At 38.3% G+C, this 70,147-nt stretch overlaps 5 protein-coding genes across 44 annotated transcripts in view; 2 read left to right on the top strand and 3 right to left on the bottom strand.

Annotated features, from left to right (window-relative positions):
- Positions 1-5,044, top strand: part of usp40 (ubiquitin specific peptidase 40) — a 12,152-nt gene extending 7,108 nt beyond the window's left edge. For both annotated transcript variants that reach the window (XM_069707241.1, XM_069707240.1), the window contains exons 20-31: positions 224-312; positions 479-565; positions 654-690; positions 888-952; positions 1,143-1,217; positions 1,300-1,527; positions 1,792-1,910; positions 2,026-2,091; positions 2,238-2,448; positions 2,697-2,792; positions 2,894-2,988; positions 3,240-5,044. In XM_069707241.1, the coding sequence (XP_069563342.1) occupies positions 224-312; positions 479-565; positions 654-690; positions 888-952; positions 1,143-1,217; positions 1,300-1,527; positions 1,792-1,910; positions 2,026-2,091; positions 2,238-2,448; positions 2,697-2,792; positions 2,894-2,988; positions 3,240-3,348 (1,277 nt within the window). In that variant the 3' untranslated portion in view covers positions 3,349-5,044. The remainder of the gene's footprint in view (positions 1-223; positions 313-478; positions 566-653; positions 691-887; positions 953-1,142; positions 1,218-1,299; positions 1,528-1,791; positions 1,911-2,025; positions 2,092-2,237; positions 2,449-2,696; positions 2,793-2,893; positions 2,989-3,239) is intronic.
- A 933-nt stretch (positions 5,045-5,977) lies between these two features.
- fabp7a (fatty acid binding protein 7, brain, a) lies at positions 5,978-7,247 on the top strand. The gene is made up of 4 exons (XM_069707242.1): positions 5,978-6,131; positions 6,307-6,479; positions 6,583-6,684; positions 6,933-7,247. Exons 1-4 carry the CDS (start codon positions 6,059-6,061, stop codon positions 6,981-6,983), a joined length of 399 nt encoding a protein of 132 aa, XP_069563343.1. The 5' UTR covers positions 5,978-6,058; the 3' UTR covers positions 6,984-7,247.
- Positions 7,248-16,672: 9,425 nt separating this feature from the next.
- Positions 16,673-39,862, bottom strand: LOC138625920 (trichohyalin). 38 transcript variants are annotated; one of them, XM_069707222.1, is made up of 38 exons: positions 39,421-39,860; positions 37,058-37,261; positions 36,876-36,959; positions 36,682-36,786; positions 36,427-36,582; positions 36,049-36,192; positions 35,770-35,913; positions 34,730-34,873; positions 34,487-34,606; positions 34,224-34,343; positions 34,064-34,075; positions 33,903-33,947; positions 33,780-33,806; positions 32,511-32,639; positions 30,976-32,418; positions 29,391-29,450; positions 29,074-29,214; positions 27,508-28,713; positions 27,191-27,390; positions 27,074-27,103; positions 26,797-26,896; positions 26,650-26,739; positions 23,935-26,598; positions 23,623-23,691; positions 22,626-22,721; positions 22,169-22,264; positions 21,600-21,695; positions 21,143-21,238; positions 20,574-20,669; positions 20,119-20,214; positions 19,583-19,678; positions 18,943-18,993; positions 18,626-18,691; positions 17,896-17,943; positions 17,769-17,813; positions 17,550-17,597; positions 16,861-17,056; positions 16,673-16,750 (listed from the first exon to the last, which is right to left on the bottom strand). In XM_069707222.1, the coding sequence occupies exons 1-37, from the start codon at positions 39,428-39,430 to the stop codon at positions 16,893-16,895; spliced, it is 8,541 nt and encodes a 2,846-aa protein (XP_069563323.1). In that variant the 5' UTR covers positions 39,431-39,860; the 3' UTR covers positions 16,673-16,750; positions 16,861-16,892. The 38 variants fall into 38 exon arrangements, with proteins under 38 accessions (XP_069563323.1, XP_069563315.1, XP_069563305.1 ...); XM_069707214.1 differs by having other exon boundaries at positions 23,935-25,246; positions 25,361-26,598; positions 26,797-27,390; XM_069707204.1 differs by having other exon boundaries at positions 23,935-26,328; positions 26,359-26,598; positions 26,797-27,390.
- Positions 39,863-40,394: 532 nt separating this feature from the next.
- On the bottom strand, positions 40,395-48,871 carry LOC138625919 (E3 ubiquitin ligase TRAF3IP2-like). Of its 2 annotated transcripts, XM_069707197.1 has the most exons (10): positions 48,345-48,871; positions 47,656-48,103; positions 47,416-47,552; positions 46,743-46,839; positions 46,385-46,581; positions 45,079-45,167; positions 44,901-44,969; positions 44,517-44,621; positions 43,537-43,611; positions 40,395-40,777 (listed from the first exon to the last, which is right to left on the bottom strand). In XM_069707197.1, exons 2-10 carry the CDS (start codon positions 48,078-48,080, stop codon positions 40,607-40,609), a joined length of 1,365 nt encoding a protein of 454 aa, XP_069563298.1. In that variant the 5' UTR covers positions 48,081-48,103; positions 48,345-48,871; the 3' UTR covers positions 40,395-40,606. The 2 variants fall into 2 exon arrangements, with proteins under 2 accessions (XP_069563298.1, XP_069563297.1); XM_069707196.1 differs by having other exon boundaries at positions 47,656-48,871.
- Positions 48,872-48,952: 81 nt separating this feature from the next.
- fyna (FYN proto-oncogene, Src family tyrosine kinase a) lies at positions 48,953-66,965 on the bottom strand. The gene is made up of 12 exons (XM_069707194.1): positions 66,763-66,965; positions 58,735-58,991; positions 56,627-56,723; positions 55,553-55,651; positions 55,210-55,313; positions 54,750-54,899; positions 54,457-54,621; positions 53,963-54,142; positions 53,454-53,530; positions 52,703-52,856; positions 51,191-51,322; positions 48,953-50,579 (listed from the first exon to the last, which is right to left on the bottom strand). Exons 2-12 carry the CDS (start codon positions 58,979-58,981, stop codon positions 50,371-50,373), a joined length of 1,614 nt encoding a protein of 537 aa, XP_069563295.1. The 5' UTR covers positions 58,982-58,991; positions 66,763-66,965; the 3' UTR covers positions 48,953-50,370.
- Positions 66,966-70,147: the final 3,182 nt, after the last annotated feature.

Genomic DNA, 70,147 nt, shown 5'->3' with positions numbered 1-70,147 from the left:
GGGGTTGTTTTGATGGTGGAGCTGACTTGGAGCTGGAAATCCCCCCACGTTTTAACGAAATATTAAGATACACTTTCTTTTACAGTGTTCCCTTGTTAAATGTTTAAACGGTACTCCCCCTGCTTGTAATTTTTCTTCTTATCATCTGTCTTTGAAGTCTCAGAACTCATTTCTGAAGTACACTTGTGTTTTATTATTTTTTTTATCCTGGTTTACCTGACAGTGTGTGAGGAGCTGAGTGTTCGGGATGCTGGAGTGCGACTCATGACCACACTTATTCTTTGTCCGGGAAACGGCCCCAAGGCATCACAGGTGTGTCTTTTATTTGAAGTCTGCAATAAAATCTTTTCTGCTTGCAGCTGCACCGATGAAAGTTACAGAAACCTTTAATCCTGTCCCACATTTTACAACAAATCAAGGAGTTATGAGTGTTTAAATTACTTTATTGAACTTTAAAGATTTGCTCTCTGCATTGCAGCTTTTCTTGCACTTTGCTGTGGGTGCAGCTCCCTCTGCTGGCATGGAGATGGACATAATTGTGGAGAAGACTTGCACTGTTAAAGAGGTGAGGAAATGAAAACTTTTATTTGCTTATGCTCCCAAGTATGTGTACTTTTTTAGAAGATAATTTTTTGGGGATTGTTTTTTTGCAGTGTCTAAAGGCAATGCTGGACGCTGTCAGACTTGAAGGTAAAATTAAAAAAAAAAAGTTCTGTAGTTTTCCTAATGTGTGAACATGTTTGTACGATCAAGTCAGCTTTTTGTCAATTTAACCTTGCTGCTCTCCAAAATGATCTCCATTTTCATGAAACTATAATTAAGCTGATTTTTCCTGTAGTGCTTTGGTGCAATGTGCAGTTGTTAATGTCATTTAAATGTGTGCACAGGCACCTGTTGGCACTTGAGGAGGCTCGACTGGTGTGAGGAGATTGGAGAGCCACTTATGGATGAGGTGAGTGGCCGGCAATTGTAAACGATGTCATCCCTAAACCAAACCCAGAACACTAAAAGCTGGAGTAGTGTTTATAATAATTTAAAGTTCATTCATACTGTTTACTCTGCAGACATTGTCCAAGGATATACCCAAATCAGATCACCTTTAAACCTGTGTGGCCACATTAACAACAGCCTTTTGTTCTCAGGATGCTTCTCTGTCAGAGCTGAAGATCAGCAGTGGAGAGACATTAGTTGTCACAGAAGGATATTTGCCTCCGAAGGTACTTCATTGGTTTGAGTTTCATGATATATTATCACTTTGTTGCTTCTCTCTTCAGCATCTGTTGTCTCTCTTTCTGTCAGGGTTTTCTAAGGTTATTTGTGTGGCTGTATAATGATCCTAAAATCGTGGAAACGGGTTTTAATCACAATGATGTCGGCCCCGCTGAGGAGCCGATGCTGGAGGCTTGGACTGCAGGTGAAACACAGAGTCAGTCATCTTCTCTCTGTGGTGGGAACACAGTCGAGCTAAGAAATGTGGGAGTGGTGGAGATATCGGACGAGGTGATTCTGGAGGACCTCAAGACTCAGGTGGGGTGTTTAGGGCACGCCAGTCTCCAAATCAAGGGTGTGCTTGTCTTTTTTTTTTTTTGTAGATAATCCTTCAAGACTTATTCTAGTGAATTCAGTCTTTATTAGAAAGTCATGACTTTAGAAGAATTTGGTTAAAATGGAATTACCATGAAAACGCATGACAAGGAAACTCTTCTTTTCTTTTATACAGGACTCAAAATTTTGGCCATAAAGAATCTCTATTGATGTTTTGATTGTGATTGGCTCGCCTCACTCTTTCAGGTGTTGACGCTGCCCGCCTTTCAGGATTTGTGTGTGCCAACCATTGGGTTCATGCGTGTGTGGCAGCTGGAGGGACGGAGGCTGGCACGCATCCTTCGAGGACAACAAGCCACACTCAGGTCTGAACACTTTGCTCTCACAGCTTTTATTCCTGCAATAATGCTCACCAGATTGTTCATATGCAGAGTTTTTGAGTGCTCCTCCACATTGACTGTTTGGTTTCCCTTTGTTCAGGAAGTTGAAGCTGATCAGTGGTACAGACATCTGTGTGCAGCAGCTACTGAAAGAGGAAGATCTTGGGTAAGGTGCCGATATTTTTAATAACCTATATATCATAAAGTAGAACCTAAATAATTTAGTGTTGAGTCCATCTGTTGTAATTTTTACTTTTACTTACATTTTAAAACTCTTATGTTGTTGACCTTAATTTTTTTCTCGTATACAAGGCCAAAGGAAGTGCTGCTGAATGTTAGGATGGGAGTACCGGGGGAGAGGAGTTACTATCCTCCAGAGGAGCTGGTTTGGGATGCGTCCCATGATTCTTCTCCTCGCTCTCTACGCATTTGTCTGGCTGCACACTACGGCCTCTCCCCCGACTCTCTGCTGCTGGCCAAACACCAGCCAGACAAACACAGCTGGGAAGAAATTTCCAACTGGGTAAGATTAGGAGAAAAGAATAAATTCACGAGAAGGAATCTGGTTTTTGGGGGGTTGGGAGTTGCACTCAAGAGTTCGCCGATGGAATGGTGAAAGAAGCAGCGAGCTTGGGAAGAACATCAGAGAGGAATGTTGGCGGCATGAAATGTAACAAAAAGTGGCTAACGGGAGATTTGACCTCGTCCTCCAAATCACTGCATTCTCAGGTGCTTTGCTTCTTCTATGAGTGAATTGTATGTCTTCTACAGACCCAGCAGTTTTCCAAAAAGAGGAAGAAGAAAAAGGCAGAGTCTTTGCTGGGAGCACCATTTCACCTCAAAGATGGCGACACGATCGGCATCAAGGTATTAATCAATACTCGTTTCTTATATTGTTTTTGACAAAGGGTCTGAATTTGTTTTTCTGTAGGAAATACTGCATCTGTTCTCAATGTTGTTTTTTTCAGAACCTTTTGGTTGATAACAACAGGGACTTCATCACCCTAGAGGACGAGCAGGGCCAGCAGACGCTCAGAGAGCAGGCAGAGCAACGCAGGAAAGGGTGTGGCTCTCTCTCCTTTGACACATGCAGCAGCGGGAAAAATACTTGTTGTTAAATTTATGGTTTCACAGATGTTACTGCAGAGGAAAAGGGGGAGAAAAAAAAAAATCAAACCATGTTGCAGTGCTACGATGAAGCACCTGTGAATCTATACAGACTGTTTCCATTAATTCTGGTCATTGTTTATGTAATGTGACTTTTTACCCAAGATCCTTTTCGTGACATTTTGTACTTATGCTTATTTTTTTTAGAGGGCAGGCTGCAGGCTCTGACAGTACTGGATCCCAGAGGAAGGCTGGACAAACCAAATCCAGGAAACCAGAGGTGGCACTGTCAATCAATGTTGGGTTATTCAGATAGCATCCTTCTTCCACGACTGTATGGACGTACCAGGACTGCCTATATCACTACACACACAGTGAGATGCTACATTGCAGTTAGGACAATCCAGTCAGTTTCGTGCCGTTTGTTTTTCTTACTTCTACCTGCATACTGCCACTATGCTCAAATCTTTTAAACCTGACTAAAATCAAACCTTTGTCTTTCTGACAGACGAACAGAAGGGATTTTGATTTGCTGTTTTATAACAACTGACTGTAATTTGCATTGTTTCGATGCAAAATTGCTGTTTTTGTTTATTTCTATAGAAACTGTCAAAAGCGCAACAACCACACATGCCCTTTATTTCATGAAATTGTCTTTTCTTTTCTTTTTTTCTTTTCTGAGGGAAAGCATTTTTTTTTACCTGCATGGATCAGCAGGTAATTTTGAACATAGTGTTGCAGAGAGGAAACAGTTTCTACTTCCTTTGAGTACTTTTTTTTTTTTTTTTTTTTTTTTTTTTGCTACTACAGGCTGACAGTTATCTTGTGAACTTTAAGGCAATCGAGGTGGAAATTTGTCCCGCAGCCACAGAACCAGTGGCTTTTAAATCCTGACTTTATTCAACAAATTGTCCTCTACAAAAAGCCGCTGAAGTGGGAATTGCCATCACAGAGGTCTGATATTCTTTCAAAGGTAACTGGTTGTACAGTAAATGACCCTGTCACTGTACCGCATGAATCAGTGTCTGTATTGATGGGTTGGTTTTAGGCTGTAAGGGAGAGGGGAGATAGGCCTTAATGTGGAGATGCTGCAGTGCTGCTCTCTCCTCCCTACCTCACTCTCTACCTCTCTCACTCTACCTCTGCTGCCCTGTTTTTTTTTTCTTTTTCTTTTTCTACAACCCACAGTTTTTGTCTTCATCATTTAATTTTCAAACCCTAAACTGTTGCCCTGTTTTATTAAAGTTAACTACGGTTGAAGTATTTAGACAACGGCACACTTTTTTAAGTTTTAGCTCTGTGCACTTGACTCTGCGTGTGACATGACGCATCAGCTTGGATATATTGAGACGATGGATAACTTTGTCCATTATTGGACATTATCCAGCCTTTTAGAGCTGAAAAAGGAAGCAGGCTATATTTCCTATCACCTTAATTTATTATTTCACATTCAAAGGAACTGTATGGAGCAAAAACATCCTTTGGTTATGTCACCGCTTAAGATGCCAGATGAATTAACCTCAGCTCAAGAAATATACTGTAAAACTTCTCTCCATCATTATGTGAAAGTTAAATGCCTGAAATTTCATTGTGGAACATTTAATGTTTTAGTTGCATGCACTATGTGACCTTCAGGGAATTAACAATGAGTAGACAAAATAATTGCATTACTTTTTTTAAATGTATGTTTTGAGGGGGATTTGATTTTGTTATAAAAGATTTTTAAGCTGCTTTAAACATTAATCTGGCCTCGACCAGTGCCATAAATTTGCAAGTAGCATTGTAATCTATTTTGTTCAATTGTTTGAAGCAGACGCCTAAAACTGACAATATACTTGGCAATTATGGGATTTTATTTTGTATGGTATCAATTACTAGTGTTAAGGATTACATCTTTGGTGTTATTGATAAGAAATTATCTACTGTATTGTAACAGTGGACATCTGTTTGTATTCATGTCAGATTGTATTTGCAGAAAGTATTTTATGAACCATAAAGGTATACTGTATTAATTGTCAGTCATGTTAATTACAACTAAACAGAATCACTGCATTTTCTATCGCAGGAGTTCAGATTCTAACGGCTTTCTGTGAAAACCGGTCAGACTGAAATATCTCAACAACTATTCAACACCATCAGATTCGGAACAGGCATTAAAGGTCCACGGAGGATAAATCCTAATGAGTTCAGTGATCCGTTGACCTTCTGTGCCACCAACAAGCTTACACAAGAACTGTCAAACTCTAACCAATGGATTGGTGCAAAACTTTTCCCATGTATTCACGTTTACCACAGGATAAATTCTAATGGTTTGGGGATCATGTGACTTTTCCTGTAGTGTCAGGTGAGACAGACATTTCTGCTTTCAGCGAAATGTGTCGATAACACGTGAGCTTAACTTTTTCTGTAGCGTAATCATCACGTCAGAGTTAAATGTTGTCCAGTACTTGGGTTAATGACTAAATACCCGTCAAACTAATGACATTTACATCAACTCGTGCAGCTGCTGTTTTTTTTTTTTTTTTTAATCTTTGCACTAATTGACAAATATTTACATGCTAAAATGATAAACTATGGTGTCATACGTTAGCAGCATCATGCCTGACAAAGCAGTTAGTTTGGATCTGGACTCCAGTCTTTTTCTTTATTGCACTGCGCGTGTGTCCATACAGATGGAAAGAGAACATTAACTTTATTTATGTAAATATGATTAGAAATATGTTCTTTTTGTCAAGATTATTTCCATTTTATTTTATACACTGGGGAGTAGGTGTTCCACATACAAGTGATAATCCTTCGGAGTTCACCCATGAAGCGTTAACAGCACACTTTGCGATGGCCAATCACAGCCCACTAAAGTGTCTGGAACATCCAATCACCTTTTCAGGCTGCGGTTTAAGTCCCCGCCCTCTTTTACAGTATGAATTTGACAGGCAGGCACTGCACCGGCTGCAGGATTTACTGCACGGAGAGCAGAGACTGTCTGACAGTTGACTGACTGAACTGGACCCATAACATCTGCAAAAATGGTTGATGCTTTCTGCGCTACATGGAAACTGGTCGACAGCCAGAACTTTGATGAATACATGAAGGCACTTGGTGAGTAAAAATGTCTTGTTTTCCGCTTCACAAGACACTTTTTCTAAAGTTTCCATGATATTGGCTGCTTATTATATATTTTTTCAAGAAACTTTTAAGTACAAAAAAGTCTTAATTTGTCTTGATTTGCGTCCAGCATAACGTATTTATTAAAGGCATGCTTTTCTTTTGACAGGTGTGGGTTTTGCCACGAGACAAGTGGGCAATGTCACCAAACCAACAGTTGCGATTAGTCAAGATGGAGACAAAGTGGTGGTGAAAACCCTGAGCACCTTCAGGAACACCGAGATCTCCTCCAAACTGGGAGAGGAGTTTGATGAGACCACACCTGATGACCGACATGTCAAAGTAAGTTGGGGTACATTTTTTCACTGTAAGATGTTCTGCATTCTGGCCAAAGCACTTTCCTGTGCTGGTTTTAGATTAACAAAAATATTCTCTCTGCTTGCAGTCTACCTTCACCATGGAGGGAGACAAACTTGTGCATGTGCAGAAGTGGGATGGCAAAGAGACCAAATTGATCAGAGAGATCAAGGATGGGAAGATGGTGATGGTAAGCCGAAATAACACTTGTCCTGCCCTGCTTGTGATTGTGGGCACATGTATTAGTTAATGGAGCAATTTGCTCCACAGATCCGTGTACTGCATGGGCACTTTGAATCATGTTAAATGAAGCTACCTGGCCTTGCCTTTGCAATTACGCAGGAACTGATAGCATATGACCCAAATGGATTGTAACTTGCTTTACTTGATCTACCATCATTTACTACCTGTTACATGTTTGTTTTTTTCTTCCTCCAGACACTAACCTTTGAGGGAGTCCAGGGGGTCCGCACATACGAGAAAGCCTAACTTTACCATCCTCTTGAAAGAGCAAATCATCCCAGCACTGCGAATGATCAACAGGGTGTTGTCCTTTTTTTTTTTTAAGAAGAAAAATCTAAATGTGTTTTTACTGTGGTGATTTGCACTTGATTTGTTGTTGTAACATGAGTTAAATATTTTAGGGAATCTTTTGTAAGACCTTTTGTAAGAAATTCATCAGGTTGAAGGGCCTAAACTGTTTCATTCTCTATGTCACATTTGAAAAAGGGAAAATAAAACTTCTGAACTAAATCTCTTCAATCTCTCAGGCACTTCAGTTGGTCTTTACAAGTCACCATCAGCACCACTTTATCTCAACAGAACAGTCACTTCCATTTAGGGCATCCTTCTTTCTTTGCAACTTTGTATGCAGGCCTACATTTCTTTTCAGATATGTCAGCCTTAATCGTGGGAACAGTGCCGTCCCTGTGATGGGTCAGTTCCAGGTGACAGCTGCAGGGTGACGGTGCGGGCCAGAGCTGACCGTGCAGCAGCAGCCAGTGTGACCATTGAACTCAGTGGAGTGAATGCACTCTAGTAACCCCCAGATGGTCAGAGACAATGTGGAGCTGAAGGGGAGGTGGGGCGATGATGTCACTCACCTCGGGATAATCCGGTTTAAGTTGTGGTGTCATTACGTAGATGCATCATTCGATGGTGTGTGAACCAACTGTGACTGAACACTGCCGCCGGTGTGACAGGCAGGTGACGAGAAGAGAGGACAGAGTTCAGGATGTGGTCAGTTTGTTTCAATCCAATATTCTCCAATATCCGTTTAGTGGTTTACAGACTATAAATAGTCAGTCAATAAACGTCTGTCCAACTTAATATATTCAATACAAACGAGTATTTCTCACTGTTTTAATGCTCGTGCTCATTTGAAATGAACCAGCCTCCCTGTCCTGCCCTGTGTGCTGTTTCCAACCAACTGAGCGCTGTGACTACAAGTGGCCATTCTTCTCATCTCAACACTCATGCTGCCAAGTTTCGGGCCACATCTGAATAGCCCGTGACACAAAGAAGCTGTGCTAACTGGAGTGGAACTCATTTGGCAGTTGCCAGCTGAATTAATTTAGATTCAAATCTGTCTTTGTGCTCCAGTTATAGTAGCTACACTAAAAACGTGCCCATACTCCCACAAAACCATTTGCATAAATAGTTCAGGCTGCACATAGTCAAAAGAAAAGTTCAGCACAGTTTATGTTACAATTTTCACAGCAGCACGATCCCATTGAAAAGGTAGAAAATCGAGTGTATCACTTTTCATGTTGGGGAGACTATTCGAGATAATAATTTAGTGCAGCTTATTCTGTCCTCAGTGCTCTTCCCAGGAGAGCAGCAACAGTTTCCCCTTTGTGAGGAATCTGTGTCAGTGGTGCTTGGTGCACACTAGAGGATTTTTAAAACCTTAACCAATTTTTTTTAAATGTTGGAAATTGTTTATATCAGAGTGAGTTTTGCAAGGACTTAGGATCTTAGAAATAAAGTGATCAAATGGGATTTCAGAGCAGTAACTGCACCATTTTGTAGCAGCTGCTGGGCAACCCGAAGGGTTTGTCATGAAAACTGACTTGACTGTAAAGAAAACACACACACACACACACACACACACACACACACACACACACACACACACACACACACACACACACACACACACACACACGTTAAAGTCGTTTTGATCATGTCAGTGAGAGTTTTGGAAAATAATGACTTTAATTGACTTTTAGCAAGCGCAACCATGAGCGCAGCTTAAAAGGAAAGTGGCAAGTCTCGCGAGAGTTTTGTCAAGGGCCGCCGGGGTTCAAGGGTCGCGACGTTTTACGCCGAAAGGCGGTGAATTTAGCTGCGGACATTTTGTGCACAAGATCTGCTGCTTCCAGAAGTACCTGAACTAAAGCTGATATGAGATATGAGAGCTAGACGTTAATAACGCCGTGGATGCATGATGAGAAGGGCATCACAGATGCATTCGCCATGAACCACAACAACAGGTCCTGACCTGAAAGATGACGTCAGTGGGTGAGTGGGCTCGCTCCTTCTTCAGCTGCTGTGTATTTGTGTCTGCAGTGAGATGGACAGGTTTAATGTCACAACATTGGAAAAAGCCGACAGTCGCCACTCACTGTTGTTTATGTAGATTTAAAACGATAGTAACAAATTGTTATAGTAAGTCATTATAATTTGGGAAAACCGATTCGCAACTTTGTGGCGTCGTATAGCAACTACTAAACACGGCAGTAAAAAAAAAAAGATCCTGGCGTTGCTTATGTTTCGTAGCTTCACAAACACAAGAGGCAGATTCTTTGCACGTGTATGTGCTCTTGTTTTTCACACGTGCTACAATATTTATGCACTTTGCATGGATCACAAAATAGTGCTGTCACCTGGGTTAAAAAAAAACAAAAACAAGGCTGAACTTTGTGAGAAAAGTTGTGGTCAGATAAAAGACAAACACTTGCATTGCTTTTGTTTTAATGTCAAATTGCTCCAATTCACAAGCATAATGAGGGTGTAATTGGATTTTTTTTTTTATATACATATTGTAATTTTACTGCAGGTAAAGCGCAGTTTCAGTGGTAATGGTTCAGGGATAAAACTCGTAATTTTTTTTTCCATTTATTCAACTATTTACAGAAAATATAATTTAAGTATGAAGGATTCGTTACTTGTACTTCTGTTAGCAACACCACTGAGAGACAAATGTCAGCGTCTGGTATCAAATACCCTGATTCTTGTGTTCGAGTACGTGTGCCATTTATAAAGTTCTGAAAAAAAAAATATCGCAAACATTTGAGAGCATAAACCAAGACCCCACACACACACACACACACACACACACACACACACACACACACACACACACACACACACACACACACACACACACACACATCATGCACAGTTCATTCAAAGACAAACATACAGTGTTGAAATCACTGACATAATAAAATAAAAAAAACCCATAATATTGCACATGTTCACTTGATAAAAGTGAGTCTTTAGTTACAGTTCAAATTGAAATATATATATGGATCTTAAGTCCCCTTTTTTATTAAAATGTCTTTAGTCATGCTATCAGCCACGTCTTCCAAAACTAAATATTCAAAGACAATGTAATGTTATTTTAGGGGGAAAAAAAACACCCCTAAGTTCATCAGTGATCGTGGAGCATCACCTTAAAACTCCTTCTGTCACAGTTCAGTCACTGAAGTCTCGGCTGCATCAGTCATCATAAAGAGTTTTAATTATTTTAATTTGAAAGATAAGTGAATTTTGCATTTGAATAGACTCAGGATTAGTGATGCAAGCTTTTAATAACTGCCTTCTATGCAACATATGGAGCAAAATGTAACGAGCCATATGTAGATGGTACAGACTGAATGAGAAATGTTTTACATCTGAGATCATCGGTCCAAACATGTGACGCCCTCTGCAGCAAGTGGGTCTGATCACACAGCATGTCGATGTAATCCGAGATGTTAATGTTTCAACATTAGACTCAACCAACATCGTTTTTGTCTGATTTTGAATACATGATTTGGCTGTTTGGTGTATGACCAATAGCAGTATTCAAAATCAGTCTTGCAGCCCTTACTGCACATTTAAAGTACAGGATAGTCTAATAATAGAAATCCTATGTATATTATGCTACATTTTAGCAAGATGCTATTATAAGATATGCATTAATATTATGTTATGTATGCATGAAATAGACAATATTAATTACTGTCCTGTTTATAAGAACCTGCTTAAAAGCTTTCCAAAATATGTCAAGTTTCTGCTTGGTGAACACACAAACAGCCTGTGACCAAAGTCAATGACAGTATGTTTTTGGTCAATCAAGGAATTACAGAGTGAATCTGATACTTGATGGTAGAAACAGTCAAAAACAAAACTGAACTCAGACCTCATTCTGAGAGTTCAGGCAATATTATACATGTCATTAGCACCGATATCAAAATGAGGAGTTGGTGCAGATATCCAGATGGTTTGGTTTAATAAGACTTTAAATGTCAACATTTCAGGTAGATTTCCATCAGTAAGATTGGGAGCTCTCAAATACAGTGCACGGTCATTCCTTTTGATGCCTAAAAATACAAAAAGAAAAGGAAATAAAACATCTCTGCTCTATGTTTAAAAGTACCCAGTCGGAAAAAAAAAGGAAAATGTGTGGAAAAAAAAGTTTCCTTGAAATTAATGAATATCTAGAATTATTAACAAACACAAAAGGGCATTTAAAACCACACTGATGACTGATAATAAAAATGAGTGTATAAACCACTTTTCAAGTAAATGTGTGCCGAGAGGAAATTAATCCCCATCCAACTTAAATAAACGACTGTGGCCATTTTTTTGTACCCTGTTTACAACATATATTGTAACTAAAAGATTGCACCATCATGCAGTAGCACAGACTTTTTTAATACTGATTACAAGAAAATGAAGTGAGGTGTAAAATATATAAGTTTTGTTCCTTTCTAAATAAATGAGCCACAGAAGTTATTGCATTAAATTGTTCCATTTAAAATATTCTCATGATATCCACCTTTCAAAAGAACTGAGCACAGAAAATAAAATTAAAAAAAAAACAATACAAAAATCTAAAGGAATGACACGCTTGAATTTGGTACGAGAGCTCAACCAATTCTGGAAAAACAATATCGGTCCATCACATAAAATCCCACATCATCCTTTGCAGCTCAGGCTTTTCTGAACAGCAGCTGCTGTGTTTCAGCGTCGCGGGGTGGGACGGGACCTTGTCCTTATCAGTAAATTGACTAAATTGTAACCCTCAGACTGGATTCAGGCTGAAGCCTCAAATCTGCAGCGGTGAGAAGGCGTAGAACGGAAACTGGGCCTCGTCCTCGTCCACAAAGAAACACTGGAAGTAGGGTAGCTCGTCTGTGGAGTGGGACGGTACAGAATAATTTTGTGTCTGACATTCGAGAGGAGAGTGCTTACAATTTACACAGTTGTGTGACATCTTGATAATAAAAAGGGAATTTGTACTTACCTTCCATAAGAAAGCTGTCTGATACAGAAGGCTCTGCTGTTAAAAAGCAAACATAATGTTAACCATAAAACAAGACAGTGTTGTAATACCTTAAATTACACTAAATATAAAATACCTTTGGCTTTCTCCTCCCTGGCAACTTTCTTCTCAACAGGTTTTTCTACAACAACAATTTTGTATATAAATTAGTTAAATAAAGCAACTGATGTATTTCGAACTCTCGAAATTGAATTGCTTTACAAACACGATACCTTTCTTTGCAGACTCCTGAATCTCTTTAAGAACTCTGGCTTCTGCAAATGAAGACAAAATATATTCATGAAAAAAAAAAAGTCAAACATTGAAACAGTTTATGGTATTGCTGTATACATTTCATGCAAACATTTAGGTGATTTAGATAATATTGATTTTCAAAGCTGATTGTATTCTGTACCTTTAGCGTCCTCTGCTTTGGCTGCTTTCTTCTCAACTGTTTTCTCTAAAAACACAGAAAAAAAACAAGACAAAACATTTTGGTCATGAATAATTCAGGTTTAGTGTAAAGTAAAGCTTAGTGTAAACTGTTTGATTTATGGCCACAGGTAACGATTATTTTCATATTTGATTGTCTTAATTTGCTTTAGTGAAAATGTAAGGAAATATGGAGAAATTAAAAATAATATTAGACAGAAAATCTCCATATTTTAGAGTCTAAAAACCAGCGATTTGTTTGTATTTTTGCTTGCATAATGACTCAAAATATTGATCAAAAATTGTTGCAGATTTTTTTTCCATTGATTTCAAATTAATTGAATGAATGTTGCAGCTCTAGTTTGATTACAAACGTGTTGCTGCTTAAGATACCCGTCTTTCTCTTCTCTTTGTCTGTAAATAATCCCCTTTATAAAAAATAATTTTGCATAAATTAACAGCATGTCATATATATTTTATGATTTAATTCCTCTGCGGTAATTGCATACCTTTCTTTGTTGCTGTGGGTTTGATCTTTTCTTTTAAAACCGGAGGCACTGTTTTGCAAACACAAATAGGGAAGAAATATACAACATATACACAATATGTTTCAGAATCATTGACAAATTTTACTCTTCATAAAGGTAAAAAGGGTTTTCTTTTTTGCGAATGTAATCCAGTCTGCCTTGTTTGCATATACATTTTAGTTTTGGAGTATATAACATGATCTCTGTTCAGATGTAGCTCCTCAAAACCCTTATGAAAAGGCATGCTGACGAATCCAATAGCAAAGCAAAGAATGAAGCATCACAACTAAGATACTTCTTTGTACCACTTCCTAATAAGGTCCATTTTGTGAAGGGTTTATATGTAATAGCTAAAAAAATATAATTGATAGAAAAGAGCAAAACATCAAAATCCAAATTCATAAATAACTGTCTCGTCAGAAAGTGGGAGACCAATGAAGAGTTATGTTTTTCCGACATTTGCAATGATGAACAACAGCCAGTGGGATCTGTCACATGGTACCCTAAATGTGTTATTATAATCTCAACTAGTTATGACTTTTATAAGTGAGGCCTTATTGAAAGTGGCAGCTTTTCTCAGGGTTGATATAATGACCAGCATGCATTTTCTGTAAGACCATGGGAAAGATTAATATCAGTATATGTGTTGCGTATACAATTTATAGACAACAGATCAATATACATGAATTGTCTATAAATATAAAATAATTTTCTTGCTGGATGTAAAACTATCTACAATTGTGTCCTTTATTATTGACATTCAGCAAGAAAATGTTCTTGACTTTTAGCAGAAGCAGCTTTCAGGGAAATGTCAGTTTATCTTCTGAGTAAATTAACTACATATTATTCAGTTTGCAGTGGCCTTCATTTTGTAACCAGATTACATGTTGTAATCGGATTACCACTGCTGTGTGACATGAAGTGCTGCCTGTAGTGAAGCTCCACAAATGTACCTTTCTTCACATGGACTGGTTTGGGCTTTTCCCTCAACATGGCTGTGCCATCCGGGACAAAATACAATTGATAAAACACACACAGGTCTTTTATTCGTGGAAGTATTTCTAAGAATAATGTTGCAGCATGTTTAACAGATCATCAAATCTTGAATAACTGGGCCACAATATCCTTCCCAAATTTACTTACAGCTGACACAGAAAATATACGTATACCACTATATTCTTTTGTTTTATAACTGCTCTTAATGCTTGTCATTTAAAAGTTAATATGTGTCATTGTAGCGAGTACTGTACCTTTCTTTACTGCAGCACGTTTGTCCTTTTCTTTTTGAGTCTCTACTTCTGCAAAAGGAAAACTAAGGTCAGATGTCAGCAACACAGAATTCAACAGCGAAAGCCACAGTTAGCCTATTTTCGAACAATGCTCATTGTGGCTTAAACTACAGCAGTGCAACAACAAATTTACCCTCCAACATCTTGAAGCTACATCTAGAAAGCTGTTACCAGTTTCTGAAAGTGATTTGTGGCATTCTACAAAGAGCGAGAAAATGTTTTTGTTTGTTGGCTTTTAGCCTATTATTCAAATCTAAAATGGACATGCGTATTAGAGACCGGCAGAATTGTTTGGGCCAGTGCTGATACCAATATTAGGCAGTAAAAAAACAACAACACAATAGCAATATTTAGGTAGAAATGTGGTTATTAAACACTTGTGACAGAGATATGTAATGGAGGCAGGATATACTACAGTTTGATGAGAAACTTTACTGTCCCAAAAGACGCTAGTGCATTGAAACAGTTTACATGACGCATATTCGTTAATACCAATTGATTTCTGATAGGCCAGTATTGGCCAATACAAATTGGCCAAATGATAAATCAGTCGAGCTCTAATACCTGTGATACTATTATATTTATACACAAAGTTAAATAATAAAGTCTATAAGGGAAAACCACTCGATTGGTGACACCAGTAGGTTTTGCAAACTACAACACCAAAAATAATCTACAAGCAGTTGGCAGTGGCAGACTACCTCTCTTCTTTAGGAGTGATTTGAGCTTTTCCCGCTTTGTTTCTGCCTCTGTTTTAGAAGGAGCCGAATTAAATGAAAAATGACATATTTAAGTTTTAAAAAAGGTACAATTTTTATAATTAATAAACAGTAACTATACAGTGTATATAGCATGCCAATAAGCTGTGAGAAAATAGAGTGAAAGCTCCATACTGTAAATGATGTACATATATGCACAGTATGTGTTGTTTATGATACTTTTTTCTTGTTTTAGTTGTATATTTACCTTTCTTCTCATGAGCTGGTCTGGGTTTCTCCTTTGGAGCTGCTGGCTCTGAGGATGAAATTTTTAAAAAATGGGAAAGAGGTCATGATAACTATTTGAAAAGCTACATTCTCAGAAAACCAAAGCGTAGCTTTTACTATCAACTAATCAATCAAGCATATAGAGAGTCGGGCTTAACCATGAAAATGACCAAATAAAAAAATGACAAAACTCAGTTGTAACATTAGAATACAAGAAATAAACCGATTTAAAGATAGTTTGAGCATTTTTAGCTGGGTCATCGTCATGTGGCAGTGAAACATAACTGCAGCTGCAGCAGCTACATGTCAGTAGAAATCTTTGACAATAAATTAGCCTTGACAATACAGGATTATTATTATTCCAACAGTACTTCAAATAGTTTTTACAACAGCGGTAAAATTTAGAACATTACAAAAAATAACTACAGACACACAGTTCTGCTGTTTACCTTTCTTCTTTTCAGCAGGTGTTGGTTTTGTCTTGGAAACAGGTGCTAGAATGGTAAATGTTCTCATTAACTCTAGTGTATATAGAAACCACTAAAAACTACAGAAAACACAACAGCTTTTAAAGATTCAAAAGAGACAAACCTTTTTTGGGAGTCACTGGCTCAGCCTTCTTCTCCTTGAGAACTTCTGCTTCTAAAGCAAATAATGTAAAAAAAATAAAAATAATAATCAGTCCAGTTCTCTGCAGATGTTTGCATATATCAACAGTGTGCATGTTATCAATGCTGTTACAAGTGATGGAGTTTATTCCCACTGTGATGTGCTGCAAAGTCAAATATCTGCAAATAGACCTATCGTAAAGAAGTGACAGCAGATAAAGAAAGAGAAAATAAAAAAACTTGGACATAAAACAAAGAAACTTTCAGAGAAATTATGAATCAATATTGAATACATTAAGTCCTCTATTTATATTGGAGCAGTAAAATATTCAATCACTGTAACTACCTTTTTTTGTCAGTGCTGGTTTGACTTTTTCCTTCGGAGTCACAGGCACTGAGACAGAAAAGGTGTTACATTGTTTGACTTTGAGAGAACATACAGGAAGTAGTCATAGCCAATGAATGGATAGCCCAATTTTGGTGTGCAGCAGAGGAGAACATAAAAACGTTTGCTAAAAAAGATGTACCTTTCTTCAGTGGCACCACCTTCACCTTCTCCTTTGTTAGAGAGGCATTTTTGTGTGGTACTTCTGCCTCTGTAAGACATAAACACATGTTTAAATCTGTTTAGCCTGCTTATAAATGTGTAAACATGAACATGAAAGTTTAGTGTTCTCTTACCTTTAACTGCTGGTGGTGATTTTGTCTTGACTGGAGAAGCTTCTAAATAAAGATATTTTAGGTTCAGTGTTTCAGAAAATAAGACCCACTAAAACTATAAAGATATCACTTGGTCTTGCCTCTCTTTGTTACAACTGGTTTGAGCTTCTGCTTGGAAACCTCAGCTGCAGAGACTTTCTCTTTTGACTTCTTGACCACTGACAAAAAAAGACAGATTAAAACAGATTAAGAAGAATAGTTAGGAACATTGAGCCATAAGGTATGTAAGAAGCTGGAACCAGTGAAACATAAAAAGAAAGGAAATTACCTTTCTTCATAGGCACTATTTTGACCCTGTCTTTAACCAGAGAGGCATTTTTGGGAGTGCCTTCTTGTTCTGTCAACAGAGATTTGGTCATTAAATATACATCCTGTATTAAATTTGGTATTTATGAATATCAGTGCATCGGTCTTACCCTTTACTAAGGGGACTGGTTTGGACTTTTTCTTTGGAGCAGCAGCATCTGTGTTTTAAAAGCACAATATTTCTTACAGCAGGGTAATTTTATTCTTGTGGAGATAATTAATCATTTGTTTCTTTGGTGATTAAAACATTATCAAAAGAATGTAACTTAAGATCTGAGTGACTGAGTATACAGAGAAACACTACAGACCTCTGGTGGGCGTGAAACAGGGAAACAAACATACAATAACGACTGAAAGGCTGAGCCATAACGGTAACGTTCAGTTTTTGGTAACACTGTATTTCAATTACGTGTTTGACCATTTAGTTTCCAGTAGTGATGATTTTGTACTGAACTGAATTATATTTCCAATATTCTGCTCCATTCATTTATGTAAGTGGAGATTTAGAAATAAATGTAGTCCATTACAACACAATGTCTCAACATAAGTTGTACATTAAAAAGCTTATTTTTGTATTGAATTTCAATAGATTGTACAAGTGTACCTAACAAAGTGGCCACTGAATAAATATTGCATATACAGTAAATTTACCCTTCTTTGGAGGAGCACTCTTGGCTTTTACTTTAGTAACCTCAGCATCTAAAAATAGAAAATAACTATGAATATCATGAATAAGGAAGTCGCTCATGAAAAATATTATACAGATACACACTTAATGCTTAGAGATGAAACGGTAAAATTGACCAAATAATGATAGATAATAAAATAATGCCAATGTAAAGTAACACAGTGAATGTGAACAGTCTCTACCTTTCTGAACAGGTGTTGGCTTTGGTTCAGAAATGTCAAGTACTACTAAAAAAATAGATGATTTTCATATTATTACCATCAAAATTCACGTGCATTAGTCCTGAAAAGCCTTTGAGATTATCCCTACCTTTCTTTTTAGATGTTGTTTTTTCCTTTTCTTTTACTGCATCTCTATCTGTGGGATTACAGCAAAGTGAGTGTGTACATTGTCTTCGTGTTATCATTTAAAGGTCCCATATTGTAACGTGCTTTGTTTATAGTCCTGACATGTTCATGAAGATATTTTTGTGTTTTTCAGTATCAAAAATCATTTCAATACCATTTTACACCTCTTCTCTAAAGCCTCTCAGTGGTGCTCTTCTGAGAACAATCTGATTGTAGTGGGTGTTCCTAATGTTCATTAATATTAATGAGCATCTCCTTTGATTGGCTGACTATTTTCTGAGTGACACCATATGACATTTTCATAACATTTTGGACAACATTGGACTTCCGTGACGATATGATGCCATAACGTTACGGAAGTACAAACAGCTCACTGAGAGGGCAGAGATACTGGATTAGGGCTGCGTTTATTAATGAGTTTACTAATCATTTTGACACTTTCACAGTGTTTATCTTGCACCCACATCCCCATACTATGAAAAAGCCAAGGAAAGTAGAATTTATACAATATGGGGCCTTGTCAAGCTGCTGTATAATAGCAGCTGTTGATATTGACTTAGTACTCTCGGTTTCTTGATATTCTAATACAAGAGTCATTTTGATTTTTTTATATTGCCATTGATCTATTGTGAAATTACATTTTTATACTCTGTTCTCAGTGACACAGTTACCAAAGTGAGTTTTTGCATTACCTGGTTTGAAGGATTTAGCTGGGAGTTTTTGCTTTGGTTCCTTCTTTGCCTCCTTGGGAGCTGCCACTGGTGGAAAATTACATCAAAAAGCCTTTTAAGTTTTATTTAAAGATAAATTAAGTGATACTTTCTATTAATAAATCCCTTTTTATGTGTTCTGTTTTGCTTACTATCTAAGTGGAATATGGTTAAATTAAATTCTTCAATGGGCTGATAGAAGATCAGGAATTATGTCATGAAGCATCTAACTAGTCCAAAAAAAAAAAAAATCAAAATTGACAATTTAAGTGACAAGAATCAAAGCATGATGCTCATACCTTTCTTTGCTAGTTCTGGTTTGGCTGTCACCTTAGGAGCTTCAGGAACTTCTGTTATTGAGGAGCATTAAAAAAACAAACAATTCATCATCTCATTTTTGTTTCAGATTAAATCTATCTATTGGTAGAATTGTATTATTAAAGACATTAAGCAAAGTGTAATGGAAACACTGCACAACAATTCTAGTAGACTGAATGAGAAAAGAACAAAACTTGAGATAAAAGGTGGGGGAATTCAATCTGTTACTTAATATGACACCTAGATACTTACAATTTAGTTGTGCTTTTGTCATAAAATGACATAATGAGTAATTTAACACCAGCCTAAAAGTTAAACCACTAGAGGTTAGAAAAAACAAGTGTTGGAAGTTGAAAATTGTACTTTTTCCCAATCCAAAAATAAAGCAGTGCCTAATGAGATCCATGCTTTAATTTTAATATAAATGTATTAAACTGTAAATGTCTCTCTCTATATATATATGTTTGTGTATAAATCTATTAAATTGTAATTTATAATTAATTTAATATAGATATTTCCCTTCCAAACAAAATAATCATTGTTAGCTGCTCACAAATTTCATTACTCCTCTTGATCTCTTTTAGTTGTAAAATGTACACACTCTAGCTTTAAATTCATTACCTGTTTTTGTAACGTTCACATGTTCCTTTTTCAGGACCGGAACAATTTGCTTTTTAACAGCCTTCAGCACCTTTGCAGGCTTCTTGGGTTCATCAGCTGAAACAGGAGAGAAAAATTATTCTCCAATTTCAGCATCAAACTGTATGTTAATATGAAGGGCCCATTCTAAGGCAATGAAAACATTACTTTTAGGCCTATGAGATTATACACTATTGAATTAATATTTCTGAACACTTTGACCAAAAGATTCACCAAAATTCTACACTGAACTTCTAAGGTTGAGAAACTTTCACCATCTGAATCCAACATCAACTGTAGGGAGCAGGTCCTGAACTACAGTCGTGTGCTTTGTTTGTAATAGCTTCTTGAAAGTCATGAAAAAATGAACGGTGCTGTAGTGGAGGACATCTTGTTCTTTTCAACTCCTCTTCATTTTAATATTTAGATTTATATAAACAACTGTATGTGAACTGACACTGCAAAACTACTCAGTTAACATAAAACCCAGTTACTTATACTTTTACATATTGTCTCACCTGCTTTTGTAACATTAAGATGTTCCTTTTTGAGGAGAGATGCAATATCTTTCTTGACAACTTTAATTCTGCTGACAGATTTTTTAGGTCCAGCGTCTGAAATAAAAAAGGATTAACTGATCGACCAATTTGACAAATTATATAAAAGGTAGAAATGCAATAAATGTTTGCCAATCCAAAAATAAAGCAGTGCCTAATGAGAGCCATGCTTTAATTTTAATATAAATGTATTAAACTGTAAATGTCTCTCTAAATATATGTTTATTTGTGTATAAATCTATTAAATTGCAATTTATAATTCATTTAAAATAGATATTTCCCTTCCAAACAAAATAATCATTGTTAGCAGCTTACACCCTCTCAAATTTCGTTAGTCCTCTTGATCTCTTTTAGTTTTAAAATTCAGTGGTTGCAAGTGATTTAAAATGTACACACTCTAGCTTTAAGTTAATCACCTGTTTTTGTAACATTCACATGTTCCTTTTTCAGGACTGGAACTATTTGCTTTTTAACAGCCTTCAGCACCTTTGCAGGCTTCTTGGGTTCATCAGCTGAAACAGAAGGAGAGGAAAAATTATTCTCCAATTTCAGCATCAGACTGCATGTGAATATGAAGGGCCCATTCACACTATGTAGATATAAAGGGCCCATTCTAAGGCAATGAAAACATTACTTTTAGGCCCAGGAGATTATACATTATTGAATTAATATTTCTGAACACTTTGACCAAAAGATTCACCAAAATTCTACACTGAACTTCTAAGGTTGAGAAACTTTCACCATCTGAATCCAACATCAACTGTAGGGAGCAGGTCCTGAACTACAGTCGTGTGCTTTGTTTGTAATAGCTTCTTCAAAATCATGAAAAAATGAACGGTGCTGTAGTGGAGGACATCTTGTTCTTTTCAACTCTTCATTTTAATATTTAGATTCATATAAACAACTGTGTGTGAACTGACACTGCAAAACTACTCAAACAGTTAACATAAAACCCAGTTACCTATACTTTTACATATTGTCTCACCTGCTTTTGTAACATTAAGATGTTCCTTTTTGAGGAGAGATGCAATATCCTTCTTGACAACTTTAATTCTCCTTACAGACTTTTTAGGTCCAGCGTCTGAAATAAAAAAGGATTGGCTGATCGACCAGTTTGACAAATTATACAAAAGGTAGAAATGCAATAAATGTTTGCCAATCCAAAAATAAAGCAGTGCCTAACGAGAGCCATGCTTTAATTTTAATATAAATGTATTAAACTGTAAATGTCTCTCTCTAAATATATGTTTATTTGTGTATAAATCTATTAAATTGCAATTTATAATTCATTTAATATAGATATTTCCCTTCCAAACAAAATAATCATTGTTAGCAGCTTACACCCTCTCAAATTTCATTAGTCCTCTTGATCTCTTTTAGTTTTAAAATTCAGTGGTTGCAAGTGATTTAAAATGTACACACTCTAGCTTTAAATTCATTACCTGTTTTTGTAACATTCACATGTTCCTTTTTCAGGACTGGAACTATTTGCTTTTTAACAGCCTTCAGCACCTTTGCAGGCTTCTTAGGTTCATCAGCTGAAACAGAAGGAGAGGAAAAATTATTCTCCAATTTCAGCATCAGACTGCATGTGAATATGAAAGGCCCATTCACACTATGTAGATATAAAGGGCCCATTCTAAGGCAATGAAAACATTACTTTTAGGCCCAGGAGATTATACATTATTGAATTAATATTTCTGAACACTTTGACCAAAAGATTCACCAAAATTCTACACTGAACTTCTAAGGTTGAGAAACTTTCACCATCTGAATCCAACATCAACTGTAGGGAGCAGGTCCTGAACTACAGTCGTGTGCTTTGTTTGTAATAGCTTCTTCAAAATCATGAAAAAATGAACGGTGCTGTAGTGGAGGACATCTTGTTCTTTTCAACAATTCATTTTAATATTTAGACTTATATAAACAACTGTATGTGAACTGACACTGCAAAACTACTCAAACAGTTAATATAAAACCCAGTTACCTATACTTTTACATATTGTCTCACCTGCTTTTGTAACATTAAGATGTTCCTTTTTGAGGAGAGATGCAATATCCTTCTTGACAATTTTAATTCTCCTTACAGATTTTTTAGGTCCAGCGTCTGAAATAAAAAAGGATTAGCTGATCGACCAGTTTGACAAATTATACAAAAGGTAGAAATGCAATAAATGTTTGCCAATCCAAAAATAAAGCAGTGCCTAATGAGAGCCATGCTTTAATTTTAATATAAATGTATTAAACTGTAAATGTCTCTCTAAATATATGTTTATTTGTGTATAAATCTATTAAATTGTAATTTATAATTCATTTAACATAGATATTTCCCTTCCAAACAAAATAATCATTGTTAGCAGCTTGCACCCTCTCACAAATTGAATTACTTCTCTTGATCTCTTTTAGTTTTAAAATTCAGTGGTTGCAAGTGATTTAAAATGTACACACTCTAGCTTTAAGTTTATTACCTGTTTTTGTAACATTCACATGTTCCTTTTTCAGGACCGGAACTATTTGCTTTTTAACTGCCTTCACCACCTTTGCAGGCTTCTTGGGTTCATCAGCTGAAACAGAAGGAGGAAACTTTATTCTCCAATTTCAGCATCGGACTGCATGTGAATATGAAGGGCCCATTTATTCTATAAAGATATGAATTTATATAGATAGATTTTTTTTTTTTTTAGGTCCAGCGTTTGAAATAAAAAAAGATTAGCTGATTGACCAGTTTCACAAATTATACAAAAGGTAGAAATGCAAGAAATGTTTCCCAATCCAAATGAAGCCTTATACTGTGTCTTCTTAGTATCTTTTGGAATTTCTTTGGGAACCTCATGAGGAACTTTATTTAAGTGCAACTTATGTTTCCAAATACTATATTGGGAGAACTGTACTTCAATGAAACAGTATTTTTTTTAGTGTGCCAGCCCATAAGTTTTAGCCAAACACATTTTTGTACAGACATTTATGGTTCCCCCCCCCCAAAAAAAAACTTAATGAGTCTAATGATCCTCTGACCTTTCCTCTTGCGCCACTGAGTTTGACGTCATAGGTTGATTTTCATATAATTTGGTACTGACTTCCTTTGGATATTCCTTTGGATACTTTGACCATCAGCTTCTAGCTATAATTTCAGGTTTTCTGAATCTTTGGTTTGGAACCACATACCTACAAAACTAAGAACATTCCCATTAGCTTACTTTGCATCTAGTGCTCCTTATGAAATGTGCATGCTAACACGCAAAATTAAGATAGTTATCAGGGTAATTATTATCCTTGCTAAATATCCACATTCTTGCATTGTCAATGGCAGCATGTCTGTATGATGAAATGAGCTTTTCACCCAAAGCACCATTAGCTTAATAGAGCTGCTGACTAGCGGTAGTCTTGTTAGTGGTTTAGGTAATGGTCACCAGATCTTTACATTGTCTAATTACTAAAAACATTATATTGTTGGCCTTTATATACCCGTCTTTGTGACTCTCTTCTTCACATGTTCTTTGTCTTCTTTGGGAGTCATCTCTTTCTTTTCTTTGGGAGGTTTCCCTTGGTCTTGTTTCTCCTTTGCAGTCTTCTTTGGAACTGCCTTTTCTTTGGAAAGTCTCTCTTGCTTTTCCTCCTCTTTCATCCCTTCAGAAGATTTAGCTGTTTTTTTCTTATCTTTGTGGATAATTTCTGATTGTTCTTTTTCAAACTTTGTTTCTTCTTTCTCTTCTATGGTTGGTGTTTTGTCTTGTTTTGCCTCTTTAGGTCTTTTTTCTTGATCTTTCTTTTCTTTGGATGGCTTCCTTGGTTCCTTTTCTTCTTTTGGAGTCAGTTTTTCTTCTTTCTCTTTAAGATGCTCTTTGACTTCTTTAGGCTCTGTTGGTTCTTTGTCTTTTTTGGGAGATTTTTCCCTAACAGAAGGCTCCAGAAAATGTTTTTCTACTTCAGGAAGCTCCTTCAGTTCTTTTTCCTCCTTTGAAGGCTTCTTCACATCTTTTTTCTCAATAGAAGCCATTTGATATTTTTCTTCCTTAGAGAGCATCTTGTCTACCTCCTCTCCCTTTGAAGGCTTCACTGTCTTCTTTTCTTTAGAGGGCTTCTGAACTTCTACTTCTACTTTAGAAGGCTTCTCTAATTCTTTGTCTTCTTTGGAAGGTGACTTCATGTGTTTCTCGTCCTTGGATGGCTTTACTTCTTTCTCATCTTTAGAGGGCTTCTTAACCTCCTTTTCCTCTCTTTCTTTTATAGGTTTCCTAATGTCTTTCTCCTCCCTGGACGGTTTCCTCTGGTCTCTCTCATCTTTGGAGAGTTTCTTCACCTCTCTCTTTTCCATAGAAGGTTTCTTTACTTCTTTTATTTCTTTAGGCTTCACCTCTTTCTCTGCGTTCTCCTCCATCTCTTTCTTAGATGGTTTCAATTCTACTTTGTCTTTGGGTGGTTTCTTCTCTGTTTTCTCCTCTTCTACATGTTTTCCCTCCTCCTTTTGTACTTTGAGAGGTTCCTTCACTTCTTTCTGAGGTTTCTTTTGTTCTTTGAGAAGTTTTGCCACTTTTTGCTCTTCTTCAAGAGGTTTCTTTTCCTTTTTCTCTTCAATGTGTGGTTTCTTTACATCTCTTTCTTTTTTAGAAGGTCTCTTCTCTTCTTTGGGACCTTTCTTAATCTCTTTTTGTTCTGTGGGATGTTTCTGTTCTTTGTCATCTTTAATTGGCTTCTTCTCTTCTTTTTCATCTTTTGGAAGTCTCCTCTCCTCTTCCTCTTCCTTAAAGGGTCTCTTACCCTCTTTTTCTTCTTTTGGAGGTTTCTTTGCTTCTTTCTCTTTGGGAAGTTCCTTTTCCGTCTTTTCTTTAAGCGTTTTATTTGCTTCCTTCTCTTCTTTTGGTGGTTTCTTGACCTCTTTCTCTTCTTTGGGAAGTGTCTTGACTTCTTTCTCCTTTTTGGGAGGTCTCTTGACTTCTTTCTCTTCTTTTGGTGGTTTCTTTACTTCTTTGTCTTCTTTTGGTGGCTTATTGGCTTCTTTCTCTTCTTTTGGGGGTTTCTTGACCTCTTTCTCTTCTTTGGGAGATCTCTTGACCTCTTTCTCTTCTTTGGGAGGTCTCTTGACTTCTTTCTCTTCTTTTGGTGGTTTATTTACTTCTTTGTCTTCTTTTGGTGGTTTCTTGACCTCTTTCTCTTCTTTGAGATGTCTCTTGACCTCTTTCTCTTCTTTGGGAAGTCTCTTGACTTCTTCTTTGGGAGGTCTCTTGACATCTTTCTCTTCTTTTGGTGGTTTCTCTACTTTTTTCTCTTTAGGCGGTTTCTTGACCTCTTTCTCTTCTTTGGGAGGTCTCTCGACTTCTTTGTCTTCTTTTGGTGGTTTCTTGGCTTCTTTCTCTTCTTTTGCGGGTTTCTTGACCTCTTTATCTTCTTTTGGTGGTTTCTCTACTACTTTCTCTTCTTTAGTAGGTTTCTTTACCTCTTTCTCTTCTTTGAGAGGTGTCTTGACTTCTTTCTCATCTTTGGGAGATCTCTTGACCTCTTTCTCTTCTTTGGTAGGTCTCTTGACATCTTTCTCTTCTTTTGGTGGTTTCTTTACTTCTTTCTCTTCTTTTGGGGGTTTCTTGACCTCTTCATTTTCTTTTGGTGGTTTCTCTACTTTTTTCTCTTTGGGCAGTTTCTTGACCCCTTTCTCTTCTTTGGGAGCTCTCTTGATTTCTTTCTCTTCTTTTGGTTGTTGCTTTACTTCTTTGTCTTCTTTTGGTGGTTTCTTGGCTTCTTTCTCTTCTTTTGAGGGTTTCTTGACCTCTCTATCTTCTTTTGGTGGTTTCTCTACTTCTTTCTCTTCTTTGGTAGGTTTCTTTACCTCTTTCTTTTCTTTGAGAGGTCTCTTGGCTTCTTTCTCATCTTTGGGAGATCTCTTGACCTCTTTCTCTTCTTTGGGAGGTCTCTTGATATCTTTCTCTTCTTTTGGTGATTTCTTTACATCTTTCTCTTGTTTTGGGGGTTTCTTGACCTCTTTATTTTCTTTTGGTGGTTTCTCTACTTCTTTCTCTTCTTTGGGAGGTCTCTTGATATCTTTCTCTTCTTTTGGTGATTTCTTTACATATTTCTCTTGTTTTGGGGGTTTCTTGACCTCTTTATTTTCTTTTGGTGGTTTCTCTACTTCTTTCTCTTCTTTGGGAGGTTTCTTTACCTCTTTCTCTTCTTTGGGAGGTTTCTTGACTCCTTTGTCTTCCTTTGAAGGTTTCTTGACCTCTTTCTCTTCTTTTGGTGGTTTCTCTACTTCTTTCTCTTCTTTGGCAGGTTTTTTGACTTCTTTCTCTTCTTTGGGTGGTTTCTTAACTTCTATCTCTTCTTTGGAAGGTCTCTTGACCTCTTTTTCTTCTTTTTGTGGTTTATTGACCTCTTTTTCTTCTTTTGGTGGTTTCTCTACTTGTTTCTCTTCTTTGGGAGGTTTCTTTACCTCTTTCTCTTCTTTGGGAGGTCTCTTGACTTCTTTCTCTTCTTTTAGTGGTTTCTTGACTTTTTTGGGAGGTGTCTTGTCCTCTTTCTCTTTTATATAAGGTCTCTTATCTTCTTTCTCTTCTTTGGGTGGTTTCTTGACTTCTTTGTCTTCCTTTGGAGGTTTCTTTACCTCTTTCTCTTCTTTGCAAGGTTTCTTGACTTCTCTCTCTTTATGAGGTCTTGTATCTTCTTTCTCTTCTTTGGAAGATTTTTTGACCTCTTTTTCTTCTTTTGGTGGTTTCTTGACCTCTTTATCTTCTTTGGGAGGTTTCTTGACCTCTTTCTCTTCTTTATGAGGTCTTGTATCTTTCTCTTCTTTGGAAGGTTTTTTGACCTCTTTCTCTTCTTTTGGTGGTTTCTTGACCTCTTTCTCTTCTTTGGGAGGTCTCTTGACTTCTTTCTCTTCTTTTGGTGGTTTCTTGGCTTCTTTTTCTTCTTTTGGGGGTTTCTTGACCTCCTTTTCCTCTTTTGGTGGTTTCTTGACCTCTTTCTCTTCTTTGGGTGGTTCCTTAACTTCTTTCTCTTCTTTATGAGGTCTTGTATCTTCTTTCTCTTTGTACAGTTTCTTGACCTCTTTCTCTTCTTTTGGTGGTTTCTTAACTTCTTTCTCTTCTTTGGGAGGTTTCTTGACCTCTTTCTCTTCTTTGGGTGGTTGCTTGACTTCTTTCTCTTCTTTTGGTGGTTTCTTGACCTCCTTTTCCTCTTTTGGTGGTTTCTTGACCTCTTTCTCTTCTTTGGGTGGTTCCTTAACTTCTTTCTCTTCTTTATGAGGTCTTGTATCTTCTTTCTCTTTGTACGGTTTCTTAACCTCTTTCTCTTCTTTTGGTGGTTTCTTCAACTCTTTCCCTTCTTTGATAGGTTTCTTGACCTCTTTCTTTTCTTTATTAGGTCTTGTATCTTCTTTCTCTTCTTTGGAAGGTTTTTTGACCTCTTTCTCTTCTTTGGGTGGTTTCTTGGCCTCCTTTTCCTCTTTTGGTGGTTTCTTGGCCTCCTTTTCCTCTTTTGGTGGTTCCTTAACTTCTTTCTCTTCTTTCGGAGGTTTCTTGACCTCTTTCTCTTCTTTATGAGGTCTTGTATCTTCTTTCTCTTTGTACGGCTTCTTGACCTCTTTCTCTTCTTTTGGTGGTTTCTTGACTTCTTTTTCTTTTGGTGGTTTCTTGACCTCCTTTTCCTCTTTTGGATGTTTCTTAACTTCTATCTCTTCTTTGGGTGGTTCTTTGATTTCTTTCTCTTCTTTGGAAGGTTTTTTGACCTCTTTCTCTTCCTTTAGTGGTTTCTTGACTTCTTTCTCTTCTTTGGTTGGTTTTGTGACTTCTGTCTCTTCTTTTGGAGGCCTCTTCTCCTCTTTCTCTTTGGGTGGTTTCTTGACTTCTTTCTCTTTTTTGGGAGGTTTCTTGACCTCTTTTTCCTCTTTTGGTGGTTTCTTGACTTCTTTCTCTTTTTTGGGTGGTTCTTTGATTTCTTTCTCTTCTTTGGAAGGTTTTTTGACCTCTTTCTCTTCCTTTAGTGGTTTCTTGACTTCTTTCTCTTCTTTGGTTGGTTTTGTGACTTCTGTCTCTTCTTTTGGAGGCCTCTTCTCCTCTTTCTCTTTGGGTGGTTTCTTGACTTCTTTCTCTTTTTTGGGAGATTTCTTGACCTCTTTTTCCTCTTTTGGTGGTTTCTTGACCTCTTTTTCCTCTTTTGGTGGTTTCTTGACCTCTTTTTCCTCTGTTGGTGGTTTCTTGACTTCTTTCTCTTTTTTGAGAGGTTTCTTGACCTCTTTTTCCTCTGTTGGTGGTTTCTTGACTTCTTTCTCTTTTTTGAGAGGTTTCTTGACCTCTTTTTCCTCTTTTGGTGGTTTCTTGACCTCTTTCTCTTCTTTGTGTGGTCTTTTGACTTCTCTCTCTTCTTTTAAAAGTTTCTTGATCTCTTTCTCTTCTTTTGGTGTTTTCTTGACACCTTTCTTTTCTTTTGGTGGTTTCTTGTCTTCTTTGTCTTCTTTTTGTAGTTCCTTGACTCCTTTCTCTTCTCTGGGAGATTTTTTAAGTTGTTTCTTTTCTTTGGGCGGTTTCTTCACATCTTCCTTTTCATTAAAAAGCTTCTTCTCTGGCTCTTCTTCTAAAAAAAACATAAAAGGTTCAGTTTAGCACATTCTTTAAGATATATTTAACAGACTTAACCGTGGAAGTCTCAAGGCTGGACAACGTTTCATGTGGGAAGAACATATTTGTTTAGAGTTTGTTTTGTGTGCATCAAGTTTTTTCATGTTGACAGTTAATAGCAATATGTACAGTACAATTAACAAATAAATGATATGGTAGCATTATTTTGTGGGGCACATTTAATATTTTACAAGTACAAACATTGAACTCCAAAAAAGCTAAAAAATAATAATAATAAAAAAAAAAAAAGATTTACATGATATTTACACAATTTTTAACAGTATTTTGTAATTTCATTATCTGATGTGATTACCTTTTGGCCTCTTTTGTTTCTTGTCCAGAGGTTTTGCCTCAAGTTTGGCTTCCCGTTTTGGCTTTACTTGTTTTGGTTCTACAGTTGTTTCAAGTTTGGCCTGCTTTTTTTCCTCCTTTTCAAGTTCTGCTGCTTTGAGATCTGTAAGCAGTAATACATCGTCATTAGGAAAACAACCAGGTTCATAGATTACAGTCTTGTGTTAACTAAATTATACCAAAACAGTGCATTTAGTTAAAGCTAAAATATAAGGAACTGTAAAATGAAGGGGGGGGGGGTAAGAAAATTGAATAAAAGGCACTGTTTAAAAACATTACCTGCAATAATGACAGCTTTAACTTCTTTTATTGCGTGTCTTTCCTTTGCCTCCTTGAGAACTAAAATATTTCATACAGAAAAAATATAGTGTATAACAGTGCAATGTTTACCAGTAATTAAACCTGTTAGTCATCATGACAAAAATCATGCTTGCAAAAGCACCACAAGCATTACAGCGCTAAATTCACTACAGTGGTCAAAAACACACTGCAAATATGATTGTTTATACATATTGTTAAAATAATGAGACCTGTGTTTTCAAAGCTTTCTGCAAAGTTGTAAAATAAAATAATATCCAGTTACTCTTTAGTCTTCATCCAGAAATCCATCACTGTTTTTCTCAGCCTTTTAGCACCATCTAGCTGCACTCTATGCTAATGGCTCCAACTCATACCAAGGGCAATCACTGCACTGTTTGAAGGAGGAACACTTAAGCTGCTGTACTATATTGGTCCCAAGATCTTCTTCCAGTGTAGCTATTAACACCTACTTCAAAATAAGTTTCTGATCTAAGTAGATCTTGACTGGAGCTTGTTATTTCTGTTTGCAAGGGAAGTGATCAGGCCGAATTCAAAGCAAGTTTTAGAGGCAACCCAACAATTAATGTGCATGAGCTTTCTGGTCAACAGGTCTCTGGGCATTACAAACTGAGATGAAAATGTATTCAAACAAGCTCAAGCTCAAGTTCAAATGTTTTCTTTCCACTTTAGATTACATAATTTTTACAGAGATTTAAAAAAAGGTGTGGGAAAATAACACAAGTTATTTGACGATTGTCGCATAGGCACATCATAGACATGCTTCAAACACATGGTGGATGCATAAGTTAGTGACTAATGTAATCTTTAGCGTAAAGGCTTCCTGCAGCCAAAATTGCATAAATTCCCCTTTGCTTTAACTCTGAATATGTTTCATAATTTACAAACTACATCCAAGAGCCTGAATGTATCACTCAGCTTCTGTTTGTACCTGTTTTAATTGATTTGTCGTTTGTACTTGTATCATTAGCGGTTTAATTTATTGTTTTTAAGTTATTTGAAACTCTTATTTTACATCAATGTAATGAGGGCCAGCCCTTAATGATTGTACAAGTTTAAATGAAAGGAATGAGAAACATTTGTGTCCCCAATTCTCCTATTTGTGCGAAGCTTGGCTAAACAGGTCCTGGACCTATCTGCACTCAACGCGCAGTGATTAAACTCATGCCAACCTTCTTCCTCAGTTTTGGATAAAAGAGAAAACAATAGTATTTTGTACAATTTTAAACAATAATTCTCTCACAATCAATGATCAAGAAAATAAATGTACTGTCCTAAAAACTTGATGCTCTGCTTGATTAAAAAGCCACAAAACAAATTCACAAACACATTGTCAGCAAAGAAACAAAAGGAAAACGTGACATCAGTCATCGAACAGATATCTGTTAGGCCTTAGCAACTTTAGTCATGTCATAACATAGATGTAAATTCACACCGATATTGCATGACACTTATCATGAATCCACACACTCATCATCCAGATATATCATCATGACCAAAAATGGAAAACGGGACGAAGAATATGTGATGATAATGTTTTTTGTACCTTTCTCATATTTATTGAGGTGTTCTTCTTTGTGAGATCTGACTCTTCCGAGACTCTCGAAGGAAATACGAGCCTTCCTCTTTCGTTTAGGTTCAGTCTTTCTGCTCTCACTGTTGTTGTTATTTTCATCACCATCATCAATGACGTCAGAGTATTCGTTGTAAACAGGCAGTAAAGTAGTTTTCTCTTCCTCATCATCATTATAAGATTCGGGAGCACCAGTGTCATTATCGAGCATTTGAGAAGACAGAATTTTAAGATCAAGTTTTTCAACTGATGGCTCTTTTTCTTCATCGTCCTCCTTAATCTCTATATCGTCTTGTTTTTGTTCTCCCTTGTCTTCTTCCTCCTCATCTGCTATTTCTAGTTCTTCGCCATCAGTTTTCTCAAATTGATCTTTGACATCACTGTCAGATTTTTCAATGTTTTGTTCATCTCTTTGTTCATCAGCATGAAGATATTTATCGTCAATGTCCTTCGCTTCTTCTGTTTTTGCTTCCTCCTCCTCCTGTTCCACATCTTCAACCAAATCTTCCTCAGTTATGGTCTCTTCCTCTTCCTCCTCATCTACCATAACATCTTTAGTTTTGGTCTCCTCCTCTTCCTCCTCTACCATAACATCTTTAGTTTTGGTCTCCTCCTCTTCCTCCTCTACCATAACATCTTTAGTTTTGGTCTCCTCCTCTTCCTCCTCTACCATAACATATTTAGTTTTGGTCTCCTCCTTTTCCTCCTCTACCATAACATCTTTAGTTTTGGTCTCCTCCTCTTCCTCCTCTACCATAACATCTTTAGTTTTGGTCTCCTCCTCTTCCTCCTCTACCATAACATCTTTAGTTTTGGTCTCCTCTTCCTCATCTGCCATAACATCCTCAGTTTTGGTCTCCTCCTCGCCTCCCAAAAAGTCTTCAGTTTTGGTCTCCTCCTCCTCATCTTCTACCAAACCGTCTTCACTTTTGGTGTCCTCCTCTGTCTCCTGCTCGTCTTCCTCATCTTCAGCCAAAACATCATCGTTTTTGGTGTCCTTCTCTTTCTCCTGCTCGTCCTCCTCATCTTCAGCCAAAACATCTTCAATTTTGGTTTCCTGTTCCTCCTCCTCTTCTACCAAAACCTCTTCTGCTGTGGTCTCCTCCTCCTCCTCCTCTGCTGCCCCCTCTGCAGTTTGTGTCTCCTCCTCCTCTTTTTCCACCACAACCTCTTCTGTCTTCATGTCTCCCTCTTCTTCTTCATCTTTCTCTAATTTGAATTCCTCCTCCTCTCTACCATCACCCTTCTCGTCCTTGTCTTCTTCTTCTAGTTGTTCTGCAGCTGTTTTAATCTCCTCTTCTTTCTTGTCAACAGTCTTTTCCGGCTCAACATTTTCCTTCTCCTCCCTGCTGTCATCATCAAGGATTTCCTCCTCTTTCAGTGATGGTTCTTTTTCTTCAAGGTCGCCATGCTTCACTATTGACGTGATAGCAAACAATTTAGTGCCTGTTTATTGATCTTCAAGCTAATTAATGTGACTGTTAAAGAAAAAAAGAACATGTGAATACCATCATCTTCCTCTGCGTCACTGGCAGTTTCAGTGGGTGCTCCAGCATCCACCTCCTCCATCTTTGAGTCTTCACTTATCTCTGTAGCAGGAGCAGCTTCATCTTCGGCAGCGTCCATGATTTCTGTAACTGTACCATGAACCAATGGTCATCTCTCTTATCTGATGTTCTCGGCTCCAAATGAATGTTAAGGTACAGAAGGAAATTAATGGGGGTAAATGGCGTCAATGACAATGACCACACAGTATACAGGATAGTGTACACCACATGTTGCAGTTTGTGAATTTCTTCATTTGCTTATGATTTAAAACAAAATTAGCTCACAGGGATTGAAGGCTACATTTTGCTTACTTTCTACAAATCTTACAAATTACCTATACCAATAATAAATTAGCTAGACTTAAATCTCAGAAAATTGCAGAGATAGCTTTCTTTTAAAAACAAAGGTATTTTAAGTTCCTGAAAAAGTAGCTAAGGGTAGTTCTTTAGCAAAATGTCTGAATATTCTAAGTACTAACTTTTCAAACATGTGATGTAGACTTGTATGATTTTATGCACAGGTAGAATGAAATAGTCCACGTAAAAAAACACGTCATCCAGTTCAGACAATCCAAATATATATGACAGCTATTCAAATAGTTGAAATACAGATGTCAGTCAGTCGTACAGAAGATGCAGGAAAAAGCAACAAGAGAATGCAGCTCCAGAGGACACATTATTGATGAGTCATCATGCATAATGTTGCAGAGAATTTATTTTTCAAAGTTAGAGACAAAACATGATGACCGGATCAAAAAACAACTTCATGGCAAACATGAATGCACATTCCTGTAAAATGTTGCAACAAATTGTCAGTGTGAAATTGAAAGAGAGCAATGCAATCAGCACATCCATAACAAAGTGCTTGCTTACAGATGTTTATGAAAATATAGATGACGCATATTTCTTCATGCCAAAATGTAATAAGTACAGATGGAGTTGATTTAAACAGACTGACACACAGTTTCATAGTATTTCAGGGTTGCTGTATTCCACCAAACAGTGAGGCATACCAAAACCAAAAGGCAGACTTGAAAACAGTTTGCATGACATTGACATTGCAAGAAAAACAGAAATCAGTGTGAACATTCACTAAAAGGCCAGAAACACATCTGGAAATAAACACAGCAAGTCTATGCATTCTATTTTCTGGCAACACACATTGCACCTGTAGAAGGTACATTACATGTGTACATGTGCAATATATTTATGATTGAGATACTTCCTTACCTTTTTCAAATGGAGGCAGAAATTCACCTATGTTTCAAAGATGATATAAAGAAAGGATTTAGTTTGTTTTGAAATGATTGAATCATTTTCTGAAAAATGAAGAGGAATATTGTCATTTCTTACCTTTTCTTTGAACCAAATTGATAGCTGGTGAGGCAACAGTTTCATCTAAGCATAAAGAATCAAATATGGTTTCATAAGAGTGTGTCTCAGAATATTGGACAGCAATAATCTGTTAACAAGATGTTTCTAGGTGCAACAAAACAATAATTAAAAAGTTAAACCTTTTTCTGTTACTATATTTACACCCAGAGTGACGACACGTTCACATGAAACAAAAGAAAAAAATCAAGGTGTCAGTTTATTTTTAGTTTTCTAATGAACAGTTTTAAAAGATAGGACATTCTTGTATAAAAGTAACACACCAGATATAGTCGATCATACCTTGATCACCAACAAGCATGCTTGACATGTAACCCATGAACAAATCTTTCTTGTCCGAGAACTCCAACACAGCATCCTCCACAACCTTCATGGGGTCAATGGACACTTCAGGCATGATCCCTGAATAATCAAAACACCACACGGTAAGTAAAAGCTCCTCCCCAAAAATATCTGCTCTGATTTATTTTCATACATTTGTGTGCCTTCATAAAAAAGCCAGGAGTAGTGACGTAATGAGATCGAGCTGGTGTGTTAAAACAGACCTTCATCACCGATCAGTGTTGTGGAGACGTAGCCCACAAGCATGTTTATCTGTTCTGTGGTGATTTCTGCTGTTCTCTTCAGAACTGACATGGGACTGAATCCCAAAGCATCTTGGATGTCTGAGGAACAGAGGGGGAAAAAAAAGGGCTCATGAAGGTTGTGAAAAGGCTACAATAGATTGTGTGCATGTTAATGGTACACATGGGTGAGGTAAAGGTCAAAGACCTTGGCAGATACTGTACCTTTTAATGTATCCAGTATCACATCCAAGACTGCACAGAGCACATTGTGGATGTATCCCGCTACTCCACTCACAAAGTCATTAGTAACACTGAAGACATTTCTGCCAATAACCACGGGGTCAATGAAGCTAATGTCAGTGATTCCTGCAAGAACAGCACACATTCAGGGCAAAGCTCCAGTGAGTTACTTCATTCCTCAAATTCAGTGTTACCTTGTTATATAGACATGAGAAAAGACAATTAAAGACCAACAGGAAAAGCTGGTGGTCAGTTATTTGATCATTTTCACTACAAAAACAAGCCTCCAGGGTTACAATTAGCTGACGATTACCCTCTAAATTTGTACTTTAGTAAACAGTTTAGTCCAGTTTACATAAACCAACAAGATGTCACTCCAATTGTGTAATACACCCTTCACTTCACTAGATAATACCGTTACGCTGCCAAGTTTTGTCTCACCTAGCCATGAAAAATAAGGTACCATGGTGATTAGGGTTACGAAGAGATAATGGTTTGGGCATTGGTCATTTTACAGAAGTAATATCACGCGTCAAATAAGTTACTTCACATACATAACAGAAGGTAAATATGCTGCGTTATCTATGTAACTTCCCATACATAAAAGAAATCCACATTGACTTTTGCTTTCTCACAGACTCGAATACCAGGCGTGTGGGTTAAAGTCCTGTGTTTGTTCCGTCCAACCACCGTCGACCTCCTACCTACTCCGACTTTATCATTCTTTGTACTTCATCTCATAACCCCCTACTTTGACCCAGGTCAAACGTGTCCCTTTCACACCTATGTGAGGCAAAACTTGACACTGACACAGTATGTTCTGGTGGACTGACAGGTGTATTACATGCTCTGGCATGATACCGGGCTGAAACAAACACAACCTAACATTTAATGAGTAATAACCTTGACTTAGTAATCAATTTCATATCATTTTTAAAATATTCGAGTTATATGGACATGATAATATAGCATGTAGATATCGAACCACAAACAAAACAAAGGATAAAATATGGAGGATGTACCTTTAATTATATCCAGGACAGTGTCTAAGATGGCACAGAACTCGTCCTGGATGTAGCCCACAATTCCACTCACAGTGTCGTTTGTAATGTTGAAGATATTTCTGCCAATTGGCACAGGGTCCATGAAGCGGACGTCAGCGGTTCCTGAGAAACCCAAACAGAAAGTGGTTAGCAAAGATACAGTATATTACATAAAGGCACCTCCATTAACTGTGTTAAATTGTCTTTTTTTTTTTTAGATGTTAAGAGGTTACAGGTTAAACAAGGGAGAGCGAATACCTTTCACTACATCCAGTATAGTGTCCAATATAGAACAGAGCACACCCTGGACGTAGCCCACCACTTCACACATAAGCTCGTTAGTAACACTGAAGAAATCTCTGCCTGCTACGACAGGATCAATGTGGCTAAGATCCATTTTTCCTGAGGATAAAAACAAGCAGTTGTGAGGGAAAGAGTTATTATTGTTCTAATAATTATAATTATGATGCTTCAACCGGGCAGTTAAAAGCCAGTAAAGTCTATCTGAATTAATCACAAGGTTAGACTCTCTGAAGACAGATTATTTAATGTTATTTAATTATGTGTGAAACAGGGTAAGCAAACAATCACAGATATGAAAATTATTATCTATTTATTAAAATATGGAATACACACCTTTCTTTATATCGAGTATGTTATCCAATATCATATCGACAACAGCACACAGTGTGTCCCTGAAGGAGCCCACCACTCCACACATGAAATCACTAGTCGAATGGAAAGCTCGTCTACCAATGACCACAGGGTCAACGTAGCTGAGGTAGGAGTTCCCTGTGGTTTGGAGGAAGATTATTAGCAACATGGCTACTTCATGTTTATATTAAAATGTTCTTTTCTCATGCATGTGCCTATGATTTTAAGTTGTCTTACCTTCCTCATCTGAAAAATATTGAACAAATCCGTCTTTTGCTACCGATATCTCCTCAGCTGCGTAGGTGGCTACAGACATGGGGTCACTTAAATCAGGGGCACATTCTGAAAAAAAGAAGCAAGTCATGCATTACAATGTTGACACTAATGCACAATTAGAAATGAACTACTTTTGTCGAGCTTGAATGTCCCACCTTGAAACTTATTGAGCAGCCTGGAGACTTCATCGACAGCGTCGTTTACAGCTTGAACAGGGTCCGTGATGATTTGCTGAACGTCTATAAACGTCAGTAATGACAAACGTGTTGATTATTCTGCACATCTGGGGACTCAAATGACAACTCTTAAAAAGATACATATTTTTTTTTAGACTTACCAGGGACAGCCTTGTACTCCACTAAGTCAAACATCACCACACCTACAACCACCCAAGACAGCAGAGCAGCCAGGGCGATCAGCAACTCCACAGACATTTTCAGCTTCCCAAGGAGCCCCAGACCCATTGATCTGAGCGAGCTCGTCTGTGGTGCTGCTGCTCCATTGGACCCTCTGGCTGCAGTGGAGGAGGCCGGTTTGGCTCCTATTCGGAAAAACATGGAGATACAAAAGTCACTGATATATTCAATTTTTTTGGTCAAACTATTTATGGTTGTGACCTCTTTTTTATATTGTTATTAACTGCTTTAGCTACTACACTGGAACATTGGTTCTATTTGAGTTTCTTTGTTATTCAGCAGCTAAAAAGCACATTTGGAGCTATGTTAAATCGGCTATACCAAAAAATACGCTAATGTCAGCTTTTAAAATATATATAGTTGCGGGCATATATGACTGCTTATAAGCAGCAAGAAACTGCACCAAGTGCCAAATATTATGTGTCAGAATGGCATAGTTTGTCCACCAGAGGGCACTGAAACTTTTTTTTTTCCAACAGTAAAATGTTCCTTTCAGTACCTACTGTATCTCCCTCACAAATCTTAGGGTATTGTTTTTGAAAATGTTTTGTTTATATTATGTGCACATAAAAAATAATATCATATCTGCCACGGGGATATCGGTTGGATCCTGGAAAAGAAAATGGCACCATACAATTCTGCAAAGAAGCATGTGTCAATTGTACAAATGTTTTCTGCTTGTGTTATCATCGTCCTTCATTTAAAATAAAAAAAATAAAAAAAAACCCGAAAAGTAGTTTTCAAAACTATAAGTATTAGCAAATATAAAGTTTTGAATGTCATCCTCATTTATTAAGAGTTCACTGCTCAAAATCTCAAAGAAAGTGTTTCCTCAGGAGTGTGTGGTGAGGTTTGATCTGACTCCACAGCTGTCACCATGTTTTGATTCATGTTTCCGAACTGTAAAGCACTGAAATACATGACATGCTTTTTTAAAATTTCTTCTCCAACAGAGCCGAGCTTCAGATCAATGAGAAAAGCATGAACCAGTGCATAATTTTTTTATTTTTTTTTAATTTCCCTTCGGGGATTAATAAAGTAAATACCTACCTACCTACCTACCTACCTAAAAGCAAAAAACTCATGAAAACATCAAAACTGTTCCTTGTAAAACTTGTGCACTCATGTCGGACCACACTGCTCATGGTAAGGACACAGTTGTGAAAACGGCTGACGATACAGCTCAATGAGTCATAAACAATGATTTAGCAAAACTTTGTGATATATTTCTACCATTTATATGAGGCTGTTAAGATATAACTTTGTAAACAATGTTTGTAACATCTCATCATACTAAAGTTCAGAAAAGGCAGCAATCATCTGTCATTGTAATTTCATTAGTAAGATTATCCACATGTATTCATATTAAATGAATGTCATCAGCTGACAGTATGTGAGACTATCTGTTTTGCTGTACTTTCCAACTTGGACCTGCAGCCAGGGTGTTAGAGACACCTTCAAACTGTGAATGAACTCTGAGCATGTCTGACTCATGATTCACTTCCTCACACAGTATGCTTGTGACACCTGAGAAGACGAGACTCTTTGCTTGCCTGTGGTCCTTTGTCACATTTCAGAGGTTCATGAATGTTTTATTGTTAGCACTTCCCATTGTAAACCTGCCATATGGTTACATCTTAATAACAGTTTGTGCCCCGAAGAGTTCAAATTATCTAAAAGTTTAGTCTAAAAACCGATAATAAATTGTCGGTCAGATTTATTTTTCTGTCCCTTGTTTATTTATGTTGTTTCTTTTGGAGGGGACTAGCCTCAGACTGGGAACAACTAGACTAACCTTGCTAATTGTAATAAATATGGAATATAATATAGTCGTTACAACTAGATTCATCTCCATTTACTGCAGCAGTAAAATGCTGTTTACACACTGAATCCATCAGTATTACTAGTATAATATGTTATGGAACATTTCACTACAGAATCCATACTTGTCCTTGTGACACCTTGGAAGTATGCAAGTAGAAGCAGTTACAATACTGATTTGGTACTTTTACATAAGCAAAACACGAGTTCTTCTAGCGCCACCGTTGGAAAGCCAGAAGTCAGCTGCAGCAGCGGTCACGTCTGTCACAGGAGAGCGACGCTAATACTCTGGCTACATGATATCTTGTATTTATAGCAACCGACTTTCAACACATCTTCCTAGGAAGACACAGCTTATCAAAACATTACCATTTATCTATTAGGATTTTTTTCAGTGTAGCAAAAAGTAATGTGCAGTTAATCTGATCAACCGTGGTTAAAGATACAGGTGTTACAGTCTTACCTTCAGCCATGGTGATGTGGAGACTATTTAAATGTTTTGATTTGGCGACAAAGCTTCTTCATGCAGAACTGACTGGTGACAGCTTCAGTAGATCCAATCAGCATTAAGTTTTCAGTAAAAAAACAAAAACAAAGTCCAAGTTAGTTCATTATTCCATTTCCACTTGGGGATCACAGTCTTGTTTCCTGACCCATGTCATCCACAGGTTGAACTTCTCCAAAATAGAAAAAGGAAGAAAATGGAAAATCAAACAGAAACTGTGAGCTTACAGGTGTTGGGGAATTTGGTGCTGGCAGTGCGGCAGCATTGAAGAAGGGGGTCTGGGGACGGTGAAGCAAAGGAAAGCAACGCAGGGGAGAAAAGAGCCAAGCTAAGCACAGGGCTGGCTAGGGTGAGGGGGAACAGACAGAATATCCCACTCAGTGTTATTGGTGCCTCACATGGGTATAGGTCAGAGGAGAGCAGGGAGGCTTCACTGTAACTTTATCCCTCAGAAGATCCAGGTTATTCTTAGCTGGAGCTCTGCACACCAGCCGCTACGGCAGGCCTTTTTTGGCGGTTGAAGGGTGTGTGCGATCACTCGGCCGAATTGGGCTCCCCTGCTGGTTGCCAGCGTAATCTGCCCTCTGAACAACAAATCAGGCGCTCAAGATGAGAAATGGACAACAACACAGAGGGAAACTGTCTTTAACAAGTTTTATCACGTAGTAGCTCATACTACTCATGTCCCCTCCAATGTGCTCACATGGGAAAATGCAAATCACTTTATCATGTTCGGGCAAAACACAAGAATGAAATTGGCGTTTGGTCTTACATCAATGCAAGTTAGACAGTTTAACAACATATTGATGATGACTGTATGTTTGAATCCGTGTGTAAAGACGGTTTCTGGGTCAGCCATGTGTATTAGTTTGAAAACCAGAATTCATGTGAAAACAGTCCTACTTAAAAAGTCAAGAACTTAACAGCTCTGTCAAAATCCACAAGGTCTGTACAGATAGAAGAAAAGGCCTTTATTGAAACATCTGAAAAGAATTACACGTGAGATAAAGTACAACTTTGAACATTTCCTGTTATTGACTTACACTGTATGAAGTCTGACATTTTAAAATACAATCCGCACAATAACTTGTATTGATAAAAATGTGTTCAATCATCAAACACATGCACATACTGCGGAACTTCTTTACAGTGTATCTGCAGCACTCGCAGTCACAGGCCTGATGATGAGTGTGAGCTCCACAGGTACAGGAGGAGGGATGTATTTCTCCTCCCTCAGCAGCCGCAGCAACAAATCCTCAGTGTCCTGCGGCCAGCGATAAAGACGCGTGTTCTGAAGCCAGTTAGGGACATGCCTCTGTATGGAGTGTGTATAGATATTTTTGTTGTCGTTGTAGAGAAGGAGTGAAAAGAAAGGATTGTCAGAAAAATGAGGAAAAACTCAAAATTAACATAAATAGCAAAACCCTGATCTAACAAATGCTGTTAATTATTAGGGTTCGAGCATGAAATGGTGCAAAAGCCCTATTGTTGTTCAAGAAATTATTATTCCGCTTTCTCTTACGAAAGAGTTGCCTTTTTGGTGCCTTTATCATACTCAAAAACTCATGAAAGTTGGTACACGCGTCTCTGCCGGCGATAAGTTACGTATTTTAGTGGTGTCGCGAGTGGGTGTAACCAAATGGTTCGCTAGCGCCCCCTAAACTGATGCCCCGGTGGCTACATTTACCTACATGCATGACATTCGGTGGACATGTGTATCACATCGAGCTGTAAAAACTATAACATGTTGTCCAAAATATGATAAAAAAAAAAAGTCATACTATAGCATGTCCAAAATATGATGAAAAAAAAAAAAAGTCATGCTATAGCGTGTCGTCCAAAATATAACAAAAAAGTCATACTATAGCATGTCGGCCAAAATATGACAAAAAAAGTCATACTATAGCAGGTCGTCCAAAATATGATTTTTAAAAAAAACAAGTCATACTATAGCATGTACAAAATATGATTAAAAAAAAAAGTCATGCTATAGCATGTCGTCCAAATTATGACAAAAAGTCAAACTATAGCATGTCATCCAAAATATGATAAAAAAGTCATACTATAGCGTGTCGTCCAAAATATGATAAAAAAAAGTCATACTATAGCATGTCTAAAATATGGAAAAAAAAGTCATACTATAGCGTGTCGTCCAAAATATGACAAAAACGTCATACTATAGCGTGTCGTCCGAAATATGGAAAAAAAGTCATACTATAGCGTGTCCAAAATATGATAAAAAAAAAGTCATACTATAGCATGTTGTCCAAAATATGACAAAAAAGTCATACTATAGCATGTCGTCCAAAATATGATTAAAAAAAAAGTCATACTATAGCATGTCCAAAATATGATAAAAAAAAAAAAGTCATGCTATAGCATGTCGTCCAAAATATGACAAAAAAGTCATACTATAGCATGTCGTCCAAAATATGATTTAAAAAAAAAAAGTCATACTATAGCATGTCGTCTAAAATATGATAAAAAGTCATACTATAGCATGTACAAAATATGATAAAAAAAAAGTCATGCTATAGCGTGTCGTCCAAAATATGATAAAAAAAGTCATACTATAGCATGTCTAAAATATGGAAAAAAAAGTCATACTATAGCGTGTCGTCCAAAATATGACAAAAACGTCATACTATAGCAGTCGTCCGAAATATGGAAAAAAAGTCATACTATAGCGTGTCGTCCAAAATATGGAAAAAAAGTCATACTATAGCGTGTCTTCCAAAATATGACAAAAAAGTTATATTATAGCATGTCGTCCAAATTATGACAAAAAGTCAAGCTATAGCATGTCGTCCAAAATATGATGTCATACTTTGGACAACATGCTATAGTATGACTTTTTATCACATTTTGGACAACATTAAAGAAATATGATATACGTGCTATTTCTGACGACATGCTATAAGTATAACTTTCGTTAAAGTTATGGTAGCCAGCAGAGTGGCGCAGCTGTCAGCGTTATTGTCTGGCAGTCCGAAGGTCATTGGTTCAATTCCGGTCTCTGACAGTCTATGTTGAATTTGCATCTTTCTGCAAAACTAATAACTTAAAAGTCCAGTTTCTCGTCCATAACATGGATGACTAACTTATGCCTGTAGCCCATAATGTAAAACATTTTATTCAACAAGAATCCTCCACACACAAAGTTCCAGGCCCCTTGTCAGCGCTGGCTTGGAACTGCACCATTTTGCTGCCTTTATTGCATGCGTGCCTGACTTATATGACTTTTAAACATGTTAGGGAAGAGCGATCAACAGTGCAGTGGTTTTCACGGTTGCCTCCCCGTCAGAAGGTTCCAGGTTCGAGACTCGCTCTGGAAAGGGTGACAGTAACATGCAAGATGGAAAGTCTCGTCAAGGGCAAGAATCGAACACAGAACGGAACACGGAACCTTCTGACTGGAAGGCAACAGCACTAACCACTCCACCACACCACCTTCTTCCATAAAATGTTTAAAAGTCATATAAGTTATGTAAGTCAGACAAACATGCAATGAAGGCAACACAACTCTGCAGTTGCTTGTGTCGTCGTCTCACTATCAGGAAGTACTCGCTTCGATCAGGGGCTTGGAACTCTGTCTGTGGTGGATTGCATGTTCTTGCCTGGAGTGTGACTTTGTCACATTTCCGACTATATGCATGATGTTTGATTTACATCATGGACTACATGCATGATAACATGCATAAGTTAGTCATCCATGTTATGGATGACATATTTTAATTTACTTATTACTATGGACTACATGCATATGTTAGGCTATAGTATGACTTTTTTTTAAATATTTTTTGGACCTGACATGCATGTCCAAATTTTTTATGTTGATTCAACTTAATTTTTATGTTGATTCAACTTAATTTTTTAGATGATTAATTAATTTAAACTAATGCTATGGTATGACTTTATTACCATCCTATTTTGGATGACATACTATAGTATGAATTTTTTTAAATATTTTTAACGACAATTTATTGTATTAAGTATGCTGCTATCTCCCTGACGTGCATTATGCGAGGGCCCGCATATCACTGCTTACAGTCTTAATTAAACATGTTTTCTGACCTGGGATGTATCAAGGAAGAGAACCGGTATGAATTTGAAGTTCAAGCTGCCTTGCTGGATAAATTCATTCTGCATCTGAAATCAAATTTCAATACAAATAAGTGTTAGCGGTTCCTCTCATAATTATGTATTATTTAAAATGAGCAAATATTTCACAAAGGCAGAAATTATTAACATTTACCTCACGTGTATTTATGTGCAAATTTTAGATACTTAGAAATAGACTTGAAAGTAATCAGCAGGCTAAGAATATAATATGACATAATTAAATCAGCCTCATTGACTCCGAGGCTGATTTTACTGACATGATTTTACTGACATACTTTAATTGACCCTTTTCAATGCAGGACCTTTCCCTATAGTGCAGTGGTGTCAAACATACGGCCCGCGGGCCGCATCTGGCCCGCCAGGGGGTTCAGCTCAGCCCGCCGGATGACTTTGCTATGTGTGAAAATTACAGAAAGACATAAATTGCATTTCTATGAGAATATGGAGGTTTATGAGTACAAACGTTTTTTAATTTTTTTTTAATTTTTTTTTTTTTTTTTAATCGATCCAGTAATTGCTTCAAAAACAGTGTAAATGCGATGTCTGCTCTGGAGGCAGAAGCGCTCGTTGCCACAGGCAGCAGCGCGAGGGAATCTGCAGAGGAGAGCCCAGGCAGATAAACAGTGGGCTGATGTCTGAGTTTTTGGTCTTTAGGTTTCTAGTTTATTGTAGAAAGACCTTAAAATAGGGTTTATCATCCAAAAACCTTCACCAATGATTTAAACATAGAGAAATATTGTCGTTAGGTATGCGTTATTATGCTATGATTTTACTGGTCTGGCCCACTTGAGATCAAAGTGGGCAGTATGTGGCCCCTTAACTAAAATGAGTTTGACACCCCTGCTCTAATGGGTACATTACACTGTGGTATTAGTACCTTTCCTGAAGTAAAAGGTTTGAAAAAACTTCCTCCACCACAGATTCATTCTCACCATTGAGTGAATATATTTGGCGTGTAGACCATGACTGTCCACCACAGACCCTTCAATGTCTGCCGTATACTTGGGACTGATGGCGATAATAATCAGGGTTAATGGCTGTGAAAAACACACACACACACACACACACACACACACACACACACACACACACACACACACACACACACACACACACACACACACACACACACACACACACACCTTCGACTGTTATTAAAAACCTCCTTAAAGTTAGAACACATACTACAGACCAAAAATGGAATATTCATTTGAAAATTCAAGTACAAAAAGAAAAATACTACTTCCAAAGCTTTTACGTCACAATATAATTGTAGTAACACAAATATGTGATATTAAACTGTGGTATTGACTTACATCTTTTAGGTAACTGTCCTTCCACTTGTTGATGTCCATGCGTCTAATGGGATTGTCAAATAAGTCAATCTGTGAAATTATAGTTGGGGCTGTCAGTACAATGTTGAATGTATTTATGTGATTTTGAGAGACCTAAAAAAAAAAAAAAAAAAGTCTGTGTTAAGGCGTGATATCTTACAGCCAGTCGAAAGCCCTGCTTTGTGAGGAAGTCCACGAAGGGCACCATCTCTGATGACACGTCTGAAGAGTAAGTTATAAAAACGTTTCCTATGAAGAGGGGAGATCATGAAATCGAAATAATCAGAATCTGTAAATTACTCTGAGTGAAGAGATCATTTCAGTATTTCTCCTATTCTTTGCCTTAATGTACTGCTGCGCATGGCTGCACATAACATTGGGTGTAGTGCTTGTACTGTTGCTTTGCACAGTTTGGTGGTATCCACTGCCTCCATCTGTTATGTCATTGGATTTAGAACAGCTTTCTGACTGCAGCTGGAGAATAACCTGCACACAAACACTAACTAACACTCTCACATTTGCTGAAATGTTTAATGTGTGTTGTCCTCAAAAAAAGTTCAGTTTAACACTTTCTAATGGAAAATGGTTTCATATTTTGTCCACTGAATTCTATAGAAAACTCTTCACAAAACATCCAAACCAATTCAACACCAAACGGTAACTTCAAATATTTTCATAAAGAAACACTGTCATAAGCAATTGAAAATGCAAATGATATAATAATAATTATTATTATGATATAAAAAGAAGAAAATATTCATAAAAACAAAGAGACAATCATCTATAAATAAATAATCTAAGCATTATGTCAATATATAAACAATGTTTGCTTCCCATAACTATACAAATACATCCAAACACACGAGTGTGTGTGTGTGTGTGTGTGTGTGTGTGTGTGTGTGTGTGTGTGTGTGTGTGTGTGTGTGTGTGTGTGTGTGTGTGTGTGTACACATGCAAACATATATACAGACAAGTTCCTGTGTATGTCCATGATCAAAGGGAGCAACATCAACATAATTAATATGATTAGTTTAAATTAGATGTGATAATTAAGTGTAAAAGGGTTAATATTTTTCTGACTTCTGTGCAAAGAGTTACTGACTTTTGTTTTTGGTTCTCAATGTAAGCTTTTCAACTCCGAGCCCCAAATGTTTTTGGAATATGCTTGTCACTGAAGAATGACCTCTCACTTGTGAAAAAAAAAAAAAAAGTCCTCCTCCTCATTATATCACATTTGTATTTTTATTTGCAAACTTTGCTCCCCTCCGCTGTCAGGAAGAGAAGTAATCGCGCTTTATTTTTTTATTTTTTTCATTTTAAACCATTTTATCAAGCATTCAAACAGGTTCAGCAGGTTCATAGAGATAAGATCAAATTAATAACACACTCTGACTGAAGCTTAATTCTAACCCAAACACACAAAGCACGAGTACATTCCTTCAAAGTGGGAGAATGAAAAGACTCACGGCACTCGTCAGGCAGACTGATGGTTCTTCTTTTCCCCTGTGGATGAGAGACAGGCTGCTCGGCTCCTGCTGGGCTCAGGTTCAGCACGTTGACCTGCGAGACGCCTTCCACAGGGGGGGCGGAAAACTGGGGCACGTTCACCCAGACACTTCCCTGAGCCAGGCTGTCGCACATCAGGTTGTCCTGATGTTGGGGCCTGAAGTAGTGAGAGAGAAAAATAAATAAAAGGCCAGAGACGGCATCATCTCACTGAAAGCTGATATTTTAAAAGGGAAATGGAAGTGAACTTTTAATAACATATATGTCAGACATTTTTTTTTATTTCTAAAGAGCTCTTCGATATTGATCTGTGTTTACCAGTTTTGGGGGTCATTCCACGGTCTCCTGCTCTGGCAGGGAACAGATGGCTGAGGTGGGTATCTGTTGACCGGGTTAAGGTTGTACTGCCCATCTCCTGCAGAGTAGTAAGTTCATAATGTTATGAAAGTCCACAGTTACAATTAAAGTATTTCTGTTTGTCAACTTTAAAAAAAATAATTCAGAGACAGCATCTTCGGCCTTAAACTGAAGTTATATAAATATTATAGTGTAAAGATAAAGAATACAACAAATTCTGATCGTGTTTTTTTTTCTTTTCACGTCAAATAGACCTAATACTAGATATTGTGTTCACCCCTTTAAGTAAAATTAAAACATAACTACGTGAACATAAAATAAATTCTGTCAATGTTATTGCTTCACAGTTTTAGAGTATCATGTGTATATATTATAAATGTAAAACAGAAATATATCCACTAACACTTCACTAACGCCTCACAAAGTGGGACAGCAAGAAATCTAAGTTGAGTCAGGCTCACAGCTGGTAGGTCTAATGTTTTCCAGCGCTTGTCGTTATTACCTGAAACAAATTCATCATTAAGAAAAATAAAATATATACATTTGTATTTGTCACTTTTTGTGCTATTTTACATTGCACTTATAAAAACAAATCAATTACAAGGAAAGCAACTGTTTTTTTTTTTTTTTTTACCGTAGTTGTGCATGTATTGGTGAGGAATTAGAAAGGGAGTGTAGCGTTGCCACTCATTGTCAGATTTCAGCGGCAAAGGAGGCTCAAGTTCCTCCTCTGCGTCACTCTGAAGCTGAGAATTGTAATTGTCCTCCCCTCTGAAAGTAAAAAAAAAAAAAATACGCCGCTTTTTTTTCTGAATATGTCTGTCAAATTAATCTAAATTTAAAAAACATTTGGGATGACAATTTTCCTAGTTACCTGGTGGTGTCTCTGTTTGTAGGCTCCGTTGTTTCACACCGATCTGGTCCACAGTCACAACAGTCCCACCCTCCTCTCATGCCAGCCTGCATGGCTTCTGGAGGATGCAGAAAACAGCCATCGGGAGGTTGATGGTGGGGATTTATCCCAGCAGAAGTCGCCCCTCTGCGCTGCATCAGCTCCACACGCTGCGCAACGTGAGCTGGCTGTCCCCGGAACTCCTGGTTCACTCGTCCACCTCTGCATGGGCTTCCGTAGAAATAATCTGCATCCACGCAACAGGTTGGTATGTCTCGGTTACGATGGGGAATAACGTGAAATATTTGATTTACTGTAACTCCAGGGTTTGGAAATCGAAGGACATTCTTGGACTCATTTGTGGTGGGAGACACTTTCAGCTCTGGCTCTTGTTTGGATTTCTCCATTTTATTTCAGCGCTGAAAGAATCCTGCAAGGAACAGAGCAGACAAGTTTTGTTACACATACAGTATGTTCATAAAACAAGATGAAAAACAAGATTCGAATTACACATTTTTGTTCATTTTTCTCTCAAAATCTCCAAAGATTGATTTTAAGAAATGATTATTTGCAGATATACATGCATATACAAAACACGTGAAAAAAGAAGATTCTATAAAATGTAATTTGTGTCCTATGTACTGAGGATAGAGAGCAGAACAAATACCTACCTGTTAACTCCTGAGTCCGTGGGTTTGTGTGTGTTGCAGCCTGCTATATGCAAATTCTGCACCACTTCAGGTGCAGCCAAAAAGAGCAAAGAATGTCGGGTGTGTTCATCAGCTGCATCAGACAGGAATGTTTAGCCAAGTAAGATAACCTTCAAAAGAGTATTTAGGCGGGTTAGCCTTTAAGAGACACGTTAAAATAATTTACGACATAATATAAGAGTATGAAAGACGGTGAAAATATCTTAACAGGTCATAACAGATTTAGTTACAAATTCACAGTAAAAGTACTAAAATCATGATGACAAAATGCAAAATGCAGTTTAAACAGCCTTTAAATGAGATTGCTTCACTTTCTTACATGCAGTTAACTGCCCTATAACTAAAGGGTTGACACTTCTTAGGATATTTGCATATATTCAGTTGTTTTCTTTGTGTCAAGCCCACCCTGAGCAACTGCAAGACTATCACTTTTCAGCTGCATGTATTTACACAATACTAATGGATTTCTGCTTTCAATGTTTTCCCCGTGGTGCTGGAAAAAAAAAAAAGAAGAAGACTGCAGTGTTTTTTTTTTTAGCAGGCAAACAAGCTTTAAAACCAAAGTTAAATAGTGGGATGATATTGGCAAGATTGTTTATTTCAAAACCAGCTGTGTACGAGTAACAGACAGACAATAAATAATGCAGAGACCAAAAAACTTTCTGTATGTCTACTAAATTAAGGTAAAAAAAAAAAAACAAGGGACACAAAATCAAAGCTTTCGCTCACTTTTCCACCCGTTGAAATGAACAGACTATACGGAGGAAGGATGCGCTGTCCTGGAATAAACCTCCTCACCCATAGAAAGAAAAGTTTGATGCAGGAGGATGATAAAATGTTGCTGCAGCCTTCCCTGGAAACAACCATGTATCCATGTGATCTCAACGACATGCGTGACTGACCGAAATGTTGAGAAAAATAACGAGAAGAAATGAAAGATATTTGGTCTCGTAAACGACATGTTATTTCCAAATACATATTATGGAGGGACAAACACGGATACACGTCCTTCATTCTCATCATGTAAGTGGCAGTTTGTTTGTTTGCTTGCTTGTTTGGCTGCTGAAGCAAAAAGACAATGAGGATTCTTATACAGCCTGCTGCCATAGATTAATGCAACATACATTTTAAAATATCGTCAGTACACTAAGCAGTCAGCTGAACTATGGCTGCAGTTGGAGAGGAGGTCAGGTCCTCTTTTCAACTACATAACGCTCAACTAAAAGTTACTTTAAGCCGATCTAAAAATCATTGGCTGAAGCTGAAATGCAATGAATGCACTTAATATCTGTGCAGATGCCATACAAGTTTGGGTTCAGGTGGAAGAGTCCATGATGCACTAAGTTAGTGTGTATAAAGCATGAAGGCATTCCCTTACATTATAAGAATATTACTAAACATGAAAAGGCAAGAAAAGGTGTTATAGTACATCTAAGTTCCTTGAGAAGAGGAGAGAAGTATCGTTATATTAACCTGGTAAAAAAAGGTCGGTGGACTCCAAGAAAAATTTCGGTGATACTTCGTTCCACGATGTCTAATTATTTACCATTCCAACAATTATTATGTCAAGATTTGAAGCCAACCGTGAGCCTCACACATTTCTCTACGAGCCGTAAATCGAAGACAACTTTAACTTTGGATTAAAAAAAATCCACACGTTCCCAAATTATCAAAAGCAATATAAAATGAAACAAACAAAAAAAGATAAGTAAACAAGCAATTTATATTTACACTACGTACAAGTTACACAACACAACTCATGTCGTCCCTCCACGGCAGTCATTTTTACCTCCTCCCACCTTCAAAAATCATCCTTTGATTTGATAGTCTGTTTGCCTCCGTCCCGTTCGTATGAAGCTTAGAAGTCACAAAGTCAAGTCAATGAGCTTTTAGGATCGTTGGAGCCACAGGATGAGAGGGAATATGTGGAGTCTGGCTCCCTCTGGTGGAGAGCCAGTGAAATGACACGAGATGAGGGCGGCGGTGCTCAGAGATTATCCCCTGGCTGGTACTGAGGCTCAGTGGCAGTGAAGTAGTCCTCCAAAAAGGCTTGCAGGTACTCGAAGGTGGGCCTCTCCTCCGGGTCTTTCTTCCAGCACTGCACCATCAGCTCGTGTAGGGACGAGGGGCAGTCCTGTGGGCACGGCATGCGGTAGCCTCGCTCCACCTGCTCCAGCACCTCACGGTTGTTCATGCCTAGAGAGACGACAGTGGAGAAATTCACCTCTTTTATAGCTGTCAATAGCTCCAAATTTTTTACTGCTTCATAAAGTTTATGTAATCACAGAAAATTGCTGTGACCACGGATAGTTTTTATTGTTTTTCATTTTCCTGCAACAGGATCTTTAATCTTTTTCCATGTTAATATTACAATATTGAGACATATTTGATAGTTATCGTGAAAATGTTGAAGGTTTTTCTCATCTACATCAGTTTATGTTGCTAAATCACAAAATGTTGTTATTATTATTTCAAAAACCAATGTAAAAATGTATCATTAAAACCTTTTTAGTTCGAGCATGATTGAAAAACATTAGACACTGGGTGGCTTACTTATTTAAATACCTCAAAATAAAATATGAAACGGCAGACAAACAAGAACATTTCACATATTCACAGTCATCTGGGAACATTTCTCTGCATAATGCACGGTGTAATGTACATTATGCAACATGCTGCTCTTTTTTTAGCACACTTAAGTCTCTCATCAGATTCAAACACTCACACAGGCAGCATTAATCACACACGAGCAATCAACTGGAAGTGAGAAGTGATTATATATAATCCACAAAGCTCCACACTCTCACCTGGATACGGCACTCTGCCCTTGGTCACCAGCTCCGTCAGCAGGATGCCAAATGACCACACGTCTGACTTGATGGTGAATTTTCCGTAGAGCGCGGCCTCAGGAGCCGTCCACTTAATGGGAAACTTCGCACCTAAAACAAATTCAGACAGATGATTTAGAATTTTGTGAGCGTCTTTGTTTTCTCAATGTTGCAGTTCCCGCAGAAATACGGATAGAAATAAACCTTAACCAAAAAAGAGTAAGTAGGTCAGTATGCACGGACTTTTTCTTTTGTCTGCGATTTCATTAGTGCAGGGGAATAAGGAAATCATATCATCCCATCAGGGAAATACTGGAACACTTCCATTATCTATCTCCGTCTCGGTTTGCACTTGGCCCAGGGTCGAACAAGTAAACATTTAAATTGCTAACAAGCGTGCGACTGAACATGTTGACTAACGGAGGCTGGAAATCCTCCTGGCGAAATTCACGTCTGACTCAGGGGAGAAGAACATGCGAGTGACTCAAAGTGTGACCGCTTATTCCTCATCCTTCCTAAAAGAATCACACTGACAGATTGATTTTCGTGTATACCGGCGACTTTGTTCGGGGCACGCTTCTTTCCGTCTTAAATCCTGCGCTGCGTTCTTGTAGAAATATATATTTGGCTGCTTTTTTGCCATCCTCCAACCCCCACGTTCTTCTGTTTTCCACTCATTTCAAATTAATGCTAATTTACCATCCTGAAAAAAAAAAAAGTGTGTCTGTGTAAAACGTGACATTGAATTGACAAAAATGGAATAAGTCATCTGCCAATCCAGCATCTTTTTTCTTTGAAAAAAGAATATGGGGACTCAGGAAATACAACAGAAATCTTAAAGTCAGACGACAGACATGTACACAAGTCTAACAAGTATTCCAACAGTCTCATGTAAAACAAAATCTGTTGCTAATAAATTTACAAAACCCAGAATAACTCGCATTACCTGTTAGCTTGGTAAAACATGAGGAAGAGAGGAAATAAGCCGTACAGTCGACACGTCTGACTTGACACTTCATTAAAATACTGTTTAAATGAGTCCGAAAAAACGACCAAAACACACACACACAAAAAAATCAGTTATGTTAGTTTTAGCATTAGAATAATTCGATTTCTTGAAAACATGATCATTCTCAGGCAAGAACTGGAAGATTTATTCTGTAAACAAATACAATAAAGAAATAGCTCCATTTACCAGAACTGGCAGTTTAATATATAATTTAGCCTTCTACAAATGGTATTCTCTTAAGGTATTTTACAGCTTGTGAGGCTCCAATGACTTCCTATTTGGAACACAAAGCTAGTTGCTTTCAATCTGATCACACTGCAGATGTTTCCACCACAATTACAGTGCTTATGCAAGCAAACAAAATGTTTCCTCTGTTTCAATGGTACAACCAGACGCAGCAAATTGGTAGCTTTGAATTAGCAGTGGAAAAACATGGTGATGGATTCTTGAAAAGCTGGTGCAAACCAATGCAGCAGGCCTACCTTGTCTTGCTGTGTATTCATTGTCTTCAATGAGCCGAGCCAGACCAAAGTCAGCAATCTTGCACACCAGGCTTTCTCCGACGAGGATGTTGGCAGAACGCAGGTCTCTGTGGATGTAGTTCATCCTCTCGATGTACGCCATGCCCGCTGCCACCTGGGACACAGAGTTATTTTTGTCCGTTGAACGTCGTATCACTGAACAGTTTCAAGGTCATTAAATCTGTGCTAAGTGAGATTTTTACGTCGGCTTACAGAAAATTGAATCAGCCTACAAAAAGTGTGACTGCAACAGATTTGCCATATTTGGGAAGGTATGATTACTTATCAACTAAAATGAAGTGGGTGAATCACAGTTTCAGAATAAAATACAAACCGTAGCAACTGATTGGTACAAGAACAAAGTCAAATCACAAATTTGATATACTCTGCTGGTCATTTGGTCTTGATGTAAACAATCACAGACCTGCTATCCGACTAAACAATAGTTTACTTCATGCAGTTTGTGCACTTAAGTTCAAACTTTTTCAATTCTGCCATTTTGGTCCGCTTAAGTGAGAATTTGCCAAGTGAAACTGTCAACGCTGGCGTAACATCAAGATGGAAATGGCTGGAAATGAGGAACGCTGAGCTAAAATGTAAAAAATTTGTAACGGTTGGGGATGATGAAAGTGCCTTAAGCTCTTATAAAAAACAAACAAACATATTTTCAAAATTCTCTAGTAACAAATCCACCAGATTTTTAGCAGCGCACCTGAGCTGCCATGTCCACCAGGTTTGGCAATTTGAGGCCTCGCCCTTCTCCATCCTTCAGGAAATCAAGCAGACTCCCTAAAAAGACAGATAAAATGAGTTAGAATCTGCCTTCTTGTATCCTGTCGAGCTGCCAGATCTGAACTCAAGAGTTGAGAAAAACTGAAGCAACACATTTTAGCTCATGTTGAATCAATTCTGGGATTTCTGCCACACATGTTACACTTGGCTTGGACATTTATTTGGTAGTTGTTGCAGTGGTAACTGAAGATCTCTGTTTTTCTAATTAAAATCACTCCCTTCCAACACTACTGCAATAAATAAAAATGCTACAATGTGTGGACAGACAGTCGGACTGAGCACCATGCTATGAAGTAGGACACATACTGTGTCATCCATGTAGGTGTATCAATTATGAAACATTGTGTAGGTGTGTGTGTGTGTGTGTGAAGATGCATGTATGTAATATTAATAGTGTCCTTTCAGCTATCAGTTTAAAACGGCATCTACCTTTGCTCATGTACTCTGTGACGATATAGATGGGTTCTTCAGACACCACAGCGTAGAGCTGCACCAGCTTATCGTGTCGGAGCTTCTTCATGATCTGAGCTTCCTCCAGGAAGGACTCGGGTGACATGGTGCCGGGCTTCAGCGTTTTCACCGCCACTTTGGTGGTGCCGTTCCACGTGCCTGACGAAAAAAAAAAAAAAAAAAGGAAAGTTGTTAGAGGGTTATCTACTGATGTTAACGATTCATATTTTAGAGTAAAAACAGCAGGTGTCTGCACAAAGATTAGATAAGCTGTGCTACAGAAATCGCACATAGAAAGATTTTAACAAAGCTAAAGACCCATTTAAATTTTGAAGCCACAAAAAAAAAATTGTAAGTAGTTCAAAAATCTTGTTCCAGTGAAAACAGTCATGAACATAAATATCACTTAAATCTATCACATACAGCTGTTGGGCATGAAGTCCAGTTCTTCATTTGTGCCAAAATATACACACCCATCCAGACTTCTCCAAACTGTCCGTTGCCGAGGCGTTTAATAAGCTGTAGCGACTCCCGCGGGATCTCCCACACGTCTTTGGTTTTGACGGACAGGTCAGTCAGACGAGGCATGCCTTTGTGGCACGGCACGATCAGTCGGCAGCACAGCCCCGCAGCCCTGGCTGGATTAACCATGCAATTACTATTTGAGTTCATACGAGAAATGTACTGAAATGATCTGAAAGAGGAAAATAAAAACAGATCTGTCACTTGTAGATGTTTTTGAGCACGTAATGCAGCAGGGTCTCACCAGAGTAGTGCTGAACGAGCTGCTGGAGCGTCTCAAACTGGGCCCTGGTGGTGATGTAGTAGCCTCCACTGTCCAGTTTGCGAATCTTATAGTGTTTGACATGATCTCCCTTGATGTCATCCCAGTCCTGTATGGAGAGAGAGTAGGCCCCTGGAACCGAGACAACACACGGATAAAGAACAACTCTGACAGATGAGAGACGACGGAGCATGTGTGTGTGTGTGTGTGATATCATGTTTATGTAAATATTTATACAGTACATTGAGCAAAAGATCTAGGGCGATGAATGTAAAGCAACCGCATAGTTTAATTGAACATTTTTAAAGTTGCCATGTTGCAAGGTTATCGAGAAATAATCAGCTTATTCTTGTGCATTCAAGTGTTACTAAATATTTATTAATTCACTAACACATCTGTCTGTTTTCCTACAGTTTAACATGTTGGTGTGTCAGTCCAATACCTTTGGTCGTTTCGCTCTCACGGATGAGGAAAGTGCCTCTGGCGTTGCCGTTGGAGAGCAGTTGCCTCTCTGCATCCTTTCGACCTAATTTACCAAAATACCAGCTGCAGAAAAAAAAAGGAAAAAAAAAGAATGAAACTATGAAGTGAGATATTTGTTCTAAATGTTTTTCAGTTATTCTCTTCATATGGCGCATGTCTCTGTGTCACATTTATCCCCCCCCAAAAAAACAGCAGTGAGATGACTTCTCGCTGAAATATTTATGATTGCTCTCTGCTGATGAAGCCGCCGTGCCACCGAGGCTATATGTGAGGGTGCGTGCTCGTAAAAAAGTTTTACTCACTCTTCAGCTTGGATGGAGTCCACGGGAGCTACGTAGTTGCTGGGAATGTAACCAGTTCCACCTGTCGTGAGAGAACGAGCCTCCCACCAGTCTCCCTCACTGAACAGAGGACCACAGAGGGTGGATGGAAGATGCATGTCGGTATAAACAGAGAGATAAATCAACATTTTCACACTATGCAGACACGCACGTATAAAAAATGTAGTTGCGCAGATTTACTGGCTGCCTCGCCTCCCAGGAACCAAGGTGGCAAGAAAAATCCAAAAGGGGTTTTCTGGTGTACAGAAGCGTCTGTGAATAATCACTTTAAAGATAAACTGAAATTGAAATTCTAAAATTAATTTATGTTCATTTATTTGGAAATGAATTAGCTGGTACTGTAATTTGACTGCGACAATATCTGTACGAGTGGACTGTGAGAATGACTTCAACTCCAAACACAGATGTATAACTAAGGGTTTGACATGGTTGCGGCTGTCAGTAGTACGTTTTAGGACGAGCCACATGTTGCTATGAGTTCGGTAGGTGAAGATGTAGTTATGGTTGGACGTAGCAGGATAACTGGTTGAGAAAAGAGTAAACTATTGATTCAGATTTAGTTAAGGGGAAAACACTTATTTGACATAACACCAGCTTTCAGATGCCAATCAGCTGTTGCCATGGGAAACACCTACTCATAGCTCTGTTTTCACAAATACTGACAAAAATACTCAAAACTGACAAAACGGGAAAAAATACACAAAATAGCTGCAAATTCATTGTAGTTTTAAAATCCAAGGATCACGTGAGCGAAAGCAGAAAAATCCTGTCACTGTTTGGTAACCCTAACCGAATGAATAAATACCTCTCCGTGATACAAACAGACAGACAGCTAGCATTTAAATGTACGATAAATCTGTCGGCTTCAGAAAGCAGGTGAGATAGGTGAGACAGACCGGTTCTCTCTGCTTTGCGCCTATGAAACGACGTTTCATGCCAGATGCAGCATTCGGGGATTAATGACAAGACGAGAAACAGGCGTAAAACGCGACCGCCTCCCTCTTAATGCTGTCATGCAGATGTTTCAACACTTACGTGCTGTTGAGGATCTGGAACCTCTCCCCCTTTCTGAAGCTGAGGTCATCCTCGGTTCTGGCCTCGTAGTCATAAAGAGCCACAAACAGAGTCACCCCTGCAGGAAGACAAGACGTTACACATAGAGGTTGGAGTTAGTGGAGGTGAATCGTATGGATTAAGTATTATGTTGGGTTTTTCATTGCGTTTTTTTTTACACGGGCTGCCTGTTATGTAACGGCTGTAACAATTTCTGCCGTCTTTATTTTTACATCCCATCTGCTGCTTTATTTAAAAAAATTGTATACAACTTGAGCAGTGAAACATTCCTGATCTTTAATGGCTTATTTTATAACTTTCACAGATTCATTGACAAGGCATCACCTACTCTATTTTACCAAACATAGCACTAGCTGATATCACTTTAAGGGAATCGTGGTTCTCACACATTTGTCTATCTCACTTTTCAAAAATGTAATATACAAGGAACATGATTAAAATAGATTTTAAAACGTTATGATAATTTATTATATTTTATAACTTCTGTCTTTGACATCATGAAGGTGGTGGTCCTGAACTTCTGGACGCTTTACCCCACCCTCATATTAAGCAACCAACAATGCATCAAATGACTACGTGTAATGAGCAGAGTCACTTATATTAACAAATCCACAGAAAATTAGCAACGGACTCTGGTTTCCTTTCAGCCCAACAAAGCAATAAATCAGAAAGATAAAAAGATACATTATTTCAGGTTTAACACGCAAACAAAAAAAAATCCCTTGTTTGGCAAAGAAAAATCTAAAATGACTTCCCTAGAATCCTCTGAAAATGAAGAGTTACCGTTGAGGTCAAAATGAAAGAGGCAGATCATTTTGTTCCTGATTTGATGATGAATGGCCCTGGAGTCCCCGTATCTCTTAATGAGCCCGACACTGTAAAATTATTTCATTTTCTGATTTGATCGGAATCCTCCCTGGACAGTCAGAGCGGCACTGCTGCAACAAGACCCTGCCTGTCAAAGCAATGACCTCCGAGTCTTGTGTCGAACCAAAACTGCACACTGTATTCAAGTCAGAAATGTAGAAGTGTTCACAGTGAGGTCAGATGAGGTTTCTGCTCTTCTTCTGTCCTCGTTGACTTTTCTTTGACTGATTGTTTTTCTTTAAGTCCCTCCTTTACAATCTTAGACCTGCATGTTCCTTTGCGATGCCCTCCTTGAGTAATGTCTTATTCCTACACGCTGGAGGAGTTGACTTCATAGATGTAGCTTTTATTTGTGCTTGGATGTACCTTCAAAAAATAAGACCCAGTTTAGTTGACATTAAAGCAAGAGATGCTGCTAATTTATGAATCGCACATTAAACACTTTAAAACTTAAGTGAGAGACTGTAAAGCACGTCGGTCCACATTGGAAGCCCATCTCCACTATTCAGCACCATGTTTGGTCTTTCTGTTGTCAAAGAGACATTATTTAGGTCATTAACTCTCAGACTGTGGACGTATATATCTTGCAGAAAGATATATTTATCACAGCAACACAATATCTGTGCACACAAAAGAAGACAAAAATGTACTTGGTAAATAGAGGCAAAAAACCTGACAATCTAAACCTTGATAGACTTAACTTAAACCAGTTTCCTGTAAGGTGGAACTGGTCCAGCCAATAAAAACTGTATACAGCCAGACAGTGAGTGGACTTCAGAGACTCACAGATTTACAACTTAGACTAACATTTTATTTCTCTTTTCATTGCTCTGTTTTTAATTTGACTGTTTTTCTTTTTCAGAATATTACCCTTACAGTGTCACCCTGTGTTAAATGTAGAGTTTGCCTTTTGTAAAATACACGTATTCACTTTTATGCAGCGGGTTAGATGAGAAGACTGATAGCACTCTTATGTCTGAGAGTGGCATCAATATTCTCTTCTATCTTTGGCACGAAAGCAAAACAATGTTTCTTAAATTGTTATATTGCTATTGTACAAAAACTATGATGTAACTTTATCAGTTTTGGTGCAGCATTTTAGTTTTAAATTATAGTCCAAGCACATTGTGTCATAAAAATATTACTCTTAAGACGCTGGTACATATTCACATCTCACAGAAGGCGAAGGTCTTCATCCTCACCTGTTCCTCCCCGAGACCGAAGCGTCCCAGACTGCGAGGACGTGTGGACTCCACCGAACACGGCCACTCCCGGCGTGGCGGCGCCGTGGAAGTTGTTGTAGTTGGGAATGGTGGTGACGCCGAAGCTCGGGTAGTGCTGAGGCGTGGGGTCTGACCCATAGCGGAAGCCTGAGTTGTGCGAGAGGCTGGTCTCCCGGTCATCAGTGAGTTTTGCTGCTTCTTTATCCTTACATTGGACACAGCCCATTCTCTACTGTCTGCGGGGGGAGAGGGAGACACAGATGAGATTAGTATGTAGGTAAAATAATGGCTCAAAAGCCATCTCCATTGGGGAAATTATGATTCAATATTCCATTATTTCAGCGTTTCCTCTGAGAGTTACAGACAGCCTTCTGAAAGATCTTTCAATTAGGCTGAAATTAAACACGATGCTTTAAACTCCATTGCTAATTAAACAGAGGAACATGATGTGACGGGGCTGCATGGCTAATGTGATCACTGTCTACATACACACGCATGTTAATGTTGATGGGAAATACTTTATACTGAGAATATCCAGTTTAAATTGACTTAAAAGAATTTCATTCTGGTTTGCATCTTGTTGTATGACCACACTTGTGAGAAGAATTTACACCCAGCAACTGGATTTACAAGTTGGCCTGCACATTATTTTTGTTTGCTTTACTAGGAGACAGACAGACAGGACAGACAGACACACACACACACACACACACACACACACACACACACACACACACACACACACACACACACACACACACACACACACACACACACACACACACACAGAGCTATAATAATAGCACAGAGTTCAAATGCACAAAGAGACCCTTAACAAAGAACCGTTCCTTGGCTCTACTCGGAGCATTTGGCCTCACTAAAGCAAAGCTAAACTAGTTTCTGCAATGAGTGCGGCAATTTGCTTTGTCAATTAAAAATAGCCTTACCATCTTTATAGACCCAGTTAAACTAATGAAACCTCGGCTCTCCATGCCACCCACACTTTAAGTCCTGGAAGTTCATGAAGCCGGTTCAACACGGCGAAGGAAGAGGTCGCTGACAGCAGAGTTGTCTTTCATCAGCGTTAGCAGCCAGCTGACTTCAGAGACGGCTAATTGGAAACATACTTGTTTACAGTGTCTGTGGATGGAGAAGGGGTGGTGCTAGGGGCAAATGACAGAGCTGCAGCAGACGGAGGATAAAAAAAAACGATCACACCGCTCTTGATCGCTGCTAAAGACTCAGTAATCAACAACAACAGTTTGTCGACGAACACGTTTTGCCTAATTTCTGTAAGGATCATATCAAAAATATTTTTACCACTGAGATGGAAAAACAGGAAAATGTAATGGTCCTTTAATACAGCTTTTACTGAAGTAACACAAACCAGTTAAAATATCTGAGCATGATCACGTCTTGTGTTTGAAATCTTTTCTAATGAGCACACAATATTTTGCGTCTCAAAATAAGCTGAATCAGCATCTTTTAAAAGGACTGGAGTTTAGCAACACCATATATGACCGAAGTCATTCAGGCCTGTTTTACATTTACTAGCAGGACACCCAAATGCCTACGTGAAAAAAAAGTGCAAACGGATGTGTCACTTGTTGAACACTGCCAGCACTACAACAAGCCAAGTTAAGCATTATATGTAGCTGAGGACAAAATAACTTATTTGAAAGCACATCATGTTCAAGATAAATGGAACATAGAAATGTTCCTATCTGACAAGAATCACAAGTGTCACATGATGCTGAAGTTGAAAATGTTAAAAAAAAAAAAAACTACCCTTTCAAATAGCACAGACAAGGAAAACCAGATACTAATCCAGTGTGACAGTCCAAGTTTCACCTCTAAACTGCTCTCTTTAATCACTAAACATCAGTTTTTAAGTTTTGAGTTTCTGCAAAACTCCCTTGATCTTGTCTATGGCGAAATGGTGGAAGACATTTTACTATGAAAGCGCAACAATACAAGACTTTTATACCTGAACACCTACTTGTTATGTATTGTCATTATTAGATATTGCTAGATTGGTAATACTGCAGCATTTTATTGTTGGAGCTGGTGAGTGGGGAGCTAACTCATCTACTTTAGATGTAGTTCAGCCCAGATGTTGATAAACCTGAGCTCACGCCTCCTCTAATACGGCCACACGATAAACCTGGGGACATGATTGATGGGGTCGAGCACAAGTCGTATTCATTCTTTAGACTCTCTTTAAAAATGTTTTGTATGTCATGAGCTTATCAAATGTTTTTATGTGAAACAAAAGAAGAAAAAAACAACAACTAGTAAATACAGCTGCCAGTTAAATGAAGTGGTGCAAAAGTAGCGTACACAGTTCCTTTGTAAATGTAGAGGACTATAAGTGACACAAACTGGATGCAAGTCAAGTACAAGTTCCTCAAAACCACTGAGTATTTGGACTTTTCCACCACTACGGTGTTGTCTTTTAAACCCGTGGCTGTCTTATCTGTCAACAGGCAGCAATAAGAGGAAATAACTACTTTGTGAAGCAGATGACAAGTACAAATCACTGCTATGTTACCTGTAAACCAAAAATACCAGGTGGCATTCTGGGAATCTGAACTGACTACCAAACACAGAATTCACCTCCTTCATATAGGATTTAATTTCCTCCAGGCTATACAGTGTTTGCGCCGCTCGGCTCGACCAACAGAAGAAGTGGAGCCACTGCAGAGAGAAACAGATCTTTGTGATTCATTACTGCCAATAAAATACCCCAAAGATGAAACAAGCCCGGCGTTAAGCTCCGACCACAGACAGAAATACGAGAAGGAGGAGGACCGCTGCTGCTCCGGTAATCCTTCAGATATCAAATAATCTTCTCGGACATTTATATTTACATCTTTCAATCTTCTGGTATTTACAGAACCCCTCTCTAAACAGCAGATTTATTTAAAGGATAAATCCTTTAAAAAATGGTTAATAGGCTGCATAACAATTTTGATTAATGATAAAGTAATATTTGCGGTAGAAACGTGCAAATTTTCAACTTCTAAAACATTAGGATTTACTGTTTTTACTCTCTTGGTTGGACAAACCGAGTAATTTAAAGACATGGGCTCTGGAATATTGTAATGTACAGTATATATATTATAGTCACGTTTACACAGTTGATAAAACATCTACTGTTGTGAATCAATGAGGGAATTTGTTAGCTGCAGCCCTACAACACACAGCAGACTGAATTATTTTCCAGAAATATAGGAATATTTCTACAAGTGGTGACATTTGCCCAAAACAAAACTACATGCATTTGCAAGTTGAAACAAAACATCAGAGACCAGAGATGGCCAGTCCATCCTCCGGCTACTTGATGAACACAAGCTTAGTAGCATTTTAAAGTCTTTGACTGCTTTGGTGGAGAACGGCAAATGCCTGAAAATATGAACTGACTTCAATAAAACAGGTAGTCTGTTTTCTGGTGGATTTGACTTTTAACTGCAGTGATTGAAATAGCTCTGCCTCCACTCCTGGAGGGATCAGAGTAAATGAGGGGAAATCTCATGTCGTTGTGCTGCCTGTGGGGATTATGAAAATCTTCTTGCTCTTCTCGTAAAAAGGCCAGGCGCGACTAGCTTTAACATACTTCTGCGCCACAGAATCTGGTCCATTTGTATTGTTTACATACACATGTTTAACACATGCACTGTTCATTTTGTAATGCGAGTTGTGTGTGAGAACCGGTTTGGTGACAGCTGTAAACCTTCTTTGGACAACAGCAAAACTTTCCTTGAAGGAGATAAACAGTCGTTTAGATTCAGATTCAGCAGCAGGAAGGCTTTTCACATTTTAACAGTAACATAATACGAGTTTCACAAGCGTTCATAACAAGCTTTCAGATGCAAGAGACGACTGTTCTGTTATTCAATTACATGCATGAGTCAACACTATGTATCATATGAAAATGTCAAGACAATCCCCCCGCCCTGCAATGTAATGATTTTAGGTTGGTGCTCTCCCTGCATTTCACCACATCAGAGAGGCTCACAGACACATGCTGGCCGGCTCGGTGCCTGACCCGCGGCATAACTCCTCCCCCCAAAAACAAAAATTACAAATAAATACAAAAAAATAAAAAAGCAGATGATGGCATCGCAGCCTCAGGGCTTGTTCCTTTCTGCGGCGCAGCCTGGGTATCGCATGACCACCTTAGTCTGGGCAAGAACAATCATCACGCTATTTTCAGACCCAAATGAAAAGCCTGCCTCGGAGAGGACCACAACGGCGTGATGAAGGAGATCCTATGGGGACAGGATCGTATGACTAGGCAAAGAATTGTAAGAGTTAAAGGCAGAGATGATGAGGAGTGGGAGGACTTGACTCGCACACAAAAACACAGACAGTCAGGGCTATCATATTAAAACTCCTCATTTTGATCTGCTGAGTACTCTTCGCCAACACCACAGTGGGATGCTTTCACATCGAAAGCAGAACGAAGCGCGATGAAGAAGTCAATATTATGCGAACACCCAGTAACAGGACAGGGTCAGGGCTGCTATATTAGGTCACAACCACAGGGCTCAGCTGGAAACTCATCTAGCAAAATGACAGCCTTTATTTTGATGCTGTACGGGCACGAGTGTTAATCATCTATAATAACGCTCACAGCACTGGGAGCCATAATGAGATATACTGGGTCATTTATAGTAAAGCTGTGATCAATATAGTAAATTAAAAGGACAGACGTGCCGGGGGTCACACGGTGGAACTGATGGATTAAACAGGAGACAGGCGGTGAGGCCCGAGAAAACAGACACATGTGCACTCTGATGTCGTGTTACACAGAAAAAAAAACATAACTGGATGTGTCACACTCAAATAGAATATATTGTCTATACAGATGAAACAATTTGATTATTAATGAATCAAAAGACAGAAAATGAATGCACAAATAATTTGATAATGGATTGTTAAAGTTATTGATCAACCAGAAATACTGAATGATCTAAAATAGAAACTTGGGCTGCAACAAACAATTATCTCCTTTTTATGATCTTTTGATTAATGTATTTCTCCAAGATCGGTCAATGAATCATTTTGTTTATAAAATGTCAAAGAAATTCTTAAAAACTGGTCATTATATAGTTCTTTGTTTTATCCGACAATTCAGTCACAAACTGCAAAACATTGAGTTTAATTTTATAAATAAAAAAAGAGAAGCAGAAAATGGAACCAGATGGACAGGCAGTGTTTGATCAACTGATTCAGTAATTGTATCAACTAAATGGGAACACGCTACCAAAATGCTAAAAAAGCTTACCTGGTATTTTTGCTGTTTTGTACTAGTGATGCACAACTTAAGCTTAGAAAAAAAAAAAATGTGGCTTTGAGCATTTGAAATTCATAAACTGTGCCGAGTTGGTCATCACATGTCGGAATGTCTTCGTCATTTAACCCCAGTGAACCTACGCATCCCTCCAGAATACGATCACTTTGCAATTCAACACAGCTTTTAACAAGGCAGCCTGTTTAATTTGAAGTGTGGGGTCCCTTTACACTCAGATCATTGACATGGCACAAAACAAGGTCAAACATCCCACACTCCTCCCACTGACATCGCCCTCGCAGGGACCTGATACAACTCCAAAACTCAACTTACTGTTCATTCAACAAAGACCAGAAAGAGGATCGTTTTCAGTTGTGTGCCAATTGAATGCCTCTGAAAACCCACCGCTATGCTAACTGGACGTGGTACAACGCTGACAGTCTCCTCCTTATGGCTGCCATTCTCTGAATAGTTACAACATTTGCTTGTGTCTGACAACTGAGTTCATTCAGTGTATCAACAACGAGACAATGGCCACATTTCACTCTGCTACAAGATTATGGGCACAATAAAATGCAGTGTTGGAGCATTCAAAGCATTCTTCACGTGCTGAATGAACAGAGCGAGTTATAAAACCCACAGCTGAGCTTCATACAGTATGTACGTGTTGGGTTTAAGCCGAACTGTGTTTTAGTCCCACAATGTTCACAGTTGAGTATGTTGAGTCATGTTGTTGAATCACAGAGCCTATTGTAAATCTCCATTCAGTCAGCCAGATTTTGTGCCTATAGTAAATGAAGACTTTCCAAACAGGAGAAAAGGGCAAATTGGAGCAAATGTTTTTTTTTTTCCAGAAACAAGAGCAGATTCTCCTTGCGTCTGCCCGTCAGTCTGAACTGAGGGGTTTAAATGACTCTTTCCAAATCTTGTGCCAGTGGAGGGCAACGGTCAACATAAGAATCCACTGGAAATAATGATGATGTGGTGGGTCTACACAGCGATGGAGGTTGGAAGGTTTTGAGTTGAACTAAATCACACGTGAGTTGATGGAAAGTGCAAACTAAGGCACAAGCCACGAAGTGTGCAAGAGCTGTATGAAGAGCTGCGAGCCAGCTGCCAACTGGGAGATCCAGAAAAAATAGACAACTTTTGACGCAAAAATATCAAAACTCTCTGATGACAGATTGTCCAATGTGAGGATTTTTTTGTTTTTCACTGTTTTATATCATTATAGACTAAATATATTTGACTGTTGGTGACACAAAATAATAAGACAAAAATATGTTGACAAGGACTGGAGTTCAGTGACTGGCTCGAGGAAATGATATGTGGACATAAGGCAGGAACCAAACTACCCACACGACCATTATTGGTCATTATTACTTCATGTAACTATTTCCATGAAGATCAATCAATTAACTGAGTTCGGGGAAACCGGGCTGGATGTTTTTCATATTTTTCTGTAATATTTACAACAAATTAAGTCAATAAGTCAATCAGCAAACTAATCCATAATAAAAAAATAAAGTGCTAAATCTAACAATTATTTTCTTAACAAAAAAAATCATCTTGTTCAACAAGATGATTTTTTTTTTTAAATGATACAATACATCAGTAAAAAAAAAAATGGAACATGCTTATCACAAGAGAGAGCAAGTTGATGTCTGACCAGCAGTCAAAAACAACTTTTTCCATAATGTTAGGAAAAAGAAAACCAGCCAATCATCACATCTGAGACACAAACATCTTCAAAAGTCTGACATAAAGACACACCAACACCTTCTCGATATCCAGTAAATCAACATGGTTTGATGAATCAATGTTGCTGGATATTTAGTGATGATATCCTTCACGTGTAGCTCCTTGTTTGCCAACATGTCTGATAACTACAGAAGGCCTGAGGGGAGATGTAGGTTACATGGTCCACGAGCCACAATATGCTACCGCTTATATTCATTTTGATACACATCACGCACACCGATTGTGCAGTCCTTCACGGAACACACTGAATATCACCCCGAGCTTCAGGGTGCCGAGTGAACGTTTGTCAACCAACATGTTAATATTTCCCGAACTTATTGCACACCGAGGTTAGATCCCGAGCTCGTCATCTCCAACGTTTGCCTACAAGATGGATGGCTGCACGTCCAGACACATCAGACGAGACAGCTTTAATTGGATATTTAACAGCTTGCCAATGCAATTACTTTAAAGGATATGATCCATTGTTTTACAGGTGGACCAATGTGAGGTTGTCTGCAGGCCTGGTATTTATTATGTGTGTGTGTGTGTGTGTGTGTGCATGGCCTCAGTGGTCAGCTCTGTTCTGCAGCGCATCCATCCCTGCTGCTGCAACACAAGAGCCCCCCTTCTCCAGAATCGCAGCACTGCAAAACATCGTGCACAATCTACAGGAGCATCAGCGCTCCCGCTCAGTTTTTACACTTCCAAAGACAAAGTTAGGCGTTAATTGGGGGGGTGGGGAGGGGGGGAGAGAAGCCACACCTGCAGAGAAACCAGACGAACGGCTGGCTTGATTGCACCGACTCAAAAATAACATCTCCCCTGCTCTCTTTCTCTCTGTCTCTCTCTCTCTCGTGATGAATTCATCTCGCAGCGCAAAATAGGGGACAAGGCGGGTGCACCAATTGAAATTCAACAGAAGGAGGAAAAAAAAAAAAAACAACACAAAAAACCAGAAGCGTACTTACCGGCGAAAAATCAGATTAATCCATCGGAGTTTTCAGCGAGACTTTCGTGGGGGGGGGAGAGGAGGGGGAATTCGCGGATGTTTTTCTCCTCTCCGTCTGTCAAGTCTTTTCTTCGCGCAGAGGGAGAATAGCGATGGGAGACCCGTCCCTGCCGATTCAGGAGCTCCTGTGGCCGCCGTGTGTACAGATGATGACGACGGCGACCATTGTCAAGTTCACAATGTTAACCGGCGCGACTTCCGGTATATATTTTCAGACTTAAAGCTCCTGTTTGCTGACGCTTTTTGTGGCGATGATTTGCGTAGAAGCGAGGATGACGCGTATTTCCACTGAACCAAAATTTGATTTACGTATCTAAACCTTTCTTAATTACGCCACGCTTGTGATAGCGTCATCATGAAAAGCACTGTCAATAGTTCATTTAAAATGCGGCTCTCCTGTGGTTTTATTTTGACCAGAAATTGCTGTGTGATTTTCTGGTTTGCCACCGGTTGTCTTGACGTAGCTCTTATTGCGCATGGCTGATGCGGATCCACACCGACTAACGGCTTTGATTGACACAGGTTTTCTCCAATGGCAGATTACGATGTTGGAGGGGCACCTCCTCGACTTTGGAGTGACTGATAAACAGGGTAAGGTTGGCATATTGTCTGTTTTTGTTGGAGTCACGGAGCTCTCCGTATGGTCTCGTGTTTGGTCTTTAAATGTGAGTAAAAAAAAACAACAACACAGTTACAAGGAGATCAGAACAGGAAAAGAAAGATTGATTAGACTAATCAGTCAAATACAAATTAATGACAAAATAATTCGGTGTGTTTTATTGGTCTGATCTTTGTATTATCCTGCAGTTTTAAGGCCTGTGTTGCATTATTTGTCCTCTCCACCTAAGAGGCCGTTGAAGTGAAATCACCTGCTTCGGAGTTTTTGTCGGGATTGAAAAGTGCATACATGCAGCAGGGTAAAGTTGTTTCCAGCATTCAGAAAGTAACTGGCAACTATAACTAGAAAACTGTTTTACTTCTTCAGTGAAGAAACATCAGCAACATCCAGCTGCTCAGAAGGAACAATCCTCTTTCAGATTAGAATACATAACTTTTGAACACTATATGAGCACTGCCAGCTATTTAAAGCTACTCAGGACTGTGCATTATCTCTTGTCAGCCTACAAGAAGTTACTTAAAAGCAAAGAAACATTTTAAAATCATTGCCAATCTAATGCAATATTTTAGGGTGTTTTGTTTTACATCACACTCATGTCCAAAATAATTCAGTTAGACTTTACACATAAAACAGAGGTCTTTTGGAGCAACTTGCTCAGGTATACTCAGACATATGCAGAGAGGAAGTTTGTTTCCAAACAACCAAACTTACTGTTAATATCCACGTGCTCCACCACCTGAGTCACTCGTGATTTGTAGCATCTAAAAACTAAGACTGGAACTAGCTCCCATTTTCAGTTAGATTTATTGATTTACTGGACAGTTCCCCAGACTGCAATCAAATGTCAACCAACCAAACATTAAAGATATTCAAATAAAACTCATTTAAAACAGAGAAATGCTGAAAGTCTGAAGAGTGAAGAAACTAGAACAAGTAAATGTTTGTCATTTTACTGCACCCGGGCCGGCGGCAGCTGTGGCTGGAGGCTCTATGTTCCTCTTTTATGATATGTCAAGAAAACCTTGAGGGAATTTCATCGAATGTGACACATAAAAGTTCACTTCAACTCAAGAATGAAAACTTTAGATTTTGGCGGTTGAAGGTCAAAGGTCAATGTGACTTCACCAGACCCCTTTGTGGTCATTCTATGATCCGTGGCAATATTTCACACAAATGTCAAACAAAATTAAAATATGAAGTGATGACATTTCACACCCAGAAGGTCAACTTCACTTCGACATCATAATGATATGTAAAAATTCGGGCTGTTTTTTATCACCATAACTGGGGAACAGGGGGGAGATTGTGACTCTATTTCAGATTCAGTCAGACACTCAACTGGCAACAGCAATTTTTGGTGTCCACCTTGAAACTGTGCTGATTTTATAAATCTGTGTGGTCGGGTTGAAGATGTGCGTGAAGCATCCATGTTTTAGCATTTGTAGCACACTCGAACACCTTGTGTGCTGATCTGCTGCAGATCTTTTAAAGTGTCATATATATGTAGCCAGAAAATGTCCCTAAAAAGACTAGACTGAACTCAAGATTTTAGATTTCAGAGAAAGACATTTTCTTGCTGGAAATGATCTTAAAAATGGTTCATGTTTATTTATGAAAAATCTTGATGTGTCTTGGATTTTTAAATAAAGGAGTCATTAAAATATCTTATTTTAGATTAATTGTGGGGGGGGGATCTATGGAGATTTTTAAATGTGTACTTTTATTCTTAATTGACCTCTTTGTTTGGTAGACATGTATGTTTACCATAAAGGGAAATCAAAACGGTTTGAGGTTAATAACAAAAAACAAAACACTTTGATCGATTTGGGAAGAAAAAAAATAATATTGAGCTACAAATGCTAAATATATATAGCTTTTATAGTCTTTTGTTTTTTTGAAAACACTCCATGCCCTACTGGCTTTGTCCCCAAGTTTACATATTCATGGAAGCTCACCATAATTACAGCTTTGCATGTAATCAGAATATCACAACAATGAACGTGGCCTAGTTAGCCTGCCGAGGGGAGGGTGGGTGAAAGAAGTCACCCTAATCCTCAGACTGCTGTGTTCAGCCTCCAGCTCACTCTCACCCTGCTTCTCCGCAAGCAGGAGTCACGATCGCTAAAGCCCTCAATCAGCAAACGTGCAGCTTCTTCCTCGCAGCCATTTTGGACCGGTAACCATGGAGACGTGGGTCATGCAGTGATGGCAGACAGAGGAGACTTGTGGCTGGTGGTGGAGTTGGAGCACTGCAGGCTGCTGAAGCAGGCAGCAGCAGCAGCAGAGGAGAGCCATAAACTCTCATTATATGTGGGTCACTGGGATGCTCCAGCTGCAACAAGCAGACAAGACACTATTATGCAAGAAGAGGAATGAGGGAAGCTGTGGGGCACAGGGGGGCTTATGGTTACAGGGGACGTCTGTTTACTGCGTGGGGCATATGTCAGGAGAGTGCCCACGATGATATAACATGAGACCAGCTGAGTTGTGCTTAGTCAACCGTGCCATCCAAAACATGATGTTGTTTTGATACGCGCATACATTAATTCAGAAGTTCTGATAACCTCTTATGCCCTATTTGTCTCAGCTTTGTACGACAAACACGTTGAACTCTAGATTGAAATATAAGCCGTATTTGAGTTTACCAAAATATTGAATCGTGCTGTAGTCTACACCATATTGTTGCATATTATGTTGTATATCATTACATATACATAGGCTACAG

The sequence above is a fragment of the Brachyistius frenatus genome, unplaced genomic scaffold (genome assembly GCF_029030835.1).
Source record: "Brachyistius frenatus isolate BFR_SWC_R1_liver_20210118 unplaced genomic scaffold, ASM2903083v1 Contig_67, whole genome shotgun sequence".
Lineage (NCBI taxonomy): Eukaryota > Metazoa > Chordata > Actinopteri > Embiotocidae > Brachyistius > Brachyistius frenatus.
Note: the sequence above shows the minus strand (reverse complement) of the source record. Positions and strands in the feature narration are given on the sequence as shown.

Bases quoted from the DNA above. Each gene is read 5' to 3' on its own strand.
- fabp7a (XM_069707242.1), top strand. From the start codon at position 6,059: ATGGTTGATGCTTTCTGCGCTACATGGAAACTGGTCGACAGCCAGAAC. The intron at 6,132-6,306 runs GTGAGTAAAAAT...TTCTTTTGACAG, and splicing joins TGAATACATGAAGGCACTTG to GTGTGGGTTTTGCCACGAGA. The intron at 6,480-6,582 runs GTAAGTTGGGGT...CTCTGCTTGCAG, and splicing joins CTGATGACCGACATGTCAAA to TCTACCTTCACCATGGAGGG.
- LOC138625920 (XM_069707198.1), bottom strand. The intron at 36,787-36,875 runs GTGGGACATTCA...TCTTTTTTTCAG, and splicing joins GCTGCTCAATAAGTTTCAAG to AATGTGCCCCTGATTTAAGT. The intron at 17,057-17,549 runs GTAAATTTACTG...TTTAAAACACAG, and splicing joins GAGTGCTCCTCCAAAGAAGG to ATGCTGCTGCTCCAAAGAAA.
- LOC138625919 (XM_069707196.1), bottom strand. From the start codon at position 48,080: ATGGAGAAATCCAAACAAGAGCCAGAGCTGAAAGTGTCTCCCACCACA. The intron at 47,553-47,655 runs GTAACTAGGAAA...TTTTACTTTCAG, and splicing joins ACAAACAGAGACACCACCAG to AGGGGAGGACAATTACAATT. The intron at 46,840-47,415 runs GTAAAAAAAAAA...ACTACTCTGCAG, and splicing joins CCAATACATGCACAACTACG to GAGATGGGCAGTACAACCTT.
- fyna (XM_069707194.1), bottom strand. From the start codon at position 58,981: ATGGGCTGTGTCCAATGTAAGGATAAAGAAGCAGCAAAACTCACTGAT. The intron at 53,531-53,962 runs GTAGATGCCGTT...CTGTCTTTTTAG, and splicing joins CACAGAGTACATGAGCAAAG to GGAGTCTGCTTGATTTCCTG. The intron at 50,580-51,190 runs GTGAGAGTGTGG...TCGTCTCTCTAG, and splicing joins GGGCAGAGTGCCGTATCCAG to GCATGAACAACCGTGAGGTG.